Genomic DNA, 60,948 nt, shown 5'->3' on the forward strand with positions numbered 1-60,948 from the left:
TAAAAATATTTGATTTTATTCATAGAAACTAGATGCCATATAACATACGTCTTTTATTTTGAGTAATTATAAAAATTAATTTCCATATTTAAATAAAATTCGGGGTCTGGCCGGTAAATTCGTTAAAGAAAATTTCGGGCTCGAGCCGTTTCAAAAATTAGGCCCGATTTAGATCACTAATACCTACCCTATGAATTTCAGACAATTTCCCCACGAACTTTTAAATTCTATTGATAAATTAAAAAAAAATATGCCCTTTACTCTCAACCCTTCCCTCACAAAAATATAACTTATCAATCTAAAATAATCCCTTTGATAATATTAAATAAATATAATAAACATTACTACAATTCCACTTTATTCATGTATATATATATAACATATAAACATATCAAATCTTCCCCTATCAATCCCGTCTTCATCCAATATCTTCACTCCAAATAGCAAACAAAGAAACTTTTTAAAAACAACCCATGTGATCATTTCGTTTTCCACCCATCCACCAGGAAAACTAATTTCCCTGTCAGTAAATAACTGACATTTGATGTATTATATTAAATTTATTTATTTCTTCTTTTTTTTCAACAGCTACAACAAATTCAATATAATTTACATTAAATTTTCCATACACTTTTTTATATAAATTATAAATGATTGAAAGGTTAACATCGAAAATTGTGCATAATTCATAAGATAGGTAATTCCAAAACATGATGGAATGTATTTCCGGTAAAATCCGATTTTTAAATTTTTAAAAAACGCGCTCAATAACACATTGCCGGACAAAACACATTGACGATAACGTATATATACTAGAGATCTGTAATAATAATAATTTTCTGTGGTAACCAGTTCGTGGCTTAGTGGCTAAAGTTTCTTCTAGGTCCAAAAGGTGACCCGTGGCCTAAATTCTAAAAAAGAAGAAATTAAGTGTTGGAAATTATTTGTTTCATTCTCTAATTTTAATATCTTCGTAAGGTAACTCAAGTTAGTGAATCATCCGAATAAATTATTTAAAATGAGTAATTTTGAAAATATAGAAAAGAAAAAGGAATTCCAACTAAATGGGAATTAATCTTTAATCACATGACCTGTCAGATTTAACAAGTTATTAATAATAACATATATATATATCTTAGACCCCTAACCCATATCTTTCAAAGCCTTCCATCCTTACCTCATATTTAGAGCGATCAAAAAAATTTCTTGAGTTGGGTTATTATCGGACAAAAAAAGAGATTACAAGGGTTAGGCTTAATTTTCCTTGGGCTCTTTTCCGGCCAATTTATTTTTTAAGATTTAAAATATTTATAAGCATCGCGTTTATCCTTTAAACCCATCATTTTTGTTCGAAGGAGAATTTGCGGGAAAATATTTTGTTCCTCACGGAAAAACAAAACAAAAAATTATTTATAATAAAGATACATAGTTTAATTATAAGGTCACCCCTGTTCCCTTTCCCCAAAAGAATTTCTTTTTTTCAAAGTTTTCGAACTGAAACCGAACCTTTATAAATCATTCTTCCTGGAATGGAACATCTCAACCGAACTCCTTTTCAAAATTATTGATTGAACCTTTATTTAGGGTCTTCGAAACCTGAATGGAAGGTAATTTCAAAAAATCAACTGAAACCGATCCTGAACCTTTATACCAGAGTTGTTAAAGGATCTAGATACAAGTATCCATATCCTGTATCTAGATATATAAATGTGGTATCTGTATCTAGATAGATTTTTGATTAAAATATCTGTATCTAGATATTATTAGACGTTGTATCTGTATCTAGATCCATTTAAAAAGTATCTTTTAACAACTCTGCTTTATACTATTATTCTTCCTGGAATGGAACATCCTAACCGAATCTATTTGGTAAAAACTGGACAGGTTCACTAAAAATCTAAAAGAATTGTTTTACTACTAGCGCCGTAAGGGCGTATCCAAAATAGTTGCACGGCTAAAAAAAAAAATATTTGATATAAATTAAAATAATTTCCGTTCTTGTGTATATATTTTAATATATTAATATCATATATTTAAGAATGCAACCAAATTATAAATCAATAAAATCTTACATAACTATTATGCAAAACTATTTTTAAATTTCATTTTCACAAAAAAAGGTATATTTTTATAACATGTATATATTCCGAAAGTTTGATTACAGTATTAAAATTCAATAAAATATTGTCCATTAGCTGGCGTTAAAAAGCCTTTTTGGGAAATAAGTAGTATTTTATATTTAGTTGCATACCAAAATGGTACTATGTATATAGATATATATAAATGTTGAATTTGTATCTGATCTAAATACATATTTTGTAACTCTATGTTCATTTTTTACCCCTATCTGTATCTATTATCAAATATATTAAATTTTAGCTATCTTTTCGATATACCGACCAACGGCATGTATCATTATCATAGGCTTTATTGAGCTTTTCAAATTTTTAATCTGGATTAAAGGTTGTTTAAATTATATCATCATATAACAAATGTATATAGATGTCATTAATAATTTTTAATAACAAAGCGATTTATCCAACAATATAATGACCAGAGTTGGTATCTAGATATATATAAAAATATTGTATCTGAGACGCATTTTTTTAAAGATTTTTTCTAGCAACTCCTTTCTCACTTACATCGAATTCTTCCATCTTCACATTATCCCCCCCCCTCCCCCACAATAATTACCTTTGTCTTTACCTCACATTCATTTTCAGGTCTTTTGCTTCCAAAGCCATCTTCCATCTACTAATTTTCTCCCTCAATTCTTCCCAACTGTTTGCATTAATGCAAGGTCATCTGCTTATACATTGCCATCACTGCCATAACTAACCATGTAAAAACTGAAATAATTTTAATATTAATTTGCATTAAAAATAAAAATTAAATGAAAGTGAGGATATTTCCTTTAGCTGTTTGGGTTAAGATTGATGATTATAAATATATAAAAAATAGATATATATGCATTTATTAGATCATATATTTGTATCTAGATACATTTGTAAAGTATCTTTTGACCAACACTGACAGTGACCAAAAAAAGTTAAAAATTTAAATCCTTGACTTATATTGATCTGTATATTTATTGTTTTATATTTTATTTTATTTTTTTCTCTTTAAATTATAATTTTCACAATTATTTAGCCTTGATCTTTATTATTTTTTTTGTGCCGTATCGTCGCCTGAGAATTAAATTATTCTATCTATATACACTTTGTAAATATTTATAAAATATCTTAAATTAAATCTGATACAAGGTTAAAACCATCCTAATTGAAAATAATAGAAACTTAATTTTTTTTAAGTTGGTCTCCTATAAAATTACAAAAAGTGCACATAGAATATTCTAATCCTCGAACGACGGTATGTAAGAATTCTTTTAAAATTGACTATGGTTATTAGTCGCCGTCATTTTTTTTTTCTTCATGATCACGAGTAATTGTAATAGGTATAGTTCTTTTTGTTGGCTAATAGTCGGGCTAAACGTTAACTTTGTAGACTGAACTTTGGTCGGTCGGTTTCTCCTTTTATATAGGGTGGAGTAAATTACCGCTCGATATTCAGAAATTTTAACCTTTCTTGAAACAGTGGAGTGGATGATTGGGCAACTTTATGGGTTTGAATAGGGTTTTGGTAAAGTTTACCCATCCGTATGAATGCGATGTCGCATTCCCGCCAATTACCCAATGACGAGCCTGAGTTCCTAATTTAATATAAAAGGGGCCGAGATTTGAACTTAAGAATAGCTTCAAGTAATTAAAAATCAATTACAAATGGGGAAAAATCAATTAATATATAAGCAACTTAAGGCATAACATATAGTAAAACCTTAACATCAGACTTTATTAGGTTTTGGGGTGGAACACACATATTTAAATTGAAAATTTAGCCGATCAATTATATCTATTAATTTTTCTAAGTTCTAAGTCAAAATTATATAGTTCTACTTTATTACAGTTTTAATATACCTGATAAAAAAAAAACTGTTGGCTAAAATGGACATTATTTACAAGCTTTATTTTAAAAAAACGAGAACAGATATTAAAGTTCTATACCCATTTACTTGGAATTCTTTCAGGTCAACTAATTGTTAGGCCTTTTGAATATATTCGATTTTTTATAAAAAATAATTTTCGGGTTTCTCACTCTTTTTATTATTGTTATATAAAAATCAAAGACCTGCAGGCCCGGCGCTCGGGCTGGGCCGGACCGTATATTTTAAAACCGAATATTTGAAATCGTCAATAATTAGCTGTAAAAAATAATTATAATATATTTTAAAAAAATCCGGGCCGGACCTGAAAATTTTTTTTAAAAAAACTCCGGGGCCGGGCGGAGCCAGGCCGTATAAATGGTACCTCTGCAGGTCTCTGACAAAAATGCTTCTGAATTGTAGTCGTTTATATTTCAAAAAAGTTATTAACTTTTACTAATTTTTTTTGTGGAAGAGAAGGTGAGGGGGGGGAGGGGGAGAGTGCTTTCATTAGGCTCAAAAAAGATGTACACGATAACAGGCAAACTCCTGAAGGAGGGAACCTCTGGCTACTTCTACAAAGGCGTCAGTCGCTAAAGAGATCTCAAAGAGTGGACGTGCACGCATAATCTGGCACGCTTAAAAATATATATTTTTTAAAATTTTTAACTCTTTGAATTATCCAAAAAAAAAACTCCCAGGGAACTTCCACGCCTTTCTTTGAAACCTGTATAATGGTTAGACCAATAAAAAAAAATGAATTTGTATCATCTGAACCGCCGCACTAGTCAGCTGTTTTAAAATTTGAAATTTATTTTCAATCAGTTATGTTAAAATAGATTTCCTAACTTTGACCCCACTCTCTTAAGGATTAGCCAAGCTCCTTAAGAAGCCGAATAAAGAGAAATATGTTCATTTAACAACACTACCCGTTAAAAAAAAGGTGTTAGGGAAAGCCTCCCCCCCCCCTCTCATTTTTACAATTCATTAACTCCTTCCATTCTCTCCCCCAATAAAAAAAGGAGACTTACCACCATATTAAAACCCTTTTTACAAAAATAACATGAACAACATTAACATTATGACTAAAAAAAAATAAATTAGACACGTTTATAATTTAAAAAAAAAAAGGATCAATGAACGAGAAAAGATGTCATTTGATAAAATTCTGTTAGAAATAAAAAAAAATATAAAAATAAAAAATTAAATAGGAACATTTTTATCAATAATATTATTATTTTTTATTTTTTTATTTTTTGATTAAATTTCATTAATTTTTGGAAGAGCTCTTACTTGGAATTTCTCTTCCCCAAAAATTTATCTGGATATTGTCAAAAAAAAAATAAAAAAAATACATCAAAATTATATCAATTTTTTTTTTGTATATATATAATATATAAATATAATGGTTTATATAAATTTTTGAAACCGATACATAAATAAAAGTTAATAATATTATTAAGATGATAATTTTAATAACTTTATTTTTTGCGTTATTTGTTATTTCCTATAAATAATATATAGATATAAAATTGTCGCGAAAATATTTTGTCGGAGAGGGAAAAAAAAATTTTTTTTTTGTAATTGATTATGACGAATTGGATTTAAAATTAGATTTGTCTTCTTTCTCTCTTCATTTTTATATATCATCTATAATGTACATTTTTTTTATTTTTGTACCCCCTTTTCTTTTTATAGCCTTTATTTTATATCAGAGATCTGCAGGCTCGGCCCAAGCCCGGCCCGGTTACCAGGGCTGGGCCGTATTTTAAATTTTAAAAAAATACCCGGGCTGGGTCGTAAATTTTTTTTAAAAAATTTATACAACATGAATTATATTATATTCGTCAATTAGATATGGTTATAATATAGTTATGATTAATGTAATGTTGGGTGAAAGTTAACACTAGCTAACACTCATAGTATATCTATTACATAATATAATTATAGTTTTCCTGCCATGGAATAAATACGCAAAGGATTAAATACATTATCATATAATATATGTTATATTTTTTATTAATTAAAATATCGGTTTTATTTTTTTTTATAAATACAAATTAATACCAGTTATATATTCTCAAAATAATTATTTACACAAATTTTTTATAGTATAAATTTGTATTATACTAAATATCTGTTTAGAAAAACGGCTCGTTTTGAGCCGATTTTTAAAAACGGCTAACTCAGTTTTTTATCCAGAAAAATATTACGCTAGCCTGAAAATTTTGCTCATAGAAGGAGCAAAGGTCTAGACATATAGTCTCGAAATTTCGAGGCTTTACAGTGCGCACAAATTGAGCTTTATAAAAGATTTGTCTTTTGAAAATTATATTATCGTCTGCGTTCTTATTTCTTTAATATCTAAATATTCCTTTTTAGGATATAAGTAAGATATTTATAATTACACTTTTATATAATATTACACAGCGAATAATAATAAAAAGTAATGAAAAAGCAAACCTATTTGCGTTATTTAAAATGGTTGCTAACGCCAAACTGTAATTTTACCAATTTGCAAGAGGTCATTTGAAATGCAATATTTGCGCGAAACGCAGCGTTTGAAAGGCTCAATTTGTGCGCACTATTAGTCAATATTTTTCTGGCGAAAATATTGAGTTAGCCGTTTTTAAAAATCGGCTCAAAACGAGCCGTTTAACAACATTAGCTAAATATGCTTACTTATTAAATTATAATACTCGCCGAAAAATATAATAAAATACCAAATAAGTGAATTTTTTGTATGTACCAGGTCGAATATAATTTTAAAAAATTCCAAGCCGGGCCAAAAAAATTATTTTTTGAAAAATCCGGGCCGGGCCCAAAAATTTTTTTTTTAATATCCGGGCCGGGCCTAAAATTTTTAAATCCGATGGTACCTCTGCAGGCCTCTGTTTTATATGGTTGTTAATTTAATTTTTTTAAATGAATGAATGAATTTAATTATTTTTTCCCCTCCATTTTATTATTTTATTTTTTAATATCCGGCTCCGAAAATTGAATGTTGATCAAGATAATTAATATAACGATTGGGGAGGATAATTTGGAAATTCGCAAGTTAAAGCAAATTTTTGTCGCGAATTCGCGCTAACTGATTATACCCCATCGACCCCCGTACATCATCATGATGAAAATATTAATTTATTGCACACTAAATATATAATGGAGATATAGGAATTCAAATTATTTTTAGAAAATGAGCAGTTTTATTTTCCTTTTCCTTTTCCTTACCTTCCTTCCTTCCTTCCTTCCTTCCTTCCTTCCTTCCTTCCTTCCTTTCCTTCCTTAAGATTTTTTTTTGTGAAATAATTTAACAGGAATTTATGATCAATTTTTTATCTTTAAAATTACCCAAATTTTTTTTCTCGAAAATTATCTTTTTTTTATATAAATCTTTCGTGATGAAATCACAAATTTTTTTGAGATTTTAAATCTTTTTAAATTTTAGGGATTTTCAGATATTTTTCACTCAAAATCTTTAGTCGAAAAAATAAGAAGATGTTTGATCATGTAAGGTTTCATGTAGTGTTGTTAAACGGCCTCGATTTGCCTTTTTAAAATTAAGATTTCTTAGGCCAAAATAATAATACGCAAACCTAGAGTTTTCATTAATATAAACCTTTCTGCCCCATCTAGAAAGAAAAATTCTCCCCAGATTTTCGTAATTTTTTTTGGGGGGTGCAAAAATAGTATAGGTTAACTGTTTTTTTTAAAAAACAAAAAAGATCGGGCCTTTTAACACCCCCCTCCATATACTTCACCGCTAATTCTCATTAACCGTGAATTCAGGGTGACTCATACCAGAATTAAAGGATTAATAAGTCATCACCTCATCCTAGGACTAAAATTTGTCCTGGGTTAATGTTTTATAAAATCGATCATATCTGTCAATCGAATTTGAAACCTCTTAAATATAAATACAATGTTTTTTAAAAAAAATCGGAGAAAATCGCCAACGAGAAATTTAATTATAATTTTTTCTTCTTATCTATAATTTTCTTATCGAGAGAAGAGAAGATTATTAATATTGATTTTTATTTATATGTAATAAATTAAAATTTCATTTTTTTTGGAAAATTTTAAAATTTTTTTAAAAATTTTTTCTTTCTCTTCCTTTATTTCATTTCTTTCTTTTCTTTTTTATATAAAAATATCTTTTTCTATCTTTTGTTAAGTTTTCCTCCCCAGTTCTTTCATATTATATAATATTTTTTTAAGTTTATTTTTGTATAAAAAAACTATTTTAAACAATTTTAAAACATTTTTTTATGGAGAAACAATTGGGAAAAAATATTTATTTTTCAAGTAAAAATAAATATTTACACATATAATTAAGGATTCTAAATGAGTTTGAACTGTTTTGAAAATATAAGAAGAAATTAATAAAAAAAATTTTTTATAGTAGACGGCTATTTTAATATGGGGATATAGTTGCCTTACTAATATTTGATAATTTATAAAAATTTGGAATTGTGGAGAAAAAAAAAATCCCAGACTATCGTTCGGGAAATTCAGTAAATAAATTTTGATCCTTTGTTTACAAAGGAAAAGAAAAGTGAAGAAAAGTGAAGAAAAGTATAGAAGAGAGAGGGAAGGAAGGAAGGAAGGAAGGAAGGAAGGAAAGGAAGGAAGGAAGGAAGGAAGGAAGGAAGGGAAGGAAGGGAAGGAAGGAAGGAAGAGAAGGAAAAGGAAAAGAGAGAAGAGAGAAACTGCTCATTTTCATAAAATATCTTGAATTCCTATATCTTTATTATATAACTTAGAGCCCACTATGATGTGCGGGGTCGATATGGTTTTATTCCACTTTTAAAATGTGAACCTTTACTGGTATTTCGCAGCCAGGAGGTGGGGGGGGGGGTGAGGGAGAGAAATTATACGGATCCTCTGAAACCAATCTTTTACCATGTTTAAAGCACATCGAGCTGGGGGATGCTAAGGAAGCCCTGCACTGCAACTATTATGTTCCCAAACAAAAAAAGGAATATTTAATAAATAATTCCGAGTTAGTTTACACAGAGAAGCTTCATTGATATTTAGTTATCCTCAGTCTCAGGGGTTTTCTTATTTGACAAAAAAAAATGGCGCGAATCTTAGAGAAAGTGCTAATTTTTCAGCTCTAATCCCTATGATTAGTCTATTTTACGACAGTCGGATTATCCCATTTTAGACCATTTAACCAACTTTGTTAACGGAGCTATTTAATTTAGTAATAGTTTTTTTTTTATAACTTATTAAGAAGCATGTTTAAATAAATACAATGAAAGTAGTTTCCATTCTTATAAACCCTTATTTATTCAATCTATTTATTTTTTTCATAATCGAATCCATTTATTTATATGTCATATTTTTTATCTGCTCCCCCCCACTTTCCATATTTCCTTTTCCATTTGTGACTTCATATCCTCCAAAATCTCTTGCTACACATCTTCTACCTGACTATGCTTGAGGAAGCTGGGCCTATTTAGAGAGTTTCTATCGTTAGTGTATGGTTTTATCAACCTATCCTAAATAAATCAATTGGGGCACTCTTATGGTTTCAGGGTCGATTTCTGGTCTATATTCGAAATTGTAATTTTGTGACCATATTCACTTTGCTTCCATTAACCAGGGGCTTCAATTCCTCACTTAAGTTTTATTTTCGTCACTTTAGCCATTATGACTATTATGCAGGAGTTGTTGCCTAGAAGGATTCCAAAAATTTCCTTAAAAAAAAAATCTTTGTAATTTTGCTAAGATCTCTTATCTGCTTTTAACATAAATAATAACATATTGTAAAGTAAAGATCGATTTGTAATATAGGCATCCCCGACGATTACACATTTCCCACAGTCACCCCTCTTAACAAATTTGGTGCTCTATGTTTATTCTTCGTTTTAGACTTTGTCTCTCAGACAAAACAGATGACCAAAAAAGGGATTCTATTTCATGCAGAGAGCCATATATTGAAAATTTTTTACCAGCTTCGCTCATTCACCGCTTGAAATGTCATCCTTGAAACCAACAACTAAATAATATTTTTTCTTCCCCTTTATTCCCTTATTAAATACATCTCGTCCATGATGTATCTTGTCGGCATTTTGATCATTTTTTTTTTAAAAAAAAAACGACTAAATCAGGGATTTTATACAATCAATAATTACCTAAACCCTGAGATTCCGCCAAAACATGGTGGAAAGATTTTTTTCCCCTCTTTTGACTAAAATCTTGCGTTTGGTAATATTTGTTTATTTGCCAAAATTTTGATTTCGCCATACGGATTCATAATTTATCTAATGTTTTATTTGAGAATGTTATTGAAATTTTATGTGTTATTATAACTTATAAATTATTTTTGTTATAAAAATTAGAATATTATTATTTAAATAATAGTATTTAAATAAATAGTGGTTTATATAAATTTGAATAGTTACGGAAAATAGTTTTTTTTATACAGAAAGTTATATATTAAAATTTGAATATGAATACGATGAGTAGTATAAATATAGCGATAAAAACGTGTAATATCAAGAAAAAAGTTTTATAAATTTTAATTTTTAGTTTGCTTTTTAATTTTTGCCATTTTATTTCATTACAATTAATATTACTTAATTAAGTAATTAGTAGTTAATTTATTTATGCCATTTTATTTGTATTCTCTAAATTTTAATATCAAACAGTTTTTTTAAAATTATTAAAATAAACAAACCTATATGAATTATGTTATAAACTATTGGTTCTCAGAATAAGAAGAGAAAAAAAAACCTCCCGAGACCTTTATATTTGAAATTAAGTATCAATTTAGAGTTATTTTATGTTTATCTTTATGGAAAACATTTGCCCTTTCTAGGGTGCGGATGAGTCAGCATTTATGATGAGGGGAATAAACTTAGGGGGGTGGGGTTAAAATTTAGGGAGTGCTATATTTTAGAATACTTCAGCCAGGGATTGCATCCGGGTGAGCCTCAGTCAATATACCTAACCTTTTAAGTCCGGTCAGCTGCAAGTAAACCTGCCATGACCCGTAGGAAGAATAAGTATTTCCCGACAAGATTCATTTTTTTTATAAAAAAAACTAAAATTCCCGAACATAAAATTAATTATATATATTCCCCTTCAGTTAGATTATTAAAATAAAATATGGCGGATTTTTAAAAAAAGCTAATACAATATTTTAGCCAGAAAATGTTATGCGAACCTCGACATTTGGTTAATGGATGTTCAAACCTTAATCTCCAGGTTTGCATGATATTTTTTGGCTAAAATATTGATTTATAATGCGAACAAATTGAGCGTTTTAAATGTAATATGAATAACTTACTTATATCCTAAAAAAAGAATATTTAGAAATTAAAAGAAATAAGAAGGCAGACGATAATATAATTTTCAAAGAGAAATCCTTTTATTTTGAATCGACGGATATTAATAAAAAAATACAACCTCGATTTAAACAAGAGACGCGTTGCATTCGTTTTTTTGCACTATTATCCGTTTTTTAAAAAATTCGAGCCATTTAATAACACTAGTTATAAAGAAACAATGTGAAAATGAACGTAATTGTGAAGAAAGAGAAGCATACGATCACAAACCATGGATTTATTAACGTGATGGATTATATCTAAAATTCTAGCAAACTATCATCTGTGAATTACGTTATTCCATATCCATTTTGTGTCAAAAAATGATTTTTTTTTTATATATAAATCAATTTTTTTTAATATAATTATACTAATCTTATTAACATAAAAAAAATCCGAAATATTTATAAATTTAGTTAAACTCTATGATATACAATAATACCTAGACTGACGATGCATTCATAATAATGCATTTGAAAGTCGTTGAATGTAAATCAGCTGGACCGGTCATTTTGGTAACCAATATAGTAATTATTCCCATGTTAATAAGCCACTATTAAATTGATAACTTTGCTTCCTTATGATCAGGCAATTCTTTAATAAAGTTTGGGTCAGACAGATGAATAAATTGGCCTCTCGTTTAAAATTTTTGATAATGTTATGGGTAATCAAAATGGCAACCACGGCTGTTTTTATTGTTTTACACTTTTAATGAATGCATTGTCAGTCTAGGTATTATTGCTAAACTATAGCGAATATAAGGTTATACTTATATCATCCATATTGAAAATCTGGAAACTTAATTTTAATGGCTCACCTTTGAAATTACAAAAAAAAATGGAGATGGAATAATCTAACAAGCGATATACATTTATTTTCCAATCCAACTTAAATTCCTGAACCGGAAATAAAATAATCACGATTTCCGACACAACTTACGTGTCCGGGTTTTTACAAACTTCCAGCTCCCAGAATAGAAATTCCGAATTAGTGATTTTTTGGATTTCATTTTTTTAAAAAAAACCCTCTCATGTTAAATAAATTAAATTTCGTGCCAACAATCTTTACATCCAAATTTGATTTAATACCTGTAATTTTTACTTGGATAAATTTGCTGCTTTTCTAAATGTTTTTATTAAATTATTTAGCATTTGCAAAATTGCTTTCAAAAAATGATGAGGCACCAAACCCTTTTAAATGAGAAATAAATTAAACTCTCAGTCATCCAACCACCATTTCCTAAACCACTATATTCAAAGCAGGAAAAAAATAACACTGACTTCTTAATGTAATTGAAAAAAAAATATGTGTTTTTATTTTTGGCTATGAAGGGTTGTTATTATAGTTGGGTAAGGGCTATATGTTCGGCTAATTCGGTTCAATAGAAAATCCGTTAACATTGAGGCGTTAGTAGTTTCTTTCCAAATTTGTGTTATCTTTTTAAGAAAAACCCCAAAGGACAAAAGTGCTAGTTTTTGGCTGAAAACTTGGTTTAACCAGGTAAAGATTGGCTTTATGCGGCTAAAAATATAGCAATTACTTAACTATAGTTATTATAATCACCTATCTTTAGCTAACTCCTTAAAACATTCAAGTCTTTATCCCCACAAAACCTGTTTTAATCTAGGTTATGCTCATTAGAAAAAAGTTGCCTTTCCTTGGAAAATTGTTTCCATGAGTCAGATAAGAGTATGCAGCACATAAGTTAAGACTTAAAATGGTGCTACAGCTGACCCTCCTAGGCATGCGCACTTTTAATAAATTGAATCGCCACTCTACTAGTATATACATATATATATATATATGTATATCGTAATTGGGCGGGGATATGGAATCCATGGGGATTTAAAATCTCTCACATTATCATCATTTGCCTGAGGACGATTTTTAGATTTTGAAAATATGATTTGACCGGAAATATATTCCAACACGTCTAGACAAACTACTCTATAAAAGTTGGACATTGTGCATTTTTTTAAGTGTACGAAAAAATCAATATAAAAATGGGTATTTTAAATTAAATGTATTCCAAACAGCTTTAGGCAAAATGTGTTCGAAATTCTCAGTGTGGACAATCTGCATGTGTTGAAAGAATGCATTTCCGGTCAAATGAAATTTCTCATATATAAATCAACAGTTTTGGGCAAAATGTGTTTGAAATTCAGTGTGCGGGCACTCTGTAAGTGTTGGAATGCATTTCAGGGTCAAATAAGATTTCCCATATTTAAAGATATCGTGGTGTAAATGAATTTAAAATTAAAAGTGTGAGAATCCATATCCCCAATAAGACATTTATACATTACACGTCATTATATTCATTTCTTATAAAAAAAATATATAATATTCAGGTAATGGTAATAAATATTTAAGATTTATGGCATAAAGAAAATAAATATTTTTTTTAAAAAAATATATAAATATGGCGCTAATGTAGCTTTAAATTTGCTTTTTTTTAAAAAAAAAATATAGCATAGTATAAAAAATAAAATTATGATTTTTTCTTTCTTTACAAATAAAATGAATATAATATAAATAAAATTCATTAAAAGTTAAAGAGAATAAACTGTAAAACTAAATACGATGAAAAAAAATTGTTAAAAATAATTTTTGAAAAGAAAAAGAAAAGAGGAACTAAAAAGTAAGGCCTCAAATTTACAATAATTATTTATATATTTTTTTAAAAAGAATCATGTGAACAATATTGACCAATAAAATCCTTAACATATGGTATCCATAGATGTCATCGAGGTATGTTTTCTAGTAGAGTAAAAAAAAATAACTGAAGCGTGCCCCCATTATAACGAGATTTTTTTTAATTTAAAGTTCTAGAGAGAAAGGTGTCAATCATTAAAAAAATATTATTAATATTAAAATCGTTTATCGAATTTCGCAAATTTTCGCGGGTAAGAAATGTAAATAATAATTTGTTTCGAAAAGATATTGGCATAATATGATGGGCGCCGTTATAATTTTAAAATAAAGCCAAAAAAATATTCGTTTTCTAATAATTTTGAGGGGAAAAGGAAAATCAGTTATTTTAAAAGTGTCTTTTGCTTCCCTTCTTCAATTCCTGTAATATTCATTGGGATTTGGAGCCGTGGGATAATTGGACGGTGGTTGGTTTCTATACATCGGCTGGTCGAAGTTGCTTATAGGAGCTTGAGGATACGCCTGGTAAGTCCCTGGTGTATTTCCATATGCAGCTGTATTAAATAATTTTTGATACAACTTTTAACTAACAATGCCTAGATTTAAATTATATAATAAATAAGTAGGGGAAAAGGGTAAAGGGATGGGGGGGGGGGATTTTAATTTGAGCGAGTTTAACATGTGAGAGAGGGGGTGGGGTGATTTATTTATTTTATAAAGAGGGAGACGCGATGGCTCGATGGAGCTTCGTCAGAATTTTGATCCATTTTCGAGCACGTTTTTAAATATATTAGCGACCTGTAACCGGTTGTCAAAAAAAAATTTTTTTTAGAGAAAAACTAAACAGGAATGGGTATAACGAAGAAGTCATATTTATTCATAATTATATTTATCAGAAGACTTCATATTTATTCATTAAAAATATATATATTCTTCACCCCAAAAGACACCTAAAGAGAGTTCCATTGTTTCTCACCTACCCCCGTGATGATCCCGTTTTCCCTCTATCACCAAGGAAAACTTAATTCCCCTGTCAGAAAATAACTGACATTTGATGTATTATATTAAATTTATTTCTTCTTTCTTTCAACAGCTACAACAGGTATTATGTTCGTTAAAGGTTGACAGGATACTCTTTATTAGCGTTGTTAAAGGGCTCTATTTGAGTCGATTATTAAAAATGGCCAACTCAATATTTTATCCACACAAAAATTTTACGCTAGCTTGAGGATGTTCAAAGATGGCACAAAGGACTTGACATCTGTTAGCCAAATCTCGAGGCTTGGGCAATATATCGAGTTACCAGTTTTTAAAAATAGGCTCAAAACGAGCCGTTTAACAACACAGCTGTTTATTCTAAACTTTTCGTCCGGCATTTATCTTCTAGAATTGATTTATTTCATGACATTCATTTTTTACGTATATCCCTCCCAAATAAAAATTTTAAAGTAAATTTTTTTCAAGCATTTCATTTTTTTTTATTTATAAAGTTGGTTTCTATTCAATAATGAACGGATTTCATTTTAATTTATCTTTTTAATTCCAATGATTATTATTCTGTGCCAAAAATAGGTGGATAGATTTATTTTTGTAAAGTTGGATTCCCCATCAGCGGTATACTCGCGAATTTTTTTTACAAGCAAACATCTCCCTCCCGCAAAACTCCCGAAATTGGATTGGAGATTTCCGGCAATTTTTTTTAATATACACGCAGATATATCTTAATCACGCAAACCTCCCGCAATTGGATTGTAAATCTCCCGCAATTTTAAATTTTTTAGCTATTTATAAATAGTATATTTTTCTATTTTTTTTTAAATAAAAACAGGTCTAGTTTGTCAATTTCTTTCTTCCTAAAAAGGAATGAAGGAGAAAGTAAAAAAAATTACAGACCAAATTCATCGAAAATTTTAAAAATTCAATAAAGGATCCAAATAACTTTCGAGATTTTGTTGATATTTATACCCAATCTGGTCAGTGTCCCATTTATCAAAGGTTGTCTGATTCTCCCCACCATCAGTGTCTCCAGCAATTTTTTTTAAAAAAATATAACGTCCCAAATTGAACAAACTCCCACAAATATCGCGCATTCTTTTTATTTCGTAAAACCTTCCAAAACTTCTCCCACAAATTTGTGTTATAAAAAAAAATTCGAAATTGAAAATGAACAATATCAAAATGTTTTGACCCGATAACCCAACATCGTTGAGAAAGTGAAGGAAATGGCAAATACAATTTATATAAAGCAACGCAGAAGCTGAATGAGGATTTAGCATTATGAATAAAATAGCGACAAAGGATGGAAATTGGCTAACTTGTGAAACTCATCGCAGATTTTATGATGATACGTTCAATAGGTAAAATCTTTAACAGATTTTGATGACCTCAACTCTTATAACATCTTGGCTAAATAATTATAGAGTGACCACTAGTGTTGTTAGACAATTTGGGTCGATTTTTTATAAAAAAAGGCCCGATTAAGATATTAGCCAAAATAATATTATATAAGCCTGAAGATTTTGTTTATAGGATGGCAGAAGGGTTTGGTGGACTTCTAATTGCCAAATCTTGGGAGACTTACATAATATTATTTTGGCTAAAACCTTAATCGCATCGTCTCTAAGAATCTACCCAAATCGGGCAGTTTAACAACGTTACTGACCACAGATACATTCGTTAGAGATAAAAAATGCGAGTGTAACGTTATTTTCAAATTTGTCAGATTATATAATAATTTAAAATATTATATTATTTTAAAAAAAAAAAAATATGTGTAGTGGGAGTGGGTAAATATTTGTATATAAAATATATTAAATATTAAAATTTACAAAAATAAAATAAGCCCATATTTGTGTTACTGGGAATATTAGAAAAAGGAAGAGGGATAAAAACAAGATAGTTAAAAAAATAGAACGGATAGTAAGCGATAGTTTACTATTTACTATCATTTCTTCCTTCTTTTTAAATTATATCTTACTTTTTATATTTAAAACTTTATAAGAAAGAGAGTAGAGGTCTGCAAAGAGGCAAATTTTATGGATTATAAGATTTCAAACATTTAAGCGGGCGCGGGTTAAAAAATATTTTCAAGAACAAATGAGTAAAATTGGCGGGTAAATTTGAAATACTCTTATCGGTCATAAAATAACGGGATGGCATGTGGGGTAAACAAAATTAATAAATAAAGGGGGCGGGTGGGTTCTTTAAAATCCCACGGGCGGGTATATTGCAGACCTCTAAAAAGTTAGGGAAGAGTGGAAAAAAAATGTCTGTTGTTTGATTTTGCATGTTCATTTCAAACTTGGGTATCCAGCTGGCTGAGGTGCTCCGCCATAATAATCAGGGCCAGCAGTAGGGGCTGGCTGATCCGTCCTGTATACCGACGGCATACCTATAATCGAAATAAACAAAAAAAATTTTTTTTACAATTTCGCATTATTTTATCGTACTATAATTCTTATAAAAAGCAGAAAAATTTCTCATAACCTTTCATCCAGCTAGGCATTCCACTTCCTCCATCTCCACCCCTTTTCGAGCAAATCCAGAAGCAAAGACTGAAACAAACCCCGCAACACAAGAGACAGGCTATCACTATGGCCGCTATGATGCCGGCACCGAGGCGAGCTATACGTCTACCGGTGCCTAATATAATTCGAGCGAGAAAAAAAAAGAAGTGAAGAGAAATAAATAGAAAAAGAGAAAATAAATAGAATAAGAGAAAATAAATAGAATAAAATGTGTTTGCAAATTGTAACAAAAAAGAAAATATTAAAAAATTGTTTTACTTCTATGTTGCTGTTGTTGATAGTAATATTCTGTGGATACCATATTTATGTTTTTTTTAAATAAAATTATTGTTTTTAAATTACGATTATAAAAATAATAGCGAATTCTATAAAAAGGGTATATATGATTTTTCTTAAATATTATATCCCTATTTTAGCCTTATCATAAATTAGTTTTTATCAGCTGTAATAACGCTGCGTTAAATAAGGCGACGCTTGAAGATAAAGGCGTTTATCATAAATGCAGCGTCAGGGATAAAGCGACTATCGTCTGCTGATTTCAATAGGGATGAATGTAATTAACGGCGTTCGGGAGTGTTAATTAATTCTAAAACTTAAACGCCACAGCGTCGCTTAAAATATGGCAATCGCATAAAATATTTTTCGGGGCAACAGCCAAAATCATGGTAAGCGGATAATAATTCTCCGGCAAAAAGAAATCCCCAATAATAAATCTTAGAAAAGAATTCTCCGGAAATTGATTTTCTCAGGATTTTTATTCCATGAATTTTTTTCTCTATTTTATTAATCTTGTAATTTTTAATATCTTTAAAAAGAGGATGTTTTTTTTCCCAAAATTATATTACAACTATTTAAAATTGTATAAATAGAAAACTTATTTTGTCATAACTTCTTGGATGATATATTTTATCTCTTTCCTTTCCTTTCCTTTCCTTCCTTCCTTCCTTCCTTCCTTCCTTTTTTCCTTCCTTCCTTCTTTCTTCCTTATTTCGTTCCATTCTTTGATCTATTTATTGGAAAACATACTTTTGATAAATTAATAAATTAGTATAAATCATTAATGAGAAAATCAATATTTAATACGTCGTTTAACTCTCGCAGAATTTTGATCGGCATCGGACAAAGACCTTTTACTAATATCGTTATTAATTACGTCATCTACACTCGCCTTGATACCATCTTCTTTTGAAACTTTTTTTTTAACATTAAATTTTTTTTGGAAAGTTTTTTAAAGAAAAAAACGATTCGCGCAATTTGATGATCACGTGATTATACCCCCCCCCCCATAAAAAGAACAACTATATAATCCGACCCAACCAAACGACCTTAGGGTGGAGTCAGGTAAAAAGAAGTTTACTACTTGTCGGTCTCTACTCTCCACACCCCCTCCTCCCAAGTATCTAGAATCGCCCCGACCTAAATTAGCTAGTGAAAACCCGGACCGGCCCGAAAAATCGTTCGCTCAGCCGAGTCTTAAACCGCGTCGACTTTCTGGGCTTCAAATGATAGTATTTGAAGGTGTTATTAACCACCCCCCTTTAAATCAAAAGCATAATTAGATAACAATATAAATTGGATATCTTTTTCTTTTCCCACAAAATAAACAAAATACATGGCTAATAACAGGTTCGTAAATATATATAAATTAATTATAATCCTTTAAAATATAATGAATTTCTATCATCCTAATACAACAGATCCGTATATTGTTTTGTACATTCTTGGTCGACTAAGAAAAAAAAAAATTATTTCCGATGAGTCATTTCAAAAAAATAAATAATAAATTTTAATTTAAAAAATGAAATTTATATCATCTTATTATAGCTCTCCCTTAACCTAAATACACATTTTTTTTTGAGTAGAACGTAAATTTACAAAAAAAAGGTAAATAAATTATGTTTCAAATTTAACCTGTTCCAGTTAGAATGCTAAGAATGAGATCATAGTCGCCTAGACTTCCGACAGTAAAATCTTTCACCTGAATCTCAATTTTGTGGGCCGAGGTAAAATTTTTGCTAAGTAAAACGGTTGTCTGAGTTATCGTAGGACACTTTAAAATGTAATATTTTACAAAATAAAAAAATATATAAAATTTTTCTTATTATACTATAGTAAAATTGGTAAAATTATCGTTTGGAGTTAGCAACAGAAAAGGAAATGGGGGTTTGCTTTTTTTTCAATACTTTTTTAATTCTTCATTTTTGTTTATTTAGAAATTTAAAGAAATAAAAAAAGGCAGACGATAATATAATTTTCAAAAACAAATCATTTTATTTTTATAACAGTTAAAATTTTGAAAATGTTTACAAACGCTACTTCTTAAACCTTCCCTTCTTTCTAGCAATTATAATGTTTAAAGTAAGATATTTTACCAGTGAAAGTTCCGTCTTCGAAATTTCGGCCCAATCTTGTTCGCGTCCTATCAAGGTCAGCGTCGCTGTACAGTTTATCGGCTCCTCTCCCGCCTCGCTTTCGCCATTTGTCGAATCCGATCTACGAGCCTCTACGTTGATCGAGTAACTCGTCGCCAGAGTTTCGCTTTCGACTTCCGCCGCTCCCCCGTCAACGTCTTTAGCAGCATAATCGGCGCGTATGAGAAAGGTCTCGCTATTGAAAACGAATTCGAAAGAGCACGCCTTATCGTCATCGCTTCCCGTTACGTTCTTTTCATCGTTATTGTTTTCGCCTTTCTTATTCCCGGACAAATCCTTGACGAGATTATAAGTGGATTTAGTGGATATGTAGTAGCCTTTGGGAGTGTCGACAAGGTAGGAAGAGGTAGAATTACGGTTGGACGTGCAAAGATCTGACAGATAATCTGGAGAAGAGAAAATATATACAAATTCGAAGAGGTGGGGGGGGGGGGGGTAAGTTGTTATCTTAGATCTTTGTGCCATATGATCTCCTTATAAATTTTAAAATTCCTGGTAAACGAGATGACCGCGCCCAAAAAAAAATTCAGTCTCTAAATTATAAATTTTTAAAATTTTATAGGAAATAAGAAAACAAAGAATTTTATTTATTTAATAATAATATTTTTTTTAGAAGTTTGAAAAAAAAAGGACTTTTAGAGAAAAAAAAATTTTTCCTTCAAATTATTGAGCAAAAATATTTTTGGAGATCACAAAATTGAAGATTTTAAGATAAAAATATATTTCTAAAAAATTTGCGATCATTTTCATTTTAAAAAAACCATCCTCATTTATCTTAAACTTTGAAATTTTTATTAGTTTTAAAGGCATACAAATGATATAACCAAAATGTTCTCAACCATAGAATTTATTCTTTGTCCTCTAAGAATTTGACAGATGAGAATCTAGAAAAATACTTTACTTGAATTATACGGCTTAGGTATTATTTTTTTAAAAAAATGTCTAATAAGTTTGAACTTAAGAAGATTCAAACCGGTTTTAAAAGGTTCAGATCGGTTTTCGGTTTTAAAATTCAGCCCGGTTTTAACCGATATCCGTTACTGATAGGATCCCCTTTTTGAGGCACAGATCTTAGGATCCCGGTTCTTTTTGCCCTGGCTGTACATACCTGTAGGCAAAACTTTAACCAATATAATTTAATTTATATTATTAAACCGGAATAAAAAAATTTACTATTTATAAATCAATATTAATTTATTGATTTTATTTATCAATGAGAAAATTTTAAATTTTTTTTTGGCATTTATTTATATAATATATTTTTTTTTTAAATCATCTAATACATATTATAATTTTAAAAATAATATAGATTAAATTTTTATTATACACTAACCAATAAGTAATATTTTCTTATAAAAAAAGGTATATATTTATTTAATCATGTATAGTGCAAGCAAATTGAGTGTTTCAAACGCTGCGTTGCCAAACGCCAATAATGCCTTTCAAAATGGCCTCGTGCAAATTGGCAAAATTACCGTTTGGCGTTAGCATTCGCTTTGTAATAATAATATATAAAAGTGTAATTATAAATAACTTACTTATATCCTAAAAAAAGAGGAATATTTAGAAATTAAAGAAATAAGAAAGGCAGACGATAAATATAATTTTCAAAAGACAAATCCTATTTTTTTTTAGAACTTATTTAAAATTTTGAATAGATGGATGTTAATAAAAAGACAACCTCGATTTAAACTTTTTTTTTATTTAAAAATTACGGCAAAACGTAAACGCTCAAATTTGTGCGTACTATTTTTGTCGGTGGTAAGCGGAAAATAATTCCCCCGGAAAAAAAATTCAAAAATTTTTAAATATATTTACTTGAGGATTTTTATTCCATGGATATATTTTTTCTCCTATTTTATTAATTTTGTAATTTCTAATATCTTAAGATGCTGGAGAATTATTTTCCTATATTCATATTGTCGGTAATATAATAATTAAATATAAATTATTTTTAAAAAAAATATTACTCATTTGGTTGTCATATAATAAAAATTTAATATTTATAACCTTATAATATGTATTTGTAATTGATAAAATAATTTTATAAAAAAAATACGATAATGAAAATGATCATTTTCGCTTTATAAATGCGTCATTAAAAAATAATATGGTAATAAATATAATATCCTGTAAACGCTTTATTTGATAACGGGACGCATGAGGGCTAGGGTCGTAAAAAAAATACTCGATTTTGCAGGTCTCTAACCGTGAGTCAATTTTTTAAAATTTGACAGGTGATATATGTCAATGTCAATCACTCAAAGAAATGTTTTTTTCGTAACATCTCGATTATCTCAGGAAAATTTCTTTAAACTCGAATTAAACCCGTTTGTATATTCACGATAAAATTTCGTCAGGTGGAAATGGTATTGATAATTTGAGAAAGGACTAAGGTCATCCGAAAAAAAATTAAAATTTGAAACTTGTGTTTTTTCGCTATTCAAAAAGTGACATTTATGTTGTTTATTTTTATATTTATTTTTTGGCATTAATATTTTAGATCTATTTTCTATATATATATTATTTAAAATAAAATAATTAATTTATTCAAAATCAAAACGTTTTTATACCCCCCCCCCTTTTCGTGGCTTTTTTTACTAAAAATATAGTTTGGCCTTTCGATTTAACCTTGTTTTAAAGAAGTGTTAAAATAAAATGAAGCCTTTTCATCTCGCAACTAAATGGATAGTAATAGTATATCGTGAATAAACGCGACAGTTTTAGAGAACTTTAACTCCATCTAGGAAGGAAAATTTAATCGAACTCCTTTTTAGTATTTTTTTTATTGCCAATTTACTTAAATCATTAATAATCAAATCATATTTGAGTATTTTATTTTGCTTTCGTGGCTTTCTTTTTTGATTCAATCTTCTTTTTCAGAGATTTAAAATTAAATAAGACATTCTCATTGAAAATCAAACACAACTAAATGGATAGTAATAGTATATATTATAAATAAATAAACGCCCACAGTTTTAGATAACTTTAACACCATCTAGGAAGGAAAATTTTATCAAACTCCCCTTTAAAAAAAAAGATTAATAACTATCATAAATGTAGCAGATTTGAAACTTTGCCAATTTACTTAAATCAATTTTGAAGATTTTTTTTAACCAATTCCAAAAGTGATTTATTTTTGGTTTGAGCAGTGTTTAAGCCTGAATTAAAATTTTTTTAAAAAAAACTGAAACCAAATTAAACAAATATTTCGGATATTCATTATTCATTAAATTATAAAATATGTATTTTTTAAAAACAAAATATAAAAGTTCAATAACAAGCGACTTACACAAAAAAATATAAGAAAAACTTTTCAATTGATATAAAATGTATATTATTTGCAAAACAAATAAATTTAAAGTTTATAATTAATATACAAAACAAAAATACAAAACAAAAAAAAACTGATATATTTTCAAGGTTTCAAATGGATATTATTTATTTTATAATTTTTTTTTGTAAATTAACCGTTTTTTTTAGTACCGTATCCAAAATTTTTTAAAGGAAAAAGTATATAAAAATAAAAGTAAAATTTTTCAAATTTTATAAAAATTTTGTAATAAAATAAAAAATTACGCATAAATTTATTTTTATATAAATTTTAAATATGTCACTTACGTGAAATTGATTTTGTTTACTTTATAATGTTGACAAAAAAAAAATATAATATAAATAAATTTTCAGGGGCAAAGTAGTAAAAAAGGATGTAATTAAAAAAAATAGAGGAAGATAAAAAAAAACAAAACCAAACACAAAAACACAGTTTTTTTAATCTTATTCTGTTATTACATCATTATAATGGCTCCTCTCAACTAAATCCTTTGATCTTAGGTGGATTTCGGAGAAAAAAATGTTAGAAGATGTAAAATTTTATAAATTTGATTATGTTATTGTAAATGTATAATGGGATCATGTGGTACGATAATGTAGATTAAAAATCAGTAAAATTATTATTTAATAATTAAATAACTTTACACATTAAGACAAGATCAAGTTAGGGGATATAAGAAACAATCGAATCGATATCTAAAACAAGAGTAAACTATAGTGGAAGGCACGAAGATCTAAGATCGTGGATGGAGCAATAAACTAGAATTAATAGCTAATCGTTGAAAAGCGAGCGCCAATCGGATTCAAGTGTTCGTCAATCGCTTACAAGGATAAAGAGCTAATCGGTTACAGGGGTGGGGGGGGGGGGGGGTTAGACAAGCAACGGAAGCTAGGATAAATGTGAAGAATTTTACTCGGTTATTGGGAGGAACAAAGATCGTAAAAGGCAATTAAGCGCTTGATACGCGCTGTCTTTAAAAGCTCGGAATACTAGATGAGGGACAGCCGTCGTTAGAACTTAGATGACATGACGGATTAACTCAAGATGCTATTAAAACAAGTCAGCGGAAAAGGAATAAAGGAGACTAGCGTTAGGTGGAGATACAAGGTCAGTAAAGCCGAAATCGAAGGGAATTTTAGTTATGTGACTAGTAGCCTAATTTTTAAATTGTTTATATAATTACTCACCTTGACGCATAATCAATTTTTTTTTACTTCTCAAAATAAAGTGTTTAAGTAAATGATGAGGTAAGAATTTGATAACATTTAACTTTCATGATTAAAGGTAGCGAAGGTCAACTACCCGTTCTATCGTTCTTAGGCCGGGACCGGAACAGATCGATTTTTTCTCCAATTTATCTCCCTTTTAAATGTACCGAACGCCGATCTAGCGTTATAATAATTTCATGAAAATTGGTCGAACTCCATTTTTTTTAAATAGTTGAGTTGTTCATTAATGTTTAGTAACATATTTTTCGCGCCGACATGGATCAAAAGATGATTTAATTATCAATTTTAAAAAAATATATAATAATTTTGCGATTTCTTTAATATTTTGTTAAAAAATTGTCTTTCTTTCATATTAAATTTGTATCCCACCTCCGTTTTTATATAATATTGTTTTATTTTATATTTGATATATTAATTTTAATATTAATATTATTTTTATATCTATATATATTTTTAATTTAAAAATAAATGACATTTAAAAAAAAAAAAATTCTACTAGTATTAACAAGGAAATGTGTGTATAATGACGGGGGGAAAAATATAAGATAGGTCCTAGACTGTGGTCTTCAGAAAATTAAGGGTTATACGTTTCGTTTACAGTAAACGCGATTCGTTCGAGCGGCGAAATTAATCGCTAGCGAAATCAGTGTTAGTTCGTCACAGCTACAATACTTTTAGGAAATAGGCGTAAACAGCTGTGGCGATTTCATCCTTTTTGATCGGTATTTATAAATTAAACCCATTTATTGGGCTTTGTTTTTGTAAATTACGCACCTAAAAGTTATAATGCTGCTAATATTTTAGCCGATAAAATTATATGAGAAATATTTTTTTTACATCCACTAAAAAAAAAAGAAATGGGTCCGATTAAAATTATCATAAACATTATTTAATATTCGATTTAAATATTATTTTCTCGCTTCATTCCACCCTCCCCAAAAAAAAATATAATTAATAAATGAACTAAAAATTTAATTAAAATCAATTTATAAACCCCACTCCTTTCAAGCACTCCCCATCCGTGTAAACAGTCATTTTATACAGGTTAAAATATTTTCGAATATATACAATTATAAAATTCTTTAGTATCTAATAATAAATAATAGCGCGAAACAAATTGAGCGTTTCAAACGCAGCGTTACGAGCGCCATAATGTCTTCCTTACGGCCTTGTGCAAATTGATAAAATTACCGTTTGGCGTTAAGCAACCTTTTAAAAAAACGCAAATAAATAACTTACTTATATCCTAAAAAAAAAGAATATTTAGAAATTAAGGAAATAAGGAAATAAGGAAATAAGAAGGCAGGCGATAATATAATTTTCAAAGACAAATCCTCTTTTTTTTTAGAAATTATTTAAAATTTTGAGTCGACGGATACTAACAAAAAAGACAACCTCAATTTAAACAAGGGACGCGTTACGTTTTTTATTTAAAAATTACGGCAACACGTAAACGCTCAATTCGGGCGCACTATGAATTTTTTTAAAAATCAAAATTTTGTGATTTACACATTATTCTCAAAGTTAAAGGGGTCGCTGTTATATAGAAGGATATTGGATGCAATTAACTTTGTCTTTGAGTAGTTGACTTTCAGTCCGTATCCAAAGCAATTTTTGACAAACAATGACAGCAAGTTTCTTAATTTGTACTCAGAGTTAGCTAATATGCATACATCATCGGCATAGCATAGAAAATTTAGAGAGTTGTGCATGTTATAATCATATTGTTGATTCAGATATCGAGGGTTAAGAGCATGTTCTTGTTTGAAGGATTTATTCAGAATATCGTTCATTATTACATTAAATAGCATAGGTGATAAAATGCATCCTTGTTTCAGTCCTCTGTTGGCCTTAAATGGTTGTGATTTTAGGTTCAGATGTTGTGGTATCACGTTATGATTATCGTATATTATTTTTATAAGCGAAATCAGATGTTTATCTATTCCTATGTCCTCTTCAAACAAGAACATGCTCTTAACCCTCGATATCTGAATCAACAATATGATAATAACATACACAACTCTCTAAATTTTCTATGCTATGCCGATGATGTATGCATATTAGCTAACTCTGAGTACAAATTAAGAAACTTGCTGTCATTGTTTGTCAAAAATTGCTTTGGATACGGACTGAAAGTCAACTACTCAAAGACAAAGTTAATTGCATCCAATATCCTTCTATATAACAGCGACCCCTTTAATTTGGATAATGTGGTAGAAACGGTCTCGGATTTTAAGTACCTAGGAACCAGAATAATGTCATTAGGCACCACCATTTTGGATACTAAGTCGAGGACCAACAAGGCCAGATCCCGATATCATCAGCTAACTAAATTATGGTCGTCCAACCAGGTATCTACGAACCTAAAAATAAGACTCTTTAAATCCCTAATTCTACCCATCTTAACATACGGTTTGGAAACATGGCAGGACACTAAAAGCAACATCAACACATCCCAGACCTTCATAAACAAGTGCTTAAGAAGAATCACTAAAACTTACTATCCATACAACACCCCAAACACAACTCTCTGGAACAGGTGTGACATCCTACCTATCAAATGACTCATTCCTTTGAGGAGATTAGAATTACTCGGCCACTGCTTAAGACATTCACGAGAGAATATGATATTTTCGTCCATGAAGTGGACCCCGGATTATGAAAGGCGAAGAACTCCCAAATACTATTGGCTGGCAAAATGTCTGAAGGACATGGACTTGATCAATCTTACGTTTATAGATTTTCTTGCACTCAGCAAAAACAAGAAACATTTAAAGGAACATCTACAATACATGCTTAAATATGGTTTAAACTAGAGCAGGAATCGTGGAAGTATCAGACTATTTCTCGCACTGCCTTATTTCCAATCTCTTATCCCCAGTCTAATGACAACTTATGTTTTGGCACAATTGGAATTATGGTTTAAATAAAAAGAGATGAGATAAGTATAATTATTATTTTATTTTATTTTTTCTAAATTTCCCCCTCCCCTTTATAACACCCTTTTTCCTTTCCCTACTGGATGAACGATTTTTGACGAAGTCAATGATAATCTTAAAACCATGAATATTAATAATGATAACGATCTCCAGGCTCAATATAATAATGATAATAGTAAATAACATGGATTCCGAGCATTGCTTGCTTAATACAGACAAGGATCTATGGGGATACTTTTTGACTTAGAATGACAAATGATTGAGGATAAAAGAAGGAATAAATCAGACAAAGAAAATAAGCTCTTTAGGACAAGGGACTTCAGGAAGTGAGATTACAATTACAGAGAAGTTGAATACCTCAGGAATAGGACATGTTATATAGACATTGCGTTATCTTCCAAGGATATACTTACCAAACATTAAGAATTTTTTTCCCATCTCTTAAATCTAACCAGGCGTCAGGTACATTATTATTAATATTAGCTACAATTCTTAACACTATCTTGCCGGTAACAAAACTAATAGATCCCCTCTTTCTTACTCCTCTCTTCTTTACTATGCTAGCTGACTACATAGTGGTACTGCCCACTATAATAAAACGGGTATACATCATGTATAGGATCTATATACTAGTGAATATACATGGTGCACGCTACAACTCCTGGTGGGTGATGAAATTGCACTTCGTGCAATTTCTGGCGTGGTAATGAATGAATGAATGAATTAACTGACTTAATTGAGCAAAATTTAAATCCCCCTTTCCCGTTCCTTATACACTTATTACGTGAAAAATTAGGTTACATATAAATAGGGTTCATAATTACGAAAAATCAATTTATTTCTCATTCTTCAATTTAATTTAATAAAAAATTTCACCCATTTTAATTGTTGGCTAAAAAGCTTCTTTAAAATTACATGGTTATTTCTAGTGTTCTGAAAACTGACAAAATTTTTGCTGTGTTTGGTGCTTGTTTAGGTTCTAAATATTTTTTATATGGTATTCAATCCAGGCTGGCCTAACAGAGGCCAAATTGAGCCAGGTTAATTTCATTATAAATAAGTCTATTTTGTAAGTTTAAGAGTCAATTAAGCTTTAAATAGCAATATTCAACTAGATTCACTGGTAAAAAAAATTGAAAAAATAGTTAAGTTAAGAGAGATGTATTTAATGCAATGATTAAAATTCGTAAACCTGGTCTAGTCCAGGGGGAAAAAACAGTTTTGGATTGGGTTCCCTAATTTAAATTCTTTTGGGTCCATGTTTGGAACAGGTTCAGAGATAAAGAGTCCAAATGTCAGAACCCTTGTTATTTTCTAAGATAAAATGGCTGTCTATTAGAGCTATGCATTGGAGTTTTCATTGACCCAGTCCAATGAAAGTTTAAAAAATTATTTATAGGACTGATATCCAATCTGTTGACTTTTTTCCAAAGATCCAAAATTTAATTAATAATTTTTTATTGGACTGTTAAAAAAGTAAGATATTTCAACAAAAGCAAAAAAATTCAAGGTGCTGAAGGATAGTGTAAAATAAGTTGTGTTATTACTGAAGATAAACTTTATATAAAATATTTGAAAACCCAAATAACTTCAAAAAAATTTGATTCAAATTCAAAATAATTTTTAAAATCAAGGTCAAAATCTGGATAAGTCTAACCATTGTTCTCATAATTAATCATTAACTTTTTGTATAAACAAATAAATGGCTAATAAAAATTCAAATCAATAAATTGAGTTAAATAGAAGTTTAATATACTATACAGTATTGTGCAGATTTGATGGAAAACATTTCCATATTTTTAATTCATTTGTAAATAAAATTATTTAACTTGTAAAAATTGATAAGAATATATAAATGTTATTTTAACAATTTTTTGCAAGTCAGATAATTTTTTTATCAAATAAATTAAAAATGGAAATGTTTCCAACAAATCTGGTTAACACTATATTATGCATATAAAATATTAGCAAATTTAATAATTTTAAAAGTATTTAAATTGATTTTTATGACAATTTAAAATAATATTCTAACATCATAATAATTACTAATATATACAAATAAATTAAAATTACATTCTTCTTGAGAGGACTGACAATTTATTGATACTATATAGACTAATAAAAATGAAATAGACGAAAAAAATTGCATTTTCATATTGGATACGTGAATATTAATCTGAAATGTATTTAACATCATATGGTTAATATGGCTGTCTGCAAGAATTTATTACTAATTTAATTTTAACTATATATAATTTAAGTAGAGAAAATAAGTTTTTATAATAATTATATTGACAGATAACCTTTTAATTATTATTTATAGTTTGGGATTAATATATATTTTGACAAATTTTTAAAATTTTATAACCCTCTTAATTTGATAAATAATATTTACCAATTAGTGATCTTGTACATTTAAAATACACATCTTTCAGCGGTACACTTTTATTTTTAATTTTTATTACTAAAATTATAGACTCATAGGCCCATACAAACTTTTTCTTGGGATGGGGTGGGAGATTTTTGTATACCTATCAAATGTTTTGTGTCTGACTAAAAAATTAAAAACCATGATCTATATTCCAGAGTCAACAAGAAGAGGAAAATATGATTATATTATATACAATCACCATGGCTGCGATTATCTATTTTCAAGGTCACCCATGTTGTGTGAGCTTTTGTTTAAATGCTAAGCAGCAAGTTACTCATTGCCTCGATTTGATAACCTCTTTATTATATATATTTTTTACTGATATCATGCTTCATACAAAATTATTTTACCTATGACTAGTTATAAAAACATTTCAAATATAATTTGTATTTAAAAATTATATTTTCTAACAAAATATATTGAATATTTTTGCAATTTATCATAAAAATTATTTATTAGTGTTTTTAGGCTATTTTTATATAATATAATAATTTACAAAAGTGTTGTATCTCTCGCGATTCCCCATTTTTTCTGAATGATATTTAAAAAAAATTTAAATGTTTTAATTATTTTGTTTAGTTTCCTCTATAAAATAATTTTGTTCTATTTATATTTCCAGACTGACTTATACTCTTGCAGTAAATCAGAAATTATTCACAATCCGAAAGGGAAAAAAAGGAAAACAAATACTAAAATTGATAATTTTTTAAAATAAAATAAGGCTTGAAATTAATATTATATACTACTCAAGCTGATTTGTATTGATACACATTTTAAATAAATTATAATCTTTATTCTAAGTATTATTATATATTAATGATAGCGACTGATTCAATAACGCTACTCAAAAGCAATGATTATTTTTTGTATAGAACCCAACATCAATACTCAGTGAGTTTAATTTTGCTTCAAAATTTAAATAATGGGTATGAAACATAGCGTCTACATGGCGGGGAGGTGGGTAGGAACAGTTTACATCCATTTTTACTTGAGGGGACTGGGTAAGGGTAGGCGCTTTAAGGGGGGTATGATAAATTTATTGAGGGGTATCTATTAAATTTTTAGATGAAATAGGACAAAATATATTGCTGTAAAAATTAATACTTTTATTATAGACCTATTAAAATACAATGATGTTACTGAACTTCGACCAAATCTATATATTGCACACAATCATAAACATTATTTTCCAAATAAAACAATTTTTGGATCAGTTTCTACTATCATTTTAAAAGTAACAAATGGTTAGAGATTCTACCAGTAAACTCATATTCATGCCAAGCAATATACTATAATTATTTTTTGGGTAAAATATTTTTTAAATTTGTGAAAAATTTTCAAAACTTTTTTGGATATAAGGCTTTGTCAAATAATTTGTTTTAAAAAGATTTGAATTCATTAAAAAAGAATATGTTGGATATAGGTTTTAAAAAGGTACATGGGAATCCTTAGATTTTTTTTAATGATTTTTATTTTTAAAAAAAGGGTTTTTTGATAAAATTTAAAAAAAAATTATGTTGTATCTGTCGATTTGTTATTGATATTTATGGAGGTTTTTAAAAATATATTTTTTTAATAGAAAAGGGGGGACTTTTAATTCTCTTGGTTTAATTTTAAAACATTCTTTTATATAATATGAAATTCATAAAAAATGAGATATGGATGAATGGGGTATACAAATAAATAAATATAAATAGGAACATATGAAAGAGGTTTTGATAATTTTCATAAAACATTAAGATTTATCCAATGTCATATAATAATATCAGGAATGACGATGCATTTATAATAATGCATTTTAAAGCGTCGTTGTAATCAGCTGGCCCCGCCACCCATTTGGTATTTATTCACATTCACATGTTAAAAATTACTATTAAATTGATAACTTGCTTCCTTAATTATCTCGATGGATATTTCTTTAATAAAGTTTGTGTCAGAAATAGGAATAAATTGGCCTATTGTTTAAATTTTTTTAATAATGACATGGGCAATCAAAATGGCGTCCCCTACTGTTTTGATTGATGTAGACTTTTAATGAATGCATCGTCAGTCTAGGTATTATTATATGTCTTTTTTATAATCGATGAGCAGGTATTCCTATCCATATTACCTTCTATTTAGTATTATGTATTGGTGGAGGAAAGGGGTTTAGGGAGTGAAGTAGGTTAGCTAAAAATGATATAAAACGGTCAAATTTCTTAATATGAATACTCCACTATTGGAACAACATCTAAATGAGTTATATATAATTTACCTATTTTTAGTGTTGTTAAATAGCTCGTTTTCAACCGATTTTTAAAAATGCCTATCTCAAATTTCATCCAGAATAGTATTATGCAAGCGTGAAAATTTTGCTTATAGGGAACAAAGATCTAGACATATTCGAAATCTCGAGGCTTAGGCAATATTTTTCTGGCTAAAATTTTGAGCAAAACGAGCCGTTTAACAACACTACCTACTTTATATTTTTATTAAAAATTATTTCATTCGCTTCAATTATTTATTATTTTTGATTATATGATAACACAAATATTTATATATCTTAAATCATTCTTTAGGCGAGTTTTTTTTAAATTTAAAATAATTTTACGGGAAATGTATTCCAGCGTTTAGAATACCCGCATTAGGAATTGTAGATAATTTTGTTTTTAACTTTATAATCAATTATAATTTATGTGAAAAATTTATGGAAAAACTAATATAAGTTTATGGTATAATTGTCTGAAATTCATAGGGTAGGTATTAAAAATATAATGGAATACATTTCTGGTAAAATCAGATTTTTAAATTTGAAAAAAACGCACTCAAAAAATGATTTTAAGTTGAAAAAATAACACATATACTGTAAAAATTTATGAGTAAGTAGGTAAAAGAAATATTAGTATATTTTAAAAAAAATGTAAAAAGAATCCCCAAAGAGATTCTTTGGCAAAAGTAAAACCTATCGTTGTGACCTCCACTATTATGTTTATATTTCCCTCCCCCCTAGTGATTTTTATTAAATTCATTACCCTATGGTAATGGGGGTGAGGGGAAAAAAATTACGTTGTTTAGACTTGAATATCCATTTTTCTTAGGACTCCTCGTGGAATAACGCCTGTGCGATAAGTCGACGCAAGTATAGTATCGTACAAGGGGGCAGGCATTTTTAACATAATATTAGCATAATATCATCTGATTTTTAGGAACTATTACTGAAAAGACATGCTTCCAGGGCAGAAGGTGTTTTCGGGGTTGACTATCGCAGATATATTTGCCATGGCAAAAGTGATGGCCTTTGTTGTGTATGATTTGGTTACAATTGATGCAAATAGAAGAAGTTGCACCTATCATAGTTCGGTGAAGATTCTATGTTGTTCCGTCATGATAATAACTCCGAGCCTTTAAAGATAAATGAATTAAGATTATTGTCAAGTGGACCTTTTTAAAAGAGATAATAAACAGAATGAGCAGCAAGAGAGCAACTAATTATTTTTATGAATTTTGTCCTAAAGTGGGATGGAGAACTGTTTTTCTCACAGTTGTCTAGGGCAACAAATTTTCGTGGTAAGATTGGATGCGATGAAGACGGATATCGTTATTGACAAGGAAGAGCGGGGATCTGTTCTTTTTATACTTGCTGGGAAACTAGAAACCAAGCTAGATTGTATAGAATGAGGATTCTACTAGGGCCATAATTTTAAGGTAGAAAAGCTAAGAGATCCTCATATTTAAAATTGGTGAGGATTTCATTTTAAAAAGTTTTATCAGTAGGTTGAAATTGGTTTAACCATTGTTTAAAGAGTATCAAGAGTTCCTACTTCTCTTATGAAAGCACCTAGGTGGTAAATTAGATTATTGGCATCACTTAGAATAGATTGGGGTGTAAAACTTATGTGCCTACCTGGCTACAACAAATCCGGTGTAAATATTCCCGTGTAAACCCCAGGCGGTACCCTCTTTTTTCCCCCCGAAGTTTATTCAAGTGGGGGAGGATTGTCATGTTTACAACTTATTTAAGTAATTTTTACCATGATTTTTTTTTGTTATCAAAATTAACTAGCCTTACAAAATTTGAAAGTGATTAACAAATGTTCACTTTCACCTTTTGTAGAGCAAAGGCTGTATTGTATATAAACACATTTATTACTACATTGAAATTTGTGAGTATATGACACCGCATTGGTTGTTTAAAAAGAACACATAACAAACCAACCAGGTTTTCGATGATACGATTGGATAAAAAAATATTAGCACATACAATTAATGAAAAACATATAAAAGGACGGAATTATTGGTGGATGATGATGTTTTTTTATTTTAATTATTTTTTGTAAACTTTGATTTTATAAATAATATTAATTTTCTTATATATTAAGCCTGTCTGTCAATAACAAATTTAAAGAGCAAAAAATAATTGCAACGATTGCGAAAAAAATTGAGAATCGAGGAGAATATAAGAACTCTTAGCAAGCCAAGCAATTCGTGTTGTTAAACCGCCCAATTTGAGCCGATTTTTTAAAACGGCTAACTCAACATTATAGCCTGAAAAATATTGCTAAAACATCTAGATTTGGCCAATAGATGCTCAATCTTATGTAAAATATTGAGTTACCCGTTTTTAAAAAATGACTCAAATTTATCGGTTTTACAACAAGTATGAATAAGTGAGTTTGAAAGACCCTGCACCATAGTGTTGTTACACGGCTAATTTTGAGCTGATATTTAAAAAGACGGCTAAGTCAATATTTTAACCAAAGAAATATTGCCGAAGGCTCCAGATTTTGCTAATAGATGTCTAGACCTTTGTGCCATTTATGAGCAAAATCTTCAGGCTTGAGTAATATTTTTCTGGATAAAATATTGAGTTGGCCATTTTTAAAAATCGGCTCAAATTGAGCCGTTAAACAACAAGTAAGAATATGTAAGGATCAGCTTTGTAAAGTATAAATGTTTAAATTTATGCATAAATAATTACTGATCCTTTATTGTCGCAATTAGACCATACAATATAATCCAAAAATACAATTACGATAAAATAATCAAAATTATGAAATCATATTAAAAAAAAATTAAAAGTTAAAAAAAAATAATTAATGAACCCAAATCTCCAAAAACCTTAAAGACTTTCTTCTAAAAAAATTAAAATTTGTATAGTCTATTCTATAATATAATTCATATATTCTCCAAATTTATTTAGCATATAAAATTCATAATATTCAAATTAATCATATAAATGAATTTAAAGTATACCCAAGTGATTACCCCAGAATATAGATTTGGGGAATTCTATCAAAGGCTATGTGCTTTTAATTTTAGGCTTTGTGCCTACTTAGACTGGGTAAAGCTACTCACATAATCTTAGTCCTAAGCTAGCCGCCGCATCAAATCTTATGACGGCCCTCGTCCCCTCTACGTCCCTTACTCTCAATGACAAGGAAAGGGAAATAGGAAGTGAGAGGATAATAAGAGGAAGATGAAGAAGTTAGAACATAACAGACATCTTAAATGATATTCCATTTTGTAACACAGAATTTGATTGTATATCTTAACAACTAATGGTCTATAATAATTTGTATATCAATAAATGAACGAGTTAAACCTTTATATTCTTAACATAAAATAATTGTTAATAAAGAATAAAATATTTTTATATGCTATTTAATTGTTAATGCCCGTGATTTTTTTTAAAAATTAAACCCTACTTTCAATTTTAAATTTTTACTATAAAAGGAATTGTAATTATGTAATTATATTTTTTTTTCCAGAAAACCACGATTACATATAATTGTTAGTTAACCAGGAATTAATTACAATTTTTGGGTAGTAATGCCCATCCCTTTTGCAATCTATCTATGAAGTTTTATAAAATATATATTAACTACATATAAAAATTTTTTAATTTATTTATAAAATACAAAAAATACTTTTATAGAAATTAGGTGATAAAAAGGCCATAAAATAAAAAAAATGATAGGTTACGCTTTGAATATAATATAATATAAATTTTTTTTTAAAACACAATATTAGCTAATGTGCCATCTCTATATATTACGGAATTTTTTTTTTGCAATTTTAATTTAATTGTTTGTTAGCCTTTCTTTCTATTATTGAGTGATAATTATTTATATGGAGGAAGATCTAAATTTATCAATTTTATATTGATTTTTTTTATGTAAAATAAAAATATTTGACTTTATTTTATTGAAACTAAACGACATTATAACATATGTCTATTATTTTGAGTCATTATAAAGATTAATTTCTATATTTAAATAAATTTGGGCCGAGATGGGTAGGTAAGTTCGGGCCGGGCCGGCAAAACTTAAAAAAATTTCGGGCAGGGCCAGGTTTGAAAGGCCCGATGCTAATTTAAGGCACATCCTATTTAATTTGACAAATAAAAAATTAACTTTTGTAGAATATGTTATTCCAAGTAGTAATCTACATCGGACCTAATTTTTCAAGTACTTCCCGGCCAATTTAAATATAATTTAATTCATTTTTATAATTACTCATAATATATGGCGTCTAGTATATCTATAAATAAAATTAAAAAATTCAACATAAAATTGATAAATTATAGATATATTTTAAAAAAAATTTATAGGCCCGACCCGAACCGGCCCGAATACCCAGTTTTTTTTGCGTATCTCTAATTCCAAAAGCACGTGTTAAAATACCTATCCTATAAATTTTTTAAACACAATTTTCTAAGAATATTATAAAAAATTGCCTGATTATGGACACTGCCGGTAAAAGTAATATAAACAGTTTGAATAACTCTTCCCCATCATTAGACTCTACGATTGTGTTTGGCCAATACTTTTTCGAAAATATTTTATATCCATTTGCTTTTTAACAAAAAAAAAACGACTTTTAATTCGATTCTAATAACAAATTTTTTAAATATAAGTTTCGAAAAAGACATTTCCGGTGTTAAAAGCTATTAGACTATCTAATAATACATATTAATGGGTTATGCATTAGATGATTAGTAGAAATAATTTAGATGTGAATTTTTTTCTTCTTCCTGGTCACGTGATCGTTCCGTTTTCGCCTTAGGGTTTTGATATTTAAGTATAATCTAACGTGCGAAGAGGATCTAATTGACAGCTCCATAACCTTGGGTGGGCTATGAGCTATCCCCAAAAACAAGGAGATCCAAATTTTGCCCCACTGTAATGTAACTTTGTATTTATATTTATGTATCTATTTTTTTCATTGATATAAACACCTATATTTAAAATTTAGCACCAAAATAAATTTAAATTTAAATTTAAAACCCTGTATGGAACCTTATTTCATTTTTTTAAATATAAGATTCGACCGGATCTGAAAACGTAGTTTTTTGAAGTTCTCCTGCCGGAAGTCGCTGAAAAAGAATTTCGAGAGAGGTCCGCCTTTAAAATTATAGAAATTTTATCCTAAGATATTTTTACAAGAGTATCTTCGTTGAGGGATACTTTCATAATAAAATTCTCAATGATATATTCCTTTTCTCTTCTTTTTTGTATTCTAGATCTTTCTATGCTTCTTTTTTTAAGGCTAAAACATATTTCATCTTGGCAAGACGCTCCTAACAACTCATTCGGTGAGGCTAATATTAAACAATTTCCAACCCATGGATAATCACGTGACCTGTCAGATGTGACAAGTTTCATTTAAATCTTATCTTGAAATCATAGTAGCGCGATAGCGGTTTAGCAGCTGACGGTTTTTTTAAAATCTTTTTATGAGATCAATTTTTTTGTTATCAAAATCATTATTTCTTTATATTATTATTATGAATTGAATTAAAAGTAAAATTAATATTAATGAGATTTTAAAAATAGAATCAGCTGTTAAATCGCCATCGCAATTGCGCCACTGAATTCAAGGTTAACCCTAACCCATATCATCTTAAAACTATTGCTTATTAACTCAAAATATATTTCATCCAATTAAAAAATTTCCATTTAAGTCGTAGATTCTTTGAGACGCGTTTTATGGTAAGCGGAAAATGATTAACTGAAAAAATAAATCCCCAATATTAATTCTTAGAAATTAATTTCCCCGGAATTGATTTTTCTTAAAATTTTTAAACATTTTTTTCGAGGATTTATAAGGGAATTTTTTCTCCTATTTTTATATTATTTTGTAATTTTTAATATCTTAATAAAATGGGGATTATTTTTTCGGATAATTATTTTCCTAGATTCGTTTTATATTATCTATTTATATATCCCAGTGACCTTTATTTGCGGGGTTTTAAGTAGATAACTTTAATCATTTATAAGAACGCGTTTTTCGAATTTTGAAAGACCCCTAGAATAGATTTCCTGCCCTGTGTCAAAAATAAACAAATTTGACCATGTTTGTTTATTTATTTTAACGTTTATATTTTTTTATAAAAATCTTTAATCAATTTTTGAGCGCCATCTTTTAAAAATTTTTTAAAAAATTGATTATACCGGAAACGTATTATTCGCGCATGCGTAGAATACTTGTTCTATGATTTTTAGTAAATTTTTATTCTTAAACCTTTGAAATAATGCAAAAGTTTTAGATATAAGTGCTTCTAAATACAAGTTATTAATCACTTAAGATTCAATGATAAAAAAAATGTCTGATTCATATGGTAAGATAATTTCAATGACATATAATAAAACCTAGACCTACGATGCATTCATAATAATGCATTTGAAAGGGCCGTTGAATGCAAATCAGCTGGCCCCGCCATTTTGGTAACCCATATAGTTAATTATTCTCATGTTAAAAACTACTATAAAATTGATAACTTGTTTCCTTATTAATCTCGATGATCAGGCTATTCTTTGATAAAGTTTAAGTCAGATATAGGAATAAATTGGCCTCTCGTTATAAAATTTTTGATAATGATATGGGTAATCAAAATGACGTCCCCATCTGTTTTCATTGATGTACAATTTTAATCAATGCATCGTCAGTCCAGGTATTTTTATATGTCATTGGGATTCAAAGTTGAAAAAAAAAACATATTGAACGGAGAAAAAACTCATGGAAGCTTACATAATATATAAAAATTTGTAAAAATTAAGAGATTGTCTAAAATTTACTGGGTATAGACACTTTAAAGATCATGATAATCAAAAAGAAATAATCATTTATTCATATTTTTTTATCAGAGACTTGCTGAAGTAACATTTGCACCACCCGGCCCGTATTTTTTTCCATAAATTTTTTTCGGCCCGGCTCGGATTTTTTAAAAATATATTATATTTATTTTTGATTTTTGTTAATAATGGCGATTTCAAATATTTGGTTTTAAAATATACGGCCCTGTCAGGACCGGCTATTTTTTTTAAAAAAATTTTCAGGCCCGAACCGGTTATATTTAAAATTATTAAAATACGGTTCGGCCCCGTGCCGGGCTTAGGGCTGGGGTCTGCAGGTTTCTGTTTTTATTTTTCTTTCGTTCTTTTATAGACTCTTGTTTGATGTTGATAACATTCTTCCTGATGAAAGGCGATGTCGTGCTGGTAAGACCAGATTTCTAACTGTTAATCCTAAAGAGAGTTGAGGTTAAAAAAAAAATCTTTTTTTTTTAAATTATTCCATCATGATTTTTAATAAATATAATAATAACAATAATAATATTAGAGTGCTGGAGATCGCAGTCCGGAGGACCATATCATATTATATCAAAAGGAATGCGGGTTTAAATAGCTATAACATCGATTGACGTAAAATATTACTTGTATGTCAACTCTGTCTCTAGATTTCTAATATTTATCAGTACATACTTTGAATATAATATGTCACTGTCAATATCGAATTAAAAATTTTTAATGCCTATAGTTTATCATCAGTGTGAGTTTTAATATCCACGATAATAAATTTTATGGTTTCTGTCTTGTTTGTCATAATTGAGGACTCGGGGCACGTTCGGACAGAGGCACGTTGGGCTATTTATGTCAATCAAAATGTTCGATTCTATAAATTGTGGGCCATTATATAGTTAAAGGGCCTGAAATAAAATAAGTTATGAAGAAACGAAAATTAGCTCGGCGAATAGCTTGTGTGATTTATTGCGAAATATACGAGATAAAATAAAATCCGAATATGTTGCCGAATTTAGGCTATGCTATAAATATATAATATAAATATGTTTAAAGTAAAAAAAATAGAAATATTTAAAAATTCTTTCGAAACAGTCCTGTAGGGTCAGACCGTCAATCCGGCTGACAACCGGTCAAACATAAATATAATATAGGTTTGGCCCAGTTTACCCGATAAAATATTAGTGTTATATTACCTTTCATATTCTTATATTTTTTTTTTACATGACTGAATAATATAACCGTTCACAAATATATTCCATATTCATGTCATTTTTCGTAATTAATAAGTTATTCCACCATTATTTATATTTAAAATTTAATGAATATTTTATTTCGAGTTTGTGGGTTTTTTTTTAATATATGAATTTGAAAAAATTCCAGAGCCGCGAGCTTAACGGGACCACGATCAGGGACGTAGACCTAAAAAAAGGTCATCAGACTACGGGTGAGCTAGGGCCGCCAAAAATGATATAGCCGATCTCCAAGTTAGTTATCAACCGGTTGAGTCATTCGGCGAGATTGTTTACGTTAGTATTTAGAGATTGATTGTATAAAGCGAGTCCGGGTTATTGTTTTTTAAGAGTTTTTTTTTGTAGTTCATAAGGGTATATATAACCAGAATTTTTCGAAGGAAGAGGGTGCTTTTGGGTGGCTGACATATTTGTTGGGACCCAATGTTTACTATTCATTTTTTGAGAAAAATAATTTTGTGTTTTTACACTTATTTCATTTCTTTTAAGATGCCCAGGAGAGAAAAACGGAGGTGGGGAAATATAGGTGGTATAATTATTATTAGACTTGAAAATTTGCACATGAGGAAATTCTTCTACCCCCCCCCCCCCCCGTCTCCTGGCTATATTTATGCTGTAGCTTTACAAAAAGATTGGATAATTATCAACAACAAAAAAATGGCACATTGTACCCTATTCTTCCAAAAATTTTCTCAGCTTTCTTTCCAATCGAATAGCTGACATGTTTGATATTCGCAAATTTATTTTGCACAAAGATATTTTCGGAACAACCAGCTGAATGGACCATATGAGACGGGACGTTTTGTTTTATTCCACTAAAAAAAAAATACAAAGTGAAAAAATTTCACCATAAAATTCATGATAAATATAATAGTGTGGTTAAGCCAAGATTTTCCTAACTCACTCCCCCCCCCATCCAAATTTGGCTCAGTATTCCATTTATTTTTTTTCCTCTAGGGATTCAGTCGAGCTTACTTTTCTTTTAAAACAATATTTACTAGTTTTTTAAACGACTTTCCTTGAAAAAAAAAATTAAATTATTTTGCGTTTTTTTTTTCTTGTCCAGGACGCCAATGGAGTGAATCATCATCATGATGAGAGTAAAACATCTTGGGTCATGATCGGACGATGATCCTGATTTCGAATACGGATACTACGTTACTATCCGAATAAGATACAACCGGACCATTGACCTTTATAAATATGTTAAGTGGCCACTGCCAGACACATTCAATTTTCTTTCTCATTCTTTTTTACTTTTCTCCATTTCTTTCATTTTAAAAACGATTTTTTTTTTTTATGATAGTTTTTTTTTTTCGAAATAGGGTTAACTAACTATGTAAACGTTTACATTTTTTTTTTTTCAATAAAACTTGGTGAGATATTCAGATAGAATTTAGAAGGATTAATTTGGAGAATATTTTTCAATATTTATATTTTGTATAAATAATTAAATGTTTATATGGAATAAATAAAAACAAATAATAAGAAAAAAAGATGGAGGATAAGAAGATAAATAGATTCCAAAATGATAACCGGTTTTTGAAATCGATCCTAAATATCTTTCATCTTATTCTCTTTATTTAACTTTAGGTCATTTATCTTTTCTTGCCGTCTTTCTTTTTATATTTGTATTTCATTTTTCTATTTCACGCATTCTTTACTTTATTTCATTTATTAGGGGATTTTCTTTTATATACCTTATTTAATTTTTTTTGTAACGTGGTAAATTTTGTAAAATCTTTAAATATAAAAAAAAAGAAATAAGTTAAATAGAATTAAGTAAGAAAATAGAAAACACGAACGAAAGAAAAGAATGTAAAGGGGGAACGAAACAATGAAGAAAACTGAGCGAGCATTGATTGGAAATTAAAATGGCTGATTTTGTTTTTTCGAAAAAATAAAATAAATATTATAAATAAAATAAAAATTGGATCACGTGACGAATGCCGGTATAAAATATCGAATCGTCCGCTAAATTAAAAAAATAAAAAATAAATATTATTTATTTTTTTTAATAAATACGAAAGTTTTGTTGATTTTTTTATATTTTATTTGTGATTTTATTTATTTATTATAATTTATGAAAATATAAATTTAATTTTTTTTTGATAAAAAATAAATAAATACTTTAATTTTAAAAATACATAATTTTTGGTAATTTATTACCTTTAATCTTATAGTAAATTTTTTTTTTAAAATTCTTTTTAACCATTCCACAATCTATGAACAGTTCCGTTGATTTATAAATTTAGCAATAATTCAAAAGTTCTATCATTATTGTTGTTTATTTTTGCATATCATTAATTTATTGGTAAACAAATCTATTAATAATAAATAAATAATGATGAAATAAATAACGGAATCCGGACTTTTAAAATAGGTAATTTCCTCATTTATCATTAACGCATTAATTTTTTGTGTTTTAAAAAAAAAAATAATGAAAAATTAAAAAAAAAACGCCATATTGAATTTTGACTAAGATGCATAATTATTTGGTTTGATTTTTGATTTGATCAATAATTAATAAATAATCGTATTGATGCTAAATTAAATTATTATTAATCATGAGAAATTTTATGTAAATAATTAGCGAATGTGATTCTTTATTCATGAACGTAAGTTTTAGTTATCAGAACCTATGTGCCCAAATTAATTTACTTTAACGAACATTGTTTTATTCAAATAATGGCTTCAAATCATTAATTAAATCAATTTTTTTAAATATGATTTTTAGGTTAATAAATCGATGATAGATAACGACATTTATTATTTTATAAATGGAAGCGTTAAATTTTTTTTTTATCTGGCAAATTACTAAAATAAATATTATTTATCACTAAAGCGCATGCGCTAAATATTAAGTATAGCATCAAATTTTTTTCGGAATTTTTTGGTTTACCTTAAAATATATGTGACATTTCCTTGTTTAAACCTCACTATTGAAATTTAGCTATCTAATGCTCACAATCTTAACTTATTGTGACTTGATATTTATTTTATTTATTACATTTGCTATTTTACAATTTAAAAAAATACTAAGAATGAAAGATTTTAAGAATTCCATTCTTCTTGGTCACCTCAGTCCCCACACGTTTTGAATAATTTTGTTACTATGTGATTTGGAATTTGTTGATTTACGATTTTTAACTGATTTGATTTTGTATAATTTATTTAGTCAAATTTAGAACAACTTGTTCTAATTCATTTAACTCCTTATCAAAATATTATATAAATAATTTGACATTTTAGTGATATAATTTTTTTTATCATATTACAGATAAATGAACATTTAGAAAATACATCTATTCAAACAAATTAATGGATGTAGTTGAAGTTATACCAAATGTCAATAAAGATCAAGAATGCTATTTAATTAACGAAAGGTATGAGATTAGGAATGAATTTTAAATTGAAACTTCAAATTAAAATAATAAATAATTGAATATATGGATAGAATAAATATACTAGAATTGTATTTAACAATATGATTTAGTAAATTTTATATATCAAATTATTTTAGACAACATGTTGATTCACCCACACCTTTCATAAAAATGCCAGGAGAGCCAACCGTTTATAATCACTTTGACAAACCAAATGAATTGAATGACTCACTAGATGAAAACAATGACAAAAATGATGAAAACAATGACAAAAATGATGACAATATTACTACATCCAATTCCAAGAGATTTTCCAAAAGGGTTGCAGCCATTAAGAGAAAGGATTTAAACGAGGATGAGTTATTCAAGATAGCCATGGGGGGATCCCGGTTCCAAAGGCATAATGCAATGAATAGCACCAATTGCATTAACTATAATAACACACACAAAAAACTCTGCTGTATTAGCAATGAAAGAATGGGTTCTACAAAACTATTAATATCTAACGCCAAATTGTCATCCACAATTCCAAATAAAACTTTCAGAAACTACTTAGATATGCCTGCCAATTGGTTGAACATAACGGGTTCCAATCATATTGATGAACACAAATTAAGTGTAGATACATTTCCCAAAGATGGGACAGATCCAGAACTAGAAGACACTTCTAATGATCTGAGTAAAATGGACCTTGCAGATCTCGCCAATGAAGTTGAACCTTTAGTTGATGCCCTCTATGCTGAGGAGGCTAAACTTGTTTTGCTAAAGAAACTTAAACTTAGCCAGAGGCAGAGTAAACTCCCTCCAAATTTTACTTCCTTCTTGGCAACTAATCAGATCCCTGGCATCCAAGATGTCAATAATAACCCCAAACCATTTTCTACTACTTCTATCTCATCAGTGGGTTCCTCCTTATCAAATAATGTTTCTCTCAATCTACCTTTCCCTTCTTCCTTACCTACATTCTCCATGAATAATATATTGACCCATTTTGATCCACTAAGCAAAACAAACTTCTCAACATCTAACCCCAATCAAGTTAACCAGATGAACAAAGAAGCCTTAAAGGCAGCAAGCAACATGATGATGATGATGCTAAACATATCTGGAGGTGCTAACCAGTCCCTTATTCCACCATGCCTTCCTACAACTCCTCACACTTTTAGCCACCCAACCCTTCACCAAAAATCATCTGTGGCCAGTGATAAAATGATTCCTATAAACAATCACAACTCCTCCCATAAAGTAACCCACTCGACTAGTTCTGCGGGTATGTCAACCATACCACTTAATACTAATAGTCAATACAAATCACAATCTAGCTCCAACTCAATCATCAGTAACATGACTAACCCAAGCAAAGACCAGCAGACTATCACTTCCAGTAATAGTCACTCTTTAACCAAAGAACAAGTGGCTTTGAACATCAAGCAACAACAAGCCGCTGCAAAGCTTGCCCTAAGAAAACAGCTTGAAAAAACATTGTTGCAGATTCCCCCACCAAAACCACCTGCCCCCCAACTTAGATTTGTACCCAATGGAGCAAATTACAACTTTTTCTTGTATCTTAGTGGGGTAGAGGCAGCTGCCCATTGCTTGTTAATTACCTTGGGTCGGAGGCAACATTCTCAAAAGAAGAATTTTTTAAATTCTCAAAATAACCCTGGCAGCCTTAGTTCACAAACAAACCCGCAAACTATAGTTGAACCAGTTAGGCTCATTCCTTTTGTGTATGCCAAGAGTGATCGAAAAATAGAACCATATATTTGTAGTCAATGCGGAACTGATTTTTCACCTCTGTGGCAAAATTTGGCCGATGATGCAGAGCTAAATGCTAAAGAAGAAAATGATGGCTTGGACTCAGAAAAGAGCCAAGGTACTACAAACACCACTTTGAATGGTGGCAGACATAATACCAAATTTAGACCTAAGAGGTGTAAGGTCCTTTGCGAGACTTGTTCTGCTTGCAATCAGAAAAAGAGCCTCAAGGCTGAGCATACCTCCCGGCTCAAGGCTGCTTTTATACAGGCTTTGCAACAAGAGCAAGAGATTGAGAGGTTCATGAACATTTTTGATTGTATCATTTTCTTGTCTTTTTTAATTTGATTTAGTAAAAATAAACTCCTAGTGGTCTATTTTTTTTTAGTTATTTTTAATATAATTAACCTAATGTTTTCAATCTACCCAATATTTATAGACTTATGCAACAACACCACAAAACCTTTGAAAAATCTCTATCCAATCTTTCTAGCTCTGCTACCCATCACACCTCTTCTAACTACCAATCCCAGCCTCAGTCTTATTCAACATCCATTTCCTATACCAAAACTAGCAAACATAACCAACCACATGATACCATTTCCCACAATAAGCTAACTCCTACTTCCAATGGTGGTTCTTCTAAGGCACAATTAGGGATAAACATGAACCTGGCTAAATTGACTGGGTCAGTCCTTCCTCTCTCATCCATGCCACAACACACGTTGCATCACAGAGGATCATCAAAGCAATATCAACCATCTACGACTTCCTTGGATAGGGGAATTGAGGTTTAAAATTTTTGCAATGATGCACTTATATATTTTTTTTTATACAGAATCAAAATAATTCAAAATTTTATAAATTTAATATACCAATCGATTGGGGAAATCTCATGCTTATGTAAAATTTCTTAATTAGAATTCTTCATTTCCAGCCCGAGTATAATTAAATTTTATTTTTTCAACAACCATTATCATCCTTTTTTTCTTGAATCTCCCATTTTCCAGATCAAAGATGAATTTTTAAAAACTCGTTTTAAATAAATCTAATTGATTTCAAAAAATAACGTACATAATTAAGAAAAATATTTCTGGTCTATTTCCAGAGATTAACTTAAGCATTTGTAATATACAATTAAAATTTTTGCTGAGTCTTGAGTTTAGTGTGTTACAAATTTGCCTAGTTTAGGAGAATAAATTTATAATCGTGGCTACGTAGATCCACAAATTTTTCATCAATCCTATATCACTAATAAACCGTTCCAATATTTATATTGATTTTTATTTACCATCTCTATCTTTGTATCACTGATATAAAAATATCATTATCTTCTATTTTAAAATACCAATTAACTACTTTCACGAATGATTTGTATATTTTTTTTTTATTCTCCAAAAGTTAATAATCTCATTTAAAATATTTGCCATGTATATAGTGAATAGTGAGTAGTGTTGTTAAACGGCTCGTTTTGAGCCGATTTTTAAAAACGGCTAACTCAATGTTTTAGCCAGAAAAATATTGCCTAAGCTTCAAGATTTCGATAATATATGTCTAGACCTTTGTTCATTCTATGGAGCAGAATATTCAGACTTGCTTAAGATTTCTGGTTTTTAAAAATCGGCTCAAAATGAGCCGTTTAACAACACTAATAGTGAGTATATTGTTGTTAAACATCTCCATTTAACCAATTTTTAAAAAGTGCTAAATCAAAATTTTTCCAAAACATTTTTACCGAAGGCCTCAAAATTTTACCAATAAAAGTCCGAACCCTTCTGCCATCTGGGAAAAATCAATATGCATGAATAATTTACTTTTGATCAAAATATTGGTCTTAACGTTTTCAAAAATTGGCTAAATCGATGGGTTTTTAAATAAATATCGGCACAGCCCTACTTGTTGGATAAGATCCTTATTTTGGTACAGATAATATAGCTAAAAAAAAATTGTAAAATTTTAAACTATTTTTTCTTCAAACATTACAAAAAAATAAATTGCATTTTAGTTCAATTATTTATAAGATAAAAATTATATCAATTTTATATACACATAAAATATCCAAAAGCGATAAAAAAAAATATCAAATCGCATTGGGTTCTTAAAAAAATATCTGCCCATCTGATATTTAATATCAACACAGCCCTATAAGCAACAACTCAACCAAGGGAATAAGTTATAAATCACAAAAAATTGGGAAATATTGCTTAAATCTCCGAATATTTAGATATTGTGAATATTTATTAAGTTCGCATAATATTATTTTAAGTTTAAAAAATAATTTTTTAAAGAGTTATTACAAAGAAAAAAAGGTTTTCAATAATAAACAAAATAGCCATTAGTATTAGTTGTATGTAAAAACATATATATCGAAATTATTTTCTAACAATCATTATATACGTAATTACACCTTAAATGAGAGTGATTATAGAATATAACTAGACCCTAGTGTTGTTAAACGGCTAAGTCATTATTTTAGCCAGAAAATTATTGCCTAAGCCTCGAGATTTCGCTAATAGATGTCCAAACCTTTGTTCCTTCTACAAACAAAATCTTCAGGCTTGCGTAATATTATTCTAGATGAAATATTGAGTTAGCCGTTCTTAAAAATCGGCTCAAAACGAGCCGTTTAACAACACTACTAAGGTACCCTTCAAGTTTTTTTGTAGACGTAGTTTTATAACTGAGAAAAGGTAAATTAAATTTTAGTCTTATCAACGGGACCTGAAATATTGGCCCATTAAAATTCATTAATTCTAAACATCCCTGAATGCGTCTGGGGTCTAAATCGAATTGTACACTGGTCTATTTTTTTGTTCGAGGCTTGCTCAATCATGTAAGAAAATTTTAACAGTAAATATTAATTGGCCAATTAAATCATTTATAAATCAATAAAAGATGTAATCGTTCGCCGCTAACCGAATTGGGCGGGTTAGGGGGGAGGGATCTTAATTGTGGAAAACTTTTTCTATAAAATAAAAAAAAATTTGTTAGAAATTTTGAAAAATTGGGAGTTAATTCAATTTTTTTTAAGTTAAATTTATGAAAATTCTAGAATTTTTTTTAAAAAAAAATCCCGTCTTAGATATAGTCATCTAAAAGTAGCTTTTTGGGAAAAATCTTGTTATAAAGTCAGGTTTTTAAAAAAAAAATTGTGATTCATGCTAAATTTCTACTCACGCTTAGAGCCATACAAAGTTACCCAAACCTGACTCAAATTTTTAGAATTTTTCACTATGTATATTAAAAATAAGTTGTAATTTCTTCCATACTTCCATTTGTATTTACTTTGGCCTTATATTCTTGAGTTCTAAACTTTTCATGGAAATGATTTTTGAATTTGGATCTATTCTATAAACAATTTTTATAAGTATAAAAATCTGAAAACTATTCAATTGAATAAGATTTAAATAAGACAAAAATTATTAAATGAAAATATTTCATAACTGTTATTTAACAGAATTAAGATGTTAGATTTTATGTTGTCGTAAGAATATAATATATATTTTATTTAACCTGTTGGAATATGATGTATGTAAATAAATAGAGATTTAACTAATCACAATCTCAGGAAATCGTTGATTTTGGGAAATGGAAATTACGTATTGAACAGGGTTGCAAAGTAAAAATTATTAGATTGTGGTAGATTTTTGTAAAAAAAAAAAATTTCGGCTTTGCCCCCAAACCCTTTTTTTTCCGGCCCCATATTGGGCTAGTAAAAATATGATTCATAGGGTTTAATAAATACTAATTATCGATTTATTTTTCATATATTTTATGAAAATATAGAGGAAGTTTTTTTAATGATTGCCATTTAAATTTATACAAATTAGGTATGACGGTTAATTATGTAAAATCCCGAATTTTATTGGTCATTAGATGAAACAATAAAATTAAGAACAGTGGAGGTCCAATAGAAAGAGGGAATTGATTTTGAATTTTTTTGGGCATAATACATGATATTATCAACGACCTTTATGGGTCTTAATTTTTTGACCAAACCCTACCCAGGCCCACAGTAAAAAAAATTTTTGGCCCAAGCCCGGCTCATATTTAATGTTAAAAAAAATTCCCTAACCCATAATAAGTTAATTTCCCAAGCCCATATACAAAAATATAATATTTTTTTTATTTAATGAAAATTAACAATATTTAAATAGATTTAGGCAATCATTTTGTTTACAATACTGAAATTTATTATTATTAAAAGAAAAAAAGGCAATATTTCATTAAATTAGCAATTGTTTTAAAAAATAATTTAAATTCAATAATTTTAGGCCCCAGCCAATTAAAAAATTTTTTTAAAACCCAGGCCAGCCTAGACCCGCTAGAAAATATGATATGATATTAGACCTATGCAGGCTGCGAGCCAGCCCTACACATGAATCTCTGGTTTTTTTTAAAAAAAATTTTTTAATTTGGTAGTTTTTGTGGTATATTTTAGAAATTTAAAAAATGTGGTAGTTGAGTTGTTTGTGTATTATCTCTACTCTTTTAAAAAAATTGTGGCCATCTACTGGTCAATGTCCCTGTAAATGAATTAGTGGAACGTGTTAGATGAAAAATGACATTTTGATTATACAATAGATTCTTGATAATATTTCTATTATTTAATTCCGGTTGGGCTGCCTCTTATAGCCCGACTCGAGTCCGAAAAAAGTTTTGATTGCTTGATTCGAGCATCTCGTGAAAGCTCTATTCACTTCCGGTAATTTTTTGGAAAAGCCCGCTATAGATAATTGTTCAAAATTTATTCGTACTCACGACATGATCAGATAGGTCACGAATAACTAGGAGACAAATTTAATAATATCACTGTATCATATGTCTTTAAAAAGACATACCGATAGTTCTTTAGCGGAAATTAATTAACAGCTGATCATATCAATCCTAATCTACATTTTTTATTATAGGTTATGAGGCCTTGCGTAAACTAAGCTAAATGAGCCTTATTTGACCTAATCAACACTTATATTTATTAAATTAAATATATATTTTTTATATAAAAAACCCTTATTTTCAAATGAAATATTAACATATTTCATTAAGATAAATTTTTGACTTATAAGTACTAAAAAAAACTTAAAATTATCTTACCATATCTATTAAATTTATTATTTGCTTCTAATCAAATATTATTCGAACTCGTTTAAAACGAATCCTTGAAATATTCGATTCGATTTTGCGCAGTTCAAGGATATAAATTTTAAATATATCTTAAAAAAAATTAATGTATGACTTTACAGGTTGGAAATCGTGAAAGCCAAGAAGAGCGGGAAAAGGCCCTACACTTTCTTTCCTCCGCGCTAGGCAAAGCTGTCATGGCCGCTTCCAATAATTTTACCAATCACCGCCCTAACCCGGATCCCCATCAACGCAAATATCTGCTCGATTTGATTCCCTCTTCGAGCAAACATCAAACTCAGCATTCCTCCGAGAGTTATTCCATAAGGAAATGAACAGATTTCCATGGACATTTATAATATACTATTTTAATTATTTGATACATACCCAGAGATTGTCAACTTATAATGTGGCATCATTGAAGATATAATGCTACACCTCCCTGACCCAAAGAATTATTTAATATTAGTCGTGAAATAAACTTGTATTTTCTAAGGTTGCTATAATACAACTAATGTAAATATTACATCCTGAAAATATTTTTTTTGTAAATTTTTTCTTTGACTCGGAATTATTTATTTTATCTTTTTTTTAAAAAAAAATTGTATTATAAATAAAATGCTTGAAGTATTTGAAATATGAATTGATGATTCCTATAATTTGATTGGCGTTTTATATATTTTCTATTAAAAAAATGGCGTAATATATTGTAGTAAATTACAGGCCCGACATTTTAAAACGATTTATTGTGTTAGTATTTAAATAAAATTTAGTTTATTAAGTTAAACGCAAAAATATGAGAATTTATTTTTCAATGGCTCCTAAATGTTCTGCACATTTTTGCGATTAAAAGTGTGCGGCAATGCAATTAAGCCAAAATTTTATAGTAAAAAATAATAATTTGAAGATGTAATTTGCGTTATTCTCTGTTAACTAAATTGATGGGGTCACTATTTATTTAAGGATATCCAATATTTAACAATATTCATTATATTGCTTTTTGCATTATTGCAACTCCATACCATTATAATATTTGAAAATATAACCGTTTTCCTATATCAGTAAGATTTATTACTTTTTAGATCAAATTTTGATTCATCGTGAAATATTGTTATTTTTCAATTTACATATTTTAAAGCCCAATTTAATCTGTTCCTATGCAATGTTGTCAAAAATGTTTTCTTAGGTTAAATGAAATAGCATGATCTAAAAACAAAATTATTTGTGTTTTCTTTCATAAAACTATTATCCAATTGAATGTAGACTTTGTTGATAAATGTATATGGTGATTTATCTCAATTGCAGAAATCTTATCAAATATTTTTCTAACCACGATTTTTAGGTGTATTTTTCTATAATCTTGAGGTAGTTATCCTACCTTCTATTTTAAGTAAGGTTCAATAATGCCGGTAATTCTCGATTTATGACCACTTTTGCTAAATCTAAGACCTAATATATAATAAACACGTTTTGTTCTTAGCAATATCGTATCTACCACTCCATTATTAAAAAAATTAAGCCATTAAATAGGTAATATTTATACATATAAAGTAAAATAATTTGAAAAACATGATGTAGTTAAAAAATATGTGATATAATTATAAAAATAATTGGATATCCTATAAAAGGTGGTATCTCTGAAATATCTTGTAAAATAGTTATCTATTTATATATCAATAAATATTATCATTTGAAGAATCAGCTTAGATTTCGATAGCGTTAAATACCGCATAATTTGAACAGAACGCGTTTACTGTAATTTCAGCAAAATATTTTTAAATAAATTAATTTAATTTCCATATATCAGAATAATTTGAAAACAAAGGACACAAGGTGAATAATAATTTTCTTTATTAATTTAATCTTGAAAAATATATATATTATAAAAAAAAGGGAGATGATAGACTTACGCCAAATGGCGTATTAGCAAGAAATAAAAGTTATATTTTTTCTTATTTATACGCATTTAACAATTCTTTCTTTTATCAAATAATAATCTAGAAATTATAAGTATATATGAATAATATTAAAATTAACATATCAAATATAAAATAAAATAATACAATAAACGGAGGTGGGACTACAAGTTCCCCAAAAACATGAGTAATTATATTTTAAAATAGTTATTTGGTTCTGATGTAAGGGCTCTTGTCTTATCTCCTATATTTTTTGAGAACTTTAAAGTTCCGCTTGGCATATGTCCAATCCAAGGGAAGAGATAACGATCGGTGTATAAATATAATTTGTGAGTTTGGAATATTTCATAGTTTTTTTTTTCCGGCTATATCAACCGGATTAGAATTTAAATTTTTGGGGAAAGTGATACGCATGTGAAGTCCCAAATTAAGGATTTCCCTAAAGACCAAGGCACAGAAGTTAAGCCATCATCTAATGATAAATTTGTAGGTTCCAGGATGTTTGGTATTCGAGCCCTGGTAAGAGAACGGCTAATGCTAAATTAATTGTTGCATGCCTGCCTTGACTATATATACAATTTAGACCATGTCTACCTTTGGAGTCAACTAATATTTTACATTTGATGCATGTATGTGGTTGAACAATGTTGCATCCAAGTCGATGGCCTATGGCAACTCTTAATTGTTCATCTGATAAGAGGTTACCTAGGTTACGACTTGGTAATGCTTCCAACCATTCATACCACTAGTTCAGTCAGCATTCTGTAATAGTTGAATATACTCCAAAGGGGGGTTTGATGAGATTATTTTAAATTTTTTTTTAATTAAAGGTTCAAAAATAGATTGGTGTGTTAAGATTGTGGGTAAGACAGCTTCAGGTGGAGCTAAAGATACCCAGACTGTCAAGGCTGAGTTTAAAAGGTTATCTTTAGGAGAGATAAAAGAAGATATCATGGCGTTATTCATCAAACGCGATGCCAAAAATGAGGAAAGAGATATAAGATTTAAAGGATAAAAAAAGTTACGAAAATTTAACGAATTATTTAAAATTTGTATTTATAATAAAATGGATGTATAAATAATATCGTGAACGAAATTTAATAAACTATAAAGCAATATGAAAATTTAAATTGCATAAATCTTTATATATCAGATTTTAGAATGTCACCAAAAAGTACTACCAGAGTAATACCTTACTTATTTCCCAATATTTAGTTGACTCAAAAATTGTTCATACCAAAGGTAAATTGTTGATATAGAAATTTATAAACGTATTTAATAGATTTAAAAACTCTTCTTTTAAATATGAAAGAAGGAGATATATTTTTATCCTATAAAGATTTACAAGATGCTATAAAGTAATATGAAAATTTAAATTGCATAAATCTTTATATATTAGATTTTAGAATGTCACCAAAAAGTACTATCATATTAATACCTTACTTATTTCCCAATATTTAGTTGACTCAAAAATAATTCATACCAAAGGTAAATTGTTGATATAGACAAATTTATAAACCTTTTTAATAGATTTAAAAACTATTCTTTTACAGAATCAGCAAGACCCTTTGTGATCTAATCAAATCATAGGAGTCTTGTTTTCCTGTTATCTCCATACTTATACATCTAATTATTTTTTAAAAAATTTAATTATGTTACTGTTTCTAAAAACCTATCAATGTTTTAAAAAAAATAATATTATGAATTAAAATAGGATATAATCATTAAAATTTAAGGTAAAGAAAGAAACAAAACTATATTCTATGTATATAAGTAATAAAAATACAACCAAAATTATTTTTAAATTTTTAAATTACCGGTAAAAACAATTCCCATCTAGCTCAATTGTTTCCAATCGTGATGGAGCAGTTAGCACCCTTCCTATATTTTGTGAGACTTTCTTTTTGCTGACGCTAAATTTAGGCGAGTAGCATGATATTTCCTCCAAATATTGGTAGTTGGATTAGAAAAATGTTTAAATGTATGTTGAATGATTTTAACGAGTGGGTCATCTATGGCTTTAAATATTTAAAAAAATTAAATTAATCATGATATTTAAGAATTACAATTAACTGTATATAATTATAAAATTACAATTTTTGAACTTTGAGTCTGAGTATACAAAGTCTACTAAGTCTACTGGAAGATCCTTCAAAAGGTGTAAAGAAGATTTTTTATAATCTAAAAAAGTTTAAAAATTTGTCTTTATCAACAATTTACCTTTGGTATGTACTATTTTTGGGTCAACAAAGTTTTGGGAATTAAGGTCAGGTTGAAATTTTAACTTTTTATCTATATGATTTTCTTTGGATTTGTATGTATTTTCTAAATAATATACTATTAACAATAAATAAAGTCAATGTACTTTTTTGTGAATCCAATATTGTAAATCCTAATGGTCTCCCGCTTTTATTTAATTTCTTAGGTAATTGAATTTCTTTTATGATATTATTTATACATTCATTTTCTTGACTATTATAAACATCTTCTTTTTTTTAAAAATTGGGACATTATTTTTATTTTACTGTATATTAGGATCCACGTTTGAGCGTGTAAGATCCTCATTTAATACATTTACTATAGTATCATTAGAGAATATCTGACCATTATTTTCATTTGAGCTTGTATTGAAATTATTTGAGGAAATAATTGGTAATATTCCTTTCATAGCAAAATCATGTAGTTTGTCAAAAGCCTGAGCAAACCCATATTTCAAATTAGGTGGTAATAATGATATGGTGTGAAAAAGCATATTTTGATTTTTAAAATAATTAGAAATTTGGTCATTAAAAAGGGTTTTTTTGTATTTAATCCCTTTTTTTGTTATTTATTTTATCTATATTATTATTATTGATAAATGTCGATGGATTTTAAAAATAATTTTTGTGCCACCTTAGATGACATAATTTTTCATCGTAAAGATCACTATTATTTTTTTCCTTTCCATAAATACATGTCTGCATGGTAATTGCATATTTTAAAAAAAGGGGCTATCCAATGATATATATAACTATAGATTGATGATCATGCATAAAAAAACGTCCACCTATTGAAATCAGCTGTAGCGCCATTTTGTAGCTTGTACGTTGATCAAATGCCTCAATAATAATAATAAATTTTAAAAATTTAACAATTTTATATCTAATAATTTGTTAATAATGTAATTATGTAAAATAATTAAATGAATCCTAACCTCAACTGATCTTCAATTAAATTACATTGGTATTCTCTAAAATAAAAAAACTCAACATTTAATAAAATAATAGTACATAATATCATTAAATTACTTTCACCCAGAAATTATTTAGAAACATAGATTGCTACAATATCACTGAAGCAAAAATCACCAAAATGATACCCATACAAAATATTCCATACTTATATCTAATACACCCTCAAATATTCAACCAAATAAGGTCCACTGCCTATATATAATTGCCAAAAAAACTTATCACACAGATTCCTTTGACTCAATCAAGAAAATACTTCTTTCAATCATAGTTTTAGTTAATTTATCTACTTGATTAATATTATTATAAAAATAAATTTATTTTTAAACATTCCTCAACCATTTAACCCCCAATCATTTATTAGCTAGTCTAATTTATTTTATACATATTAATTGCAAATATCAAAATCATTTATTTTTTTATATATATTTGTTAATTTTTCTAATAAAATTAGTTTTTATAGCTTATCAAATTCACTTGATGTTTCAAAAAAAATTTTACTATCCACTTATTGTTCATTTATGGAATCCTTATTATTAAATATAATAATATTTTATGATTCATATCTTATTAATAAATAAAAATGATGCACCAATATTTATTGTAGTTGCTGGTACTTTTAATTTTAGGCAAGTAATTTATACCTTAAAATAATAATCAAAATTTATATAAAAGATCTGTATAGATATAATTTAATAAAATCTACAAATTTTGTTTTACTAATAAGAGAAATCAATGTTAATTTTTTTCTTACTTTTTTAACTTATTTTTATTTTGTATTTATTAATTTTATTATAAAGGATGAACCAAAGATATACTCTAAAAGTAGATGAAGATCAATTAATTACGTTAAGAAAATAAGATTTTATAAAAAAATATCCTGTCAATTAAAAATTTTTTTGGATTATGTGTTCTAGATGAAATAAGTTAAACCATCTTAAAAGATGGGTTGAGAGCTCATCTCACTTAATTTTATTGTAATAATCATTTATAATTTTTTTGTTTTAATTATTTCATCTTAATTATAAATGACAAATGAAAACATCTTTTATTTTTTTTTCAATAAAAACATAGTGTAATAATAACATTTTTTGCATGAGTATAAATTATTATATAAATCATTTAAATAAGGTTTATACAAAATATATAAAAATATAAATGTGTACACTTTAAAAAACAAAATGTATTTTTAATAATGTGATAATTCACATTCATATTATCTTTGATTATAAACATTCATCCTTTTTGATTCTATCATCACCTATAAAAAATAAAATATATTTACATTAGCATAGATTATATATAATATCATAATTTTTATAATATGTCTTATATCAGGCCTGTTCTTTATACAATATAATTTTTAAAAAATAAAAGAAGATATAAATATTAATTTACATGACTTAATGATTATTAAATTGTATTGCTTTTGTAAGATTTTGCCTCATACCAGTTCTCAATTCCTGGTTTCTCAAGTCAGCAAAATGAAAAAATCTAATATTTAAATATCTTTAAAAAAAATAGTATTAAAACTAATAAATGATTACCTTTGAACAATTAATTTTACAAGAATTTGAAAATGGCTGTAACCAATCTCATCATTAATATGTTCAGTAAGATCAATAAAAATATTTGTACCAATTATTGTGGAAAAAACCAACACTTCCATTTTTTTAATAATATTTTTACGTTTAATATCATTTTGATAAGTTCTAAATGAACTTTCACAAATTCTGCATGACATACTAGAAGAAGGAATCACTAACCCCCTATTATTTTTAAAATTTATGAGCATATTATTTATATTATTATCAATATATGAATCACTGACCATTGCATTAATGCAAACATCACATCGTACCTTTTTTTCTTTAATAAGTTGTTGTACTATATATCCCAAAATATAAGTTGTTAAATTATCTAAATATAATGATAATTTTGTGATATGAGGATTTGTTTGGCTAAAATAATAAGATAATGCCTGGGGTATTATTGGATTTGAAATAGTTTTGATAGAATTAAAATCATCGTCATGATTATTTTGAAAATTTGAACATATTAATAAATTTAGTACTCCGCTAATAGATTTCTAAGTAATTTGAGCATATGACAAACATCTAGTAACATATATATTTTTTACGATTCATAAAATTCCAGCTCAATATATGGAATGATATTATCAGGATCCATACCAGTGGCATAGCTAGGAATTTTTCTTAGAGGGGGTCCATACATATAAAATGCAAAATCATAACCATATCTTCGATAATATATAATAAATATATTTTTTAAATGCATCAATAATATGTTATTATAATTTAGTCGATTATTCTCAATGACTTTATAATAATACTATCCAGAATAATTTCAATAGTAATATAATATCCTTCCACAAACATCAAAACCAGAAAAATATAAATATCAATGGTATTAGTCACTTTTATGTCTTTAGAACATAAAATCTAAAAAAAAAAATTTTTCTCTGGGAGGGGTCCAAACCTGAAAACCACCCCCGTAGCTACGCAACTGATCCATACTAACACCAAGCAGTTTGCTCATTTTTTTATTAACAGCACAACCATCACATACTATGGCCTTACAGATAACTCCTGTTTCATTTAGATTGAACAATGCAACTCTCACTAAATAGCTAGGATATCTGAATTCATTTGTGAAACTAGAAAATAGGCTATTGGCATTTACCAGCTGCTATTAAGACAGGTAGCCATAAGAAACAGTGCCTTTGTTGCTTCTGGACAAGATTTATCTTCTTTTGTTGATTTTTTCCCATCACCTAAATCAACATAACCATGATATTCTGCTTTGTGGGGGCCATAATCTATTTGAGTTTTAATATGCATTTCATCAAGGCTAAGTACACAATATAACTGCTTTTCTGATTTTTTTTGGTAGCTTTTAATTTAAGTAAATGAAATAGAAAGGAAACCTTTATTTAATTTAATTTATTTTTTTTAAATTATTATAATAAACCTGGCATGATTTCAATCTTGCGACTCCATGCCCTTAATGTGGATTCTGGAGGCATACAAAAGCGTGATTTGAGATATCTGTAAGCCTTAGGTGAATAAAAATGCATAGTCAATGCAAATTGACGGAATTCATTTGTATATATTTTTTTGTGGGTTTGAGATGCCTCCACTGTGTATATGTGTTTTAAGGAATATTAACAAATTTTCATCTTTTAGTGAAGTGATTATTGTTTGTAAATTGATTATTTTATTTTTTCCTCTTTTTGAGCTCCTATAATAAGCATGTGCCCTTTTTTAAGCGTTTAATAATAGCCTCTTGGTAAATAATTTTTCTTTTTAATGTTTCATATGTCGCGGAATAATTATGATCATTTATTATATGTATAATTGGATCATTTTCATATAATATATCACTTTTTAATGGTGTTTGTATGTTATTTGAATAAACATTCGTTTTCTAAAAAGTATACATATTAAAATATTGTTTTAACTATGTAATGATATTGTTAACATACATCATGAAGTGGCTTAGATATACTAAATATCGATGGAATTGATTCCTTCAATAAAATCTTTCCGGATAAAGTATGAATGAAACAAGTATTTTTAAAATGCCTTCCACAAATAATACTATATTTATTAGGCATAAAATTTTTCCTATTTATAGCCTGTAACCATTTTTCCAATAATTATTTGGATTTTAATGGAAATCTATATTTAAAAATAGGTGAATAATAATGAGTAAAATATAAGATATATTTATGACATTGATACAAAGATAGATAGTATATAAAAATCAATATAAATATCAGATCAGTTATTAGTAATATAGTATTGAATCAGTGAAAATATGTTGATTGGCAGAGCCTCTATTAATATATATATGGTTTACATATTTCTTACAAATATTTAAAATGAAACTGTATCATAGTAAATATGTATTTTAAAAATGGCTAACTTAATATTTTATCCAGAAAAATATTTAGGCAAAGTTCAAAATAGAAATCTTATCAACTCAAGAGGAAGAAGCATTATTTGTACTAGCAATAAAAATGAGAAAACTTTATATTTTTACTAAATAAGGATATTTTTTCAATGTTTGTAGCTTATTAATGCTTTATGTAATAAATATGTTGCATATAAAAAATAATATATATACTTATGATAAGAAATATGTGTATTAGATTCTATTTTATTTGTTTTATTACAATTATGAACACAGCACACTCCCATTATCTAAATAAAATAATAAAAGTGATATTAAAAGATCTGTTTTGCATGTATCCTAAGATGCATTAACATAAGATTTATAAGTCCATGCAGGATTAGGTTAAACTATATTTTTAAAAATTAAAAGGTGGGTTAGTCTTAGATTTATTTTTTAAATATAATCACCTAGACCACCTTCATAAAAAAAGTCTTATGAAAATTTAAGAATAAAAGATACTATAAAATATTATATCATAAATCGAAACCTTTAAAACTAAATTATCGTAGTAGACTTGTTTTCTATATATTAATATTTATTGCTAACAAATAATGGATAACTAAACTACAAAATGGCGCTACAGCTGATTACAATATGTGGACACTTTTATAATGCATTGAATGAATGAATCGCCAATCTAGGGGCTATCACAATAAAACATATCTGATTGGCAAACAAGATTGCAGTTATCACCAACATTATATTCATATTTTAACTCTATATTCTGTTAACAATTTTCTATAATTAGCCAATGTTTAATCTTCCTCATTTATAAATGAGATTTTAATTTTTTTCAATAAATTATCATGTTCCCTTTCAGCACTTAACATTTTAATTGACATAATTAAATCAGTAAACATATTTGGAAGGGTAGAGTATTTGGTTATGTTAATTTTTAAATATTTGATAATGCTCTCTACCCTGTTATTTGTATTGATATCTTTTCCAAACATCGGGCCATTCATATCTGATATGATGCCAGCCAGAAAATTAGTTATTTAATGATTCTAGATTTAAATTACTTAATTTGTGATAATTTTCAAAATATATGTCAGAAGACTGTGCATCTAGCATGCTATACGAAAGATGCTTCACATTATTAATTCATTAGGAATATTCTTTTTTTTGTGGGTAACTTCCCTATCCCAAGCTCTGGTTACATCTTTCCTACATAATACCAATTGAATATGAGGGAATGCCCCAATGTAAGCTTTTCTCCCAACACAATCTTTATCACTAACAATGACATTTATATCTGTCCAAGCTGAATTCAGTTTTTTTAAAATTTGAAACATTTGTGATGCTACATCAAATGACTCCGATTTGACAATCCATACACATATAATATGTGATCTATTATTTCCATCAATTCATACCAAAATATACACAGGCA

The 60,948-nt window shown here is 28.3% G+C and overlaps 2 protein-coding genes and 1 long non-coding RNA gene across 7 annotated transcripts; 1 reads left to right on the forward strand and 2 right to left on the reverse strand.

Annotated features, from left to right (window-relative positions):
• Positions 1-13,974: 13,974 nt before the first annotated feature.
• LOC135923724 (uncharacterized) lies at positions 13,975-29,630 on the reverse strand. Its single transcript, XM_065458634.1, has 8 exons — positions 29,497-29,630; positions 19,862-20,307; positions 19,401-19,539; positions 18,573-18,680; positions 17,748-17,777; positions 17,449-17,604; positions 17,264-17,353; positions 13,975-14,516 (listed from the first exon to the last, which is right to left on the reverse strand). The coding sequence occupies exons 1-8, from the start codon at positions 29,618-29,620 to the stop codon at positions 14,377-14,379; spliced, it is 1,233 nt and encodes a 410-aa protein (XP_065314706.1). The 5' UTR covers positions 29,621-29,630; the 3' UTR covers positions 13,975-14,376.
• A 12,794-nt stretch (positions 29,631-42,424) lies between these two features.
• LOC135923605 (serine/threonine-protein kinase pakD-like) lies at positions 42,425-51,015 on the forward strand. The gene is made up of 5 exons (XM_065458450.1): positions 42,425-42,549; positions 43,447-43,552; positions 43,690-45,609; positions 45,750-46,101; positions 50,554-51,015. Exons 2-5 carry the CDS (start codon positions 43,488-43,490, stop codon positions 50,764-50,766), a joined length of 2,550 nt encoding a protein of 849 aa, XP_065314522.1. The 5' UTR covers positions 42,425-42,549; positions 43,447-43,487; the 3' UTR covers positions 50,767-51,015.
• Positions 51,016-56,621: 5,606 nt separating this feature from the next.
• On the reverse strand, positions 56,622-60,163 carry LOC135923435 (uncharacterized). 5 transcript variants are annotated; one of them, XR_010571215.1, is made up of 7 exons: positions 60,043-60,163; positions 59,727-59,803; positions 59,083-59,278; positions 58,569-59,024; positions 57,125-58,524; positions 56,976-57,086; positions 56,622-56,838 (listed from the first exon to the last, which is right to left on the reverse strand). It is a non-coding gene; the product is annotated as an uncharacterized LOC135923435 (long non-coding RNA). The 5 variants fall into 5 exon arrangements; XR_010571216.1 differs by having other exon boundaries at positions 57,125-57,837; positions 58,281-59,024; XR_010571217.1 differs by having other exon boundaries at positions 57,125-57,666; positions 57,718-59,024.
• Positions 60,164-60,948: the final 785 nt, after the last annotated feature.

The sequence above is a fragment of the Gordionus sp. m RMFG-2023 genome, chromosome 2 (genome assembly GCF_954871325.1).
Source record: "Gordionus sp. m RMFG-2023 chromosome 2, tfGorSpeb1-WG-v2, whole genome shotgun sequence".
In the NCBI taxonomy this organism is placed as follows: Eukaryota; Metazoa; Nematomorpha; class Gordioida; order Chordodea; family Parachordodidae; genus Gordionus; species Gordionus sp. m RMFG-2023.

Bases quoted from the DNA above. Each gene is read 5' to 3' on its own strand.
- LOC135923724 (XM_065458634.1), bottom strand. From the start codon at position 29,620: ATGATGTTAAATACATTTCAGATTAATATTCACGTATCCAATATGAAA. The intron at 18,681-19,400 runs GTTAAATTTGAA...TTAAAAAAAAAG, and splicing joins TAGCATTCTAACTGGAACAG to TTTCAAAAGAAGATGGTATC. The intron at 17,605-17,747 runs GTAAAACAATTT...GAATTATATTAG, and splicing joins TCAACAACAGCAACATAGAA to GCACCGGTAGACGTATAGCT.
- LOC135923605 (XM_065458450.1), top strand. From the start codon at position 43,488: ATGGATGTAGTTGAAGTTATACCAAATGTCAATAAAGATCAAGAATGC. The intron at 45,610-45,749 runs GTTCATGAACAT...CAATATTTATAG, and splicing joins CAAGAGCAAGAGATTGAGAG to ACTTATGCAACAACACCACA. The intron at 46,102-50,553 runs GTTTAAAATTTT...ATGACTTTACAG, and splicing joins CCTTGGATAGGGGAATTGAG to GTTGGAAATCGTGAAAGCCA.